The following is a 67,882-nucleotide window of genomic DNA, read 5'->3' on the forward strand; positions in this document are numbered from 1 at the left end:
CTGCTGCTTTCCTTTCCATGCAGGGAAGCACACGGGTGTCGTGGGCCGAGTCGCAAGAGTCATGATAATCCCTTCTCCATAAGCCGGAGTGGGTGGCCGGCTCCTTCCCAGGGACTCTGCAAATGCTGGGATCCCTGAAGGGCAGAAGCACGAGACAGCGCTGGAGGCTGCCACAGGGCTGTGTTTTGTAGCCCTGGTGTTGCTTACTCAGCTCTGGGATGAACGGGAATGGAGAAGCACTGAAGCTGAGCAAAGGGCATCCCTGTCCCGGTTTGCAGGGCTGCATTGAGTCCTAGGCGATGGGGAAAATCCCCAACCAATGCATCTCTCTTGAGGCTGTGCCTCCCTGTTATCCTGGTGACTTTGGTGAACCAGCCGTCAAGTTCCAGGCTAATTCACAGCCAGAGAGGCTCTAAGGATGTGTTTAGCTGGAAATTATTTTCGTGGCAGAGAGCAGAATGTGGTGTTAGATAAGAAAAATGGTAACCAAGGGCAAAGCGATGCTGGGAAGGCACCCGAGCCTGAGGGTCCTGCTGGGGACAAGGAAAGATCCTGGAGCCTTTCATACTATTCCTGCATGATCGACAGCTCCATGGGACAATAACAACAGCCTCTCCAGGGACGAGGCTGTCACTCTGTCTCAGTGGCCCTGGCTGTGGCATACTGCAGGTCCCTTTTCTCCAGTTTGCTTTTCACCCTCAGCAGAAACAGGGCCAAACCTCCAGTTCAGAATAAATGTAGAGCTGCAGGGCCGGACACTGTTTTTTCACTTCATTTTCTATTTTTCTGGACTCATTGCAGAAGCATTTGTTTCACTAAAGGGGACTGTTTTCACTCAAACTGCTCAACTGTCAGACTTGCTCTGAGTGAGGCTGACTTTGTCATCTGGATGGACCTTTAAGCTGTAGAGGATGAGATCGTCTGTAACATCGTGTTGTGGTTTGAGCCCACCCAGCCGGCAGCAAAGCCCCCCCCAGCTGCTTGCTTACTCCTACCCCATACCCTGAGGGGTGGGGAGGAGAAAACACAACCAAAAGGCCCAAGGATCGAGACAAAGGACAGGGAGGGCTCCTTCACCAGTTATGGTCACAGGCAAAAGACAGACTCAACTTGGGCATAACAACATCAATTTCATGAGCAATGACCACCATCAAGGATAATGAGAAATACAGCCAGGTCTTAGAAACAACACACCTTCCCCTCACCCCTCCCGTCTTCCTGGGCCCAGCTCTGCTACCTCTTCAGCCAAGCAGCACAGGGGACAGGGAATGGGGGTCACAGTCTGTCCATCCCAAGGTATCTCTGCTTGGGGAGAGAGGCCCTCGCAGCCCTCCCCTGCCCCACTGCCGGTCCCTCCCGGGGCTGCCGCCCTCCCAGCAATGGGCTGCTCCAGCGTGGGCTGCCCCGGAGCCACAGCCTGCTCCAGGCCCAGTTCCTGCTCCAGCCAACATCCAGGCCACCGCTGATCTCCACGTTCTGCAGAGGCTCAGCCGCCATCTCACCGCAGGCCGCAGGGGAACCTTTGCTGTGGCACAGCTCCCCCTCTCCTTCCTCGCTGACCTGGGTGTCCGCAGGGCTGTTTCACATCCCCCTCCTATCCCTCTCTTCTCCTCTGCTCACCAACAAAGAACCATGATCAAAGAACTCAATCAACAGGTTCCTTCACTCTTCAACAGTTATTTGCAGAGGCGCCGACTGGCCTGGCCTTGGCTAAAGGTGGGTCCAAAATTGGAGCACGGAGGCTTCTAGAAGCCTCTTAGAGGAGCCACCTCTGTAGCCCCCTTACCCGCTACCAAAACCCTGCCAGACATGGGAATCCAACGAATCTCCATCTCTTGGGATAAACAGAAGAAGAGTGACTTTCCATGCAATTTTCATCTTAACCCATCTCCCTGCTGGAGATTTACAAGGTCTTCCTCTCCGCTGCTGGGCTGAGCCCCCACATCCTCTCCCACGGGTGCCAGGGGCTCTGCCCATGACGTGGAGAGACCATACCAGAAGAAAGAGGTGATAGGATTGTGAGAATGTCTTTACAAAAATATAGCACTATTTATCTGGGCTGGTACAAGATACCACAGACCTAAACAGTGATAATTTAAGGAGGAGAGTGTTTATACAAGTACATGGCACTGTTTATCCAGAGGAGCCATGTGTCTTAATGATAAGACTAAGACAAGGAGGTCTTCACAGATATACAACACTATTCACCAGGCCTCATAAAAAGTGCCATATATTTCAGTAACTAGAAGATCTCAACAGGAACCAAAGACAAGACTAAACATTTGAACTTCTGGGATGAGCACATATGCTTAATGAATTGATAAATATTAACCAATTGATAGAAAATATAAATGTACGTGTCTTTACAAATAAAGCCCACTATAATATAGGTGTATACGGCCTTGCTGGTAAGATATGTAACCAGACAGAGACAATCAGAACTGACCAGACTGCAAAGCTCTGTTAGATATAATAACCTAAAAGAAACAATCAGGAGAACTGGCTAAACCACAAAAGCTCTGTTAGGGAAAGATAACCTGAAAATCATAAAAATTCCCTCAAAAAAGCTAAGGGGGAGTCTGAACTTTTCAACTTTAGCACAGGCTTAATAGGCTTATTTGTATTAACCTCTCCACCCAGGAGATGCATAATGATATGGTAATGAAACACATGATGCATGAGGCAAAGGGGGGTGCATGTTAAGGGGTAAATATGTAGTATATGTAGCAGGCGGATTGGGAAGCCTGTACCTTTCTAGTACCTTAGCCAATAGGGAAAGGGAGGGGGTCCTCTGCAGCTGGGAAATTAGGATAAAAAGGGGGCTTCGACCCCCAGCAACTTTGAGAGACCCCACGGGATATGCCCAGTGGACTCTCCCTTTATTCAAATAAAGTTTATTTTTACAGGACTCCTCTGTCTCCTGACCACCAGTGACAGGATTTTCTGCACAGAGGGTTTCCTCAAGTCGCTTAAGGCATCCTCTGAATGCAGCTGTGGGCCTGCTGAGCTGAAAACACAGCTCAGTGTGACTCAGGCTGAGGATTTCAGACAAATTCAATCCACTTCATACCTGCTGCCTCCACCAGATAATTACCATTAATCACACAGGCTTGAACTCTGGCCACGCTCCCTCAGGAACCTGGGAGATGCTGCTCTTGTAAGCAGCCGTGTGCCCAGGAGAGCCAGTGTGGGACCCCACCTGCCATCACACGTCAGTCAAAGGCAGCACTCACCAAGCAGCAGGGCTGAAGACCTCATCTTCCACGTTATGCCCGGTCCTGAGGGATGCCCACAGCAAAGGATGCCCCAGGGCAAAGCAGTAGCTCGCAATGGCATGCCTGAGCTGCAGGGACAAACCAGAAGGGAATCCAAGGATCAAAGGGGACTCCAGCCACAGGTTCCTCAGAACTCTTTCCTACCGATTCTGGCACAACGTTTAAGAGGAGGTGAGAATAGAAACAAAAAAAACCAAGCACATGTGGCAGCTACCTCCACAGCGGACAATATTTTCAAGTGCCGCATGTAAGCAGAAAGTCCAGGTGTCCGAGAGCCGTCGGTGGGACTGTTCTGCGTTTTCGGGACCGTACGGGAAAACAAAACGCGGACAGCAAAGCCACTGCCCTCTGAGCCCTCGTTACCTGTCCCAGGCCTGGGAAGGCGTCGGTGCCCCAGCCCTTGGGAAGCCCGCAGGCACCTGCAGGTGGGATTCCGCCTCCGCCCGCCGCCTTCGGCACGACCAGCGCTGCCAGGAGCTTCCCCACCCCCGGAGCCTGCCCGGCTGACCGGGGGACGCAGCGCTAGGGGGCGCCGCTGAGCACGGCAGGACGCGGCCCAGCTCTATGGTGGCGGCGGCGGCGGCGGCCATGGGAGCGGAGCGGGAGGCGCGGGCCTGCGCTGCCTTCTGCGGGGCGCCGGGCATCGCTCAGCCGGTGCTCTCCTGCCTGCGGCAATTCGCGGGGTAAGAGGGCGGGCCCCGGGCGAGAGGACCCCGGGAATCCTCCGCCGTGGATCTCGGCATCCCCCGGGCGCGGGTACCCCGGGAATCCTCCGCCGTGCATCTCGGCATCCCCCGGGCGCGGGTCGGGCGGTGGAGAGGAAGGTTCCCAGCTCCCGCTTGCCCTCATCCTCTTTCAGTCCGCTCTGCAGCAACAAGTCTGAGGGGGTTTTTTTTTGGACCCTCCTGCCCCCCCCCCCCGCCGCCTCTTAAAATTGACCAGAGCAGGCTGGGTTGAGGTCTCTGAGGTCCCGCCCCGCGCAGCGCGGAGTGCGGCTGGGAGGGAGGAGCATCGCACGCTGGAGCACCCCAACCCGTACCCCTGTCCGCTGGGGCACCCCTACCCCGATCCAAATCAAGCTGGGGTACCCCCATTCCAATCCACATTGAGCTGGGACACCACAACCCTAATCTCCACCGAGCTGGGGTATTCCCCACCGCAATCCCCGCTGGGCCGGTGGATCTTCACAACCATCCCTCTCCCGTTTCAGAAGTACTACCAAGAGATGCAAAGACAAGCATTTGGAGGAGGCTCTCCTGCTGTCGCGGGCACTGAGCGAGGGTCTGCAGGCGCTGGGTGAGGAGGAGGCACGGCCACTGCTCCGCTGCGTCCTGGCTTTCCAGATGGAGGCAACCAGTAGCTCCAGCTCCTTCCAGAAGCTGGAACAGGTCTGTAACGCAAACAGCTGGCCTGCAGCTTCAGAGCTCTGTCAGCCAGAACTGTAAGCGATGGTCTCACCAGGCTCTGCCTGCTGCACAGCTCTGGTGCAGTGCATCCTTACTGGCAAACGGGCCTCGGTGACACCACAGAGCTCCCCTAAAAGCACATTGCTGCTGGTATCTCCTGGGGCTTCAGGCAGACTGACTGACTCGGGGTGTCTCTCGGCAGATCGTGACCCAGCTGGCGGTGGGGAAGGAAGCCCTGCTGGCCCAGGAGGTGGGCGAGCTGCTGGCTGGTCTGGCGCCGCAGGGAGAGGTGAGAGCACCCCAGTTGTGCAGTGGCACCAGCTTTTGTGGGGGCTTGGCTGGAGCCCCTGTGTGACAGGGGCCTCCTGGTTTGGGATGCCTGCGGTCCTTCACTTCTCTTCCTGCCATTCTGGGGGTTTGCCCTTGCTTTCGTCCCTGGGACAGCTTCTGTTGCAGGCAGGACCCTCCTGCCCAAGGCACTGAGCCCCAGTGTGTCATCATGTGAGACAAACTGTTCTGCCCCTGCAGGTGCTGTCTCCTGGGGACCTTCAGTCAGGTCAGTTTCTGCTCCTTCCCCTCTGGGGACTTCTCCCAGCCCACACCACCAATGCACAGGACATCCCGTGCCCACCCAGACTGGGTCCTCTGTGCTGATGGGAGGGGTAGCAGGGATCAGCCTGATCCATGGGATCTCTGCAGAGGGCCCAGGAGCACCCAGTGGCTCTGCCCACCTGCCTGGGACAGCTGGAAACCAGACAAGCCAAAGCACGCTCTACACCCCAGCCCTATTTTCACCCTGCTTACCAGCAGCGCAGCCCTTGTTTCACCAGGAGCAGGGCTGGCTGTGGGCGCAGTGCCGGGAGGGCCGGGGGCTGATGCTGTCCCCTTGCCCGCAGTGTGCATGTTCATAGAGGAGAGCAGCCTGGGCCGGCAGCACTGGCAGCAGAACCTGGCCCCGCTGCTGCAGCGCTTGGCCACCACCTTGCGCTGGGTGCTGCAGAGCCAGCCCGCGCCCGGTGGCATGTGGGGCTACCTCGTCATCAAGGTAAAAGCCGAATTTCGGAGGAGGGGGGAAGGATCGGTCCTTGCAAGGACTGGCTGGGCACTGGCAGCGATGTCCAGGAGGGTTGTGGCACAGAGCGCCGCTTCGAATGGCCGTCCCCGGGGAATCGCTGCTTTCTGGGAGGCGAGGGACGCTGAGAGCCAAACCTGCAGCCCCCGTCCCTTCTCCTCCTCTAGGCCTGCCTCCAGCTGTTCCAGGCACTGCCGAAGGATGTGGCCCCCCTGGTGTGGAGCACGGCAGGGAAGAGCGAAGCCCTGCAGAGCCTCTTGGGACTGCTGCTGGAGGTGGCGTGGGGGAAGGTGTGTATGGCCCCGGGGAGGGATGGGGCTGCCTGTCCTGAGGAGCAGAGCAACACCATCCTTCTCGGATGCTTTCCCCATTCCCCTCCTCGAGAAGAGCCTGCAGAGTCAGCTCCGGTGTCTGGGGTGTCTGAGGGACATGGGCATGGAGGGAGGGTTAAATGGGGTCTGGTTTTCAAATGGCGTTTTGAGCTGTGTCTTTGTCTCCCCTGTGGGTCCAGGCCCTAAGCAAGGACACGAGGCTACTGGCAGGCACAGCCCTGAGCATGCTGGTGAACACGGCCCCACAGCCCAAGTGTGGGGCCAGCGCCACACTGGCCCTCTTCCAGCTCTCTGACCAAGGTGCGTGCTCCATCCCGAGCTGGGGACGGCCTCTGGCGAAGGGGACGTCAGCGACAGGCGTGTTTGGGCGTGAGGGCACAGAGGCCAGCGCTGCTCACCAGCAGTCCAAGCCAGACTCTGCTGCTGTGTCCTTTTCTCGGGGTCTGGGAGCCCCAGCTGCCACCGGCCACTTCCCACAGTCACTCTGGGATGCGCCAGGGCAGTTTGCTCTTGGAGCAGCATTTAAGTTTGCCGCCTTTCTGCCATCTAATGCAGCTGTTTCCTACCAGGTGTGGGGGAGCTGAAGTTTGGGGAGCTGGTGGTGGAGGCCCCCCCTGTCCTGGAGCCAGATGGGCTGGAGAAGCTGGTGCTCACCAGAGGTTTGCTGACGTGCTGCAAGACAGAAATCCTCAGCTGCCAGCTGGAGAGCTTCACTCACAAGGTAGGAGAGCTCAACCCCAACAGCCAGGGCTTGAGAGAGCCCTTGGTGAGGGCTGGCAGCCACTGGCAGGGGCTGTGGATCCCTGGGGGACGTAGCCAGGCTGCACCGCTCTGCAGCAGCAGTGCTGTGCATCCCGCTGAGCATGGCGAGTCAGCCAGGAGCCTGCTTTTTCCAAAGAAATGTGAGCAGAGATTTCCCTCTCCTGGTGGGCCAGGAAACCAGGCGGTACCAAAAGTAACCCCTGTACAAGCAAAGTGGCAGCAGCATTCGCCCCGTGCTCCCACAATATGAACCCAGGGCTGCTCTGGACAGAGCACAGCCTCCACCTCTGCGCATCTCCACTTGTCTCCCAAGTCTTGAAGAGCTGAGGACTTCCAGACAGGGAACAAAACCTAGCAATAAGCTACTGTAAAAGCAAGAAAACCAGGCAGTGCTCTTTTCTGTCTCGTGGTGGGTTTTTTTTCATTCTGGAAAGCCTGTTCCTGCCCACTCCCTGAGCTGCTGTGCTCCTTCAGGCCTGCCTACTGCTCGATGTGGTCTTTCCTGCTGTGTGTGCCCTGACCAAGGAGCAGAAGGACTGCCACTACTACTGCTTCCAAGGTAGGAGACGACGACCCCACCACGGTGAGGAGATTTGAAAGGTTCACTGTGCTCATGATGCAGAGCTCCTGTGGACCTTCATCTTCTCCCAGGGAAGGTGTTTTTCTGGATCTTGGTACCTGGGTTGGAAACTGCTATCAATTTCTGCTCCAGCCCAATGGACACTAACGCTCTTGGGCTTTTGTGTACCTAACAGGGAAACTGCTCCCCTTGCACACGGGGTCCTTAAGCCTCTTGCTGGCTCTGCTCCAGGCAAGTCTTGGGGCGAGGGCTGCAGCAGAGCTCTCTGCTTTTGCAGCCTGTGCCCTGTGGCTGCAGCGCGTGCGGGAGAGCCTGCCTGCCGTCTGGCACCTGACGGGGACCCGCATCCTGGCCCAGGATGCCAAGCTGCTCCAGCAGCTCACCCAGCTGGTGTGGGACAACGCTGAGACCCCGGTAAGGCTGGGGTGTCGAAGACCCATGCCATGGCAGCCAAAACCAGCCCTTCCTTCCCACGACTCAGCTACTGTTCCCCTGCCTATAACACACCCCTGCCTGCTTAAGCTCCATCAATGGAATACAACCCCCTTGCCTGCAGCTGCCTGCAGCTGCCCTCTGGCAGGGCAGGGGCACCCATGCTGCTGAGGACAGGGCACTTGTCACACATGGTCTCTGCAGGACTGTGTGCCAGCGCTTCACCCTCCCCAGGCAGCACCCGCCAGTGCAGTTCTGGCCTGTCCACATCTGCTGGCTCACCACCTGCCATCCCCACATCCCCAGCTCCTAACCCTGTGGCTACCAGCCAGTACTGAATGTCCACAGCCACAGGAAAGCAAAGGGTCTTTCCTGATGCAGCAAGACAGGAGGGAGAGCCCACCCTAACCACTCCTGCTTGTCGTCCTTCTCCCCCAGGTGGAAGGGGTGTCCGAGTTCATCCACAGCTCCTTCCGACTGCTCCTGGAGATCTACCACCTTGAATGCCAGCAATTCCAGGACCAGGAGAGACCCCTCTACCAACAGATGCTGCAGACAGTAGTCTCGATGCCGTGGCAAATCAAAGCCAGATACGTGCCCTTGAGTGCCGTCGTCCCCTACGTGGGCAGCCAGCAGGTAGGAAAGGTGGGGAGATGGGGAGGCTCAGTCCCAGCTAGCACTGCTGCCGGGGTGGCACAGCCTCTGTCCACTGCCCATCACCTTCTGCGCAGCTCAGCCACGCAGGCAGGCAGCCTTCCCGGCCAGGGGGAGCGTTTTAGCATCACCCAAGGGATAGTATCCCTGGTGGGGTAGTGAGCTGCAGCAACGGTGATGCATCCTGGGGGACTGCCAGTGGGGAGGGAGGCTTTGCCTGTTGATGCCCACCAAAATCTGGCCAAAAGCAGCTTGGGGTACTAGAGATGCTCAGTGCCGTGGGTGACTGCAGTGTGGTCTGTACCCACTTCCATCCCTTGCCATATGCAGCCTTCAGCCTGGCAGGGAGATAAGGGTCATCTGCCTTTCTCCCAGGTGCTGGATGCCTACCCGGACCTGCCGCAGCACCTCCTGAGCTGCCTCTCCACCAACCACCTGTGTCCCGCAGCCACCGAGGTCTACAAGGCCCTGGTGCGGCAGCAGTGTGCCGAGCGGCAGGACGGGCAGCGGGGCGCGGAGGCGGAGCGGTGGGCGCTGTGCTGGCTGCCCCTGCTCTCCCAGGCGCTCCGCTCCCCGCTGGCCATCCTGCAGAGCAATGCTGCCAACCACCTCCTCACCTGGACCCTGCGGCAGATCCCAGCTGCCCAGACGCTGCTGGCTGCCCAGTTCAGCGGCCGGGACACAGCGTCACTCCGGGCTTGGGTCTCGCTGCTGAAGGCACAGAAGAGCGTGGCGGGAGCCCTGCCGCTGCGGGGCAAGGCACTGGAGCGGCTTTCTTGCTGCCTGGGCGCCCGCGAGGAAGGGGTTCGGCTGGCAGCACTGGGTCTCCTCTGCTGCAGCCCCAGCACCAACTGGCCCCTCTCTGGCAGAGAGGTGCGGCTGCTGAGGGAGTTCCTGCCCCTCAACTTCAACTGCGACTCCTCCTCGTTCCGGCAGCTGCTGCAAGCAGCAGTGAGGAAGGCGCTGGTCCGGCTGCGGGACAGCTCGCTGGCCCAGCTGCGAGGGAAGGTGCCCCGAGGAACCGAGCCGGGCGAGGGAGCAGGGCAGCTCAACCAGGCAGTAGGTGAGGTGGACACCCCACCAACTCCATCACAGCCCCAGGGGATTTACATGTGGGTGCCCAGCCCGGCATCATTTGCTGCCACACTCTGCCCACAGGCTTTGTGGAGTGGCTCCTGCAGCTTAGCATTGCCTCGCTCAGCCCAGGCTCCAACTACCAGAGGAAGAAGACGGCTCTGCTCCTCCTGACCGCTGTTTTGGAGACCTGCACAGACACCTGGAGCCCTGACAGGAAGAAAGGCCAGCCCCCACGTGAGTATGGGCAGCCCGCCTGGAGCATCACCCCTGAGTTGCAGGGGTGCTCCCCACCAACCCTGTCCCACCACCCCGTGTCCCCACCACAGGGACCATGGCCACGCTGCTGAGCTATGCCAGGCAGAGCGGCTGCTGGGACTTCTTCTCCCAGCCCAATTTGTTGGCACTGCTGAGCTGCTTGCAGGACAGCACTAATGAGGTGAGCCTCCTAAAGATGCCCACCTCGGCCCCTAGCAGGCTCAGAGGGGAAGCCCATCATGCTTCCCCTCCTGCCCTCCTCTGGCTGCTTTCCCTCCTCACCTCTCCTGTCTCGGCAGATCAGAGACTTGGCCTCGGAGCTGCTCGTCCGCTACTTTCCCCCCACGTTCCCCGAGCCCATTGCCTTGGCTCTCTTCCAGCTGGCCCAGGATGCCCTGGGCAGCCCTCGAGTGCAGGAGGCTGAAGCCGGAGCTGTGCTGATGAAGACCATCCTACAGAAGTATGAGCTCCCAGCCTCCCCCTCCCCGCGGTGGCACAGCAGCCCCGGCGAGCAGCACCGGTGTCTCACCGAAGTGTGTGTTTATAGCTCAGGGCAGCAATAGCTTGGGTTTGAAATAGCCTTGCAGTGGGGAGCTGAGCAGGGTTGAGGTGCAGCAGCCTGCAACAGGGGAGGAAGGAACTGCATAGCGAAAGACAGGCAGAAGACTCCTTCATCCTTGCAGCAGCATCTTCCTCTTCGCCCAGGTCAGACAGCAGCACCATGAAGAGCCTGGCCTTGGAGGCCGAAGCAGCCCCAACACTGCCCAACCGAGGCCTGTGCTTCGCTCAGCACCTTCTGCATGTGCTGCAAGCCCAGTATGCTGCAGCATGCCAGGACCTGCTGCAGGCAGCAGCCACTGCACCAATGCACGGTATGTCCCCAGCCTGGCAGGACAGCAAGCAACTCCCACAGCAAGTCTCCTCCCCAGGAATTTGGAGCAGGCAGGAATCATACAGGCAGGACTGAGGCCAAAACCGAGTGCTGATGCCATGACCTTGCCTCAGTTGCCCTGTATTGCTGCTTCACCTGCCCAGCATGCCCCTTGCCTGGGGGCCCTGCTCAGTCCCCTGCCCGTGAGCCATTTCAGCTGCAGGCTCAGGCGGGCGAGCTGGGGCTGCACCAGCCACCGCTGTGACCAGAGGTGGGTGTTTGTGCAGGAGCCATCGCAGCCCTGCGGAGGTGCCTGCTCCAGGTGCCAGAGGTGGCCGCCTCCATGCGGGCAGCAGAGTTGGCGCAGAGCTGGCAGGAGCTCCTCACCCGCCTTGTGACCACGGCGAGAGACATCACCTCCTTCCTCCTGGGTGCTCTTCAGAGCCAGCAAGGCCCCGGCGCTGATGAGCAAGGTGAGCATCTCCCCAGAGGGGAACCAGCCTGGGAACCACTGGTATCTCCATCACAGCCATCTCTGACCCAGCAGCCCTCCAGCCTGGGAGACTGCACTTGCTTTGGGCTCACTGCCTCTAGCAGGGGACAGCAGTGGGATGGGGGAGGGAAGGTTGACCTGGGAGTAAGGTCCAAAGCAGGACACCTGGGCAAGGATGCTCCAAGTGTTGAGTGGAAACCGCAGGAGCAGAGCAGCTAGTGCCCAAGTCCCTTTCTCAACTACACTTGAGAACAGCAGCAGAAGTAGAGGCAAAAGCTTTCCTCCAGAAGCAGTGAGGCACTTGCCCGATCGGAGCAGCTGGGAGAGCAGGGGCTGGTGGAGCCCTTACAGCAACAGCTCGGAAAGAGCAGTGGGGCAAAGCACAACTGCAGTCCTGAGCAGGACACATTGCAGGACAGGAGCCGCTGCCATTTGTGTGCGCTCTGCACAGGGGACAGTGGATCCCCCAGCAGCATGGCCCTCTTTCTGCCCCACACTTCCTGCAGGCACTGCCCCACACAACCTTGCTCAGACCAGGCTTCTACCTTTCACAGCTGCTGCCCCATCATTTGCAGACATGGGGAACGCCATCGGGTCCCTCATCATGCTGGGAAAAGGCCAGGGACAGGAGGAAGAGGTGGACTCAATCCTGCTGTCAGAGGAGCACAGCCTGATCCTGACCTGCTGCTGGGTATCAGTAAAGGTAGGCACCCCTCCTCATGGTGCTGGGGAGAGGGGCAGCCCAGCACAGCACCCACCACCCAGCCCACCCCAGCATCTCCCCTAGAGAGGCATTCACCCTCCCGGGGGATGAACAAGGGGGAATCTCTGCCCTTACCTTGGAGCTGCCACACCCACCCTCACCCCCTACAAGGGTGGATGCGACCACCACTCACCTCCCTGCCTGCCCTTATGTAGCCCAGCTAGTTCCCAGGCACTGACAGACCCCAGCTGTGGCAGAGCCAGGCTCCCCGGCTTGCAGCCCTGTGGCCTCCCATCCTGGCTTCTCCTCCGCAGCCTCTCCAGCGGCTGCCTGGAAAAAGGCCACCTTTGCCACACACGCCTTGCAGCTGGCTGGGAAACGGCCGTGCCATGCAGCCTGTGCATGCTCATGGGCATGCTGGTGGCCACGCTGCCTGATGGCATCTCCAACTGAGAGCGCCCGTGCTGGGGGGCAACGGCAGCACCTGCTGTGCTTCCCTATGGCAGTGATGGTGGGGCAGGACAGGAGTGGGGTGGTCCTGCTGCCAGTCCCGGTGACCTTCTGCTTCTCCCCAGGAGATAGGGCTGCTCTTGGGGGGCCTGGCTGAGCTGCTGCTGGCCCCAGCGCTGCCTGCCGGATCGAGGCCTCTCCTGCCGCTCCCCACCCTGCAGATGGCCGCGAGGGTTTTCCAGGAAATCCTGCTGCGGTGCCGGCACTGGGTAAGAGCCTGTCCCACCTGGGGTGCCTTGGCCCCTTGTCCACCCCTCTAGCCCTGTCCCTGCCCCAGGCCAATAGCCTGGGGCTCTTGCTGGTGTGCAGGGAGGGTGAGCGCAGCGGGGCAGGGTCTGCTCTGGGGCAGGATGTCGGGGAAGGCTGGAAGCCTCTGGCTGGGATCCCAGTGCCAAAATCCGTCATGTTCCCACACCATCATGTCTTCTCACTTTCTCCTTTCCCTTTGCAAAGAGGTTTCTGGGGGCCATGAGGGGCTGGCGGGTGCAGCCTTTGGGGCACGGGGGCCTCACACTGCTCTGCCCTAGGGAGCGGTGGAGGGCTGCAGCATGGGCTTCACCAAGTTTTGTGCCGCTCTGCTGAACCACCCAGACACGGAGCTGCAGGCCATCCCGCAGACCATGCTGGAGCAGGTACCGTGCTCATTCTGCCCCACATTCCCCCCATGCGCCAGGGAGCCCCAGGGCCGTGTCCGTGTGTCCCCCACCTGGGCCGAGCACCCACCTGGCAGCTGAGGTGCCGTGGTGCGGGCTTGGCGTGGCTGGTGCCCTCCCCTGCAGAGCAGCTGCAGGCTCCAGCCAGCGTGTTTCCAGCTGTAGCTCGGGTGGGGTTTGTTCCTCAGGGCTTAGAAGCGCTGAGCGGACCCCGGAGCAGCTCAATCACACGCCGTGCCGCTGGCTTCCCCATGCTTTTCCTCTGCATTGTCAGCGGGGAGGCCCCGGCACAGGCACGGCCGCTGCTGACCCGCTGCGTCCAGACGCTACTGGCCTTGGCCACCACGGCCCTGCCGCAGGACTGGGACCAGACCCTTGACCTCCCGCAGGTGAGCACAGCAGGCACTGAGCTCCTGGCTGCTGCCGCCCTTTTGGGGACAGGGTGATCTGTGCAACGTCCCCTAAAGGGAGCTGTGCCAGGGAGCCCAGCACGAAGCTGTGCTAGCACAGAGACCTCGGGGTGAGCAAAAAACCACAGCCCTGGCCGCACTGCCCACGCCAGCAGCCCAAGAGCAGATGGCTGCTTGGCTCTGCCGTCTCTTCCCACCGTTTTCCCTTTGCATGGAAGCGTGAGCCCCCTCCCCGCGCAGCGCTGCTGAGCCCTCTGTGCTCTCCCCAGGTGTGTGCCCTCCATGTGCTGCAGACGCTGGTCCGCGGCGCAGGGCTGGGTGGTGCGTTGCTGCGGCACGCCACGCCGATGGTGGCCCTGGCGCTGCGGGGCCTGGGCTCGCCGTGCTGGGCCATGAGGAACGCGGCCATCCAGCTCTTCAGTGAGTACCGAGGGGAAGGGATCCCTGCAGGACTGCTGCAGCGCCCCCGGGGTTCGGAGCCTGGCTGGGGTGAAGCGCGGGGGGTCAGGCAGGGGCTGGATGGGACCTGACACTGCTTTCTGCTCTGTCCCTGCAGGTGCCCTCACGTCCCGGCTGCTGGGCCAGCAGCGGAGCTGTGGGGAGGGCTGCCCAGCGGAGGGGGTCAGCCTGCAAGCCTTCCTTGGGCAGCACCCCCAGCTGGGTGCTGTGCTGCTGGATGAGTTGGGGGCGGCCACAGGGCCTGCGCTGCGGGGGCCCCGCCTACGCCCCGCACTCCATGCCATCCTCACCCTCCTGGCCCAGCTGCAGCCCGGTGCCAACAGCCCCGACAGGTAGGGGGGGCAGCGGGGATGCTGTGCCCTGGCTGAGGGCTCCTGCAGCGGAAGGTGGTCCCGTGGTACCAGGGCTGGCTCTGGCTCTTGGAGGGGTTTTGCTCTGGCTGGGGCATCACCACACGGTGCCCTTTTTTTTTGCTCCACAGCCCCTCTGCTCACTTCCTGCAGCCACTGCTGGGGCTGGCGGGGAGTCCCATCTACGCTGTGCGAGCGATGGCTGCCAAGGCACTGGTGCCTGTCGTCCCACCACCCCAGCGCCACGGGCTCCTCCTGCAGCTGGCCCAGCAGCTCCCTGCCGCACCCGAACAGGTCCACTCACACAACACCGTCCACGGGCACCTGCTGCAGATGCAGGCGCTGCTGGCTGCCGCCCCGGGCACCGATGGGTGAGTGGTCCTGTGCCATCCCCCTGCCTGTGGCCTCTGTGGTTGCTCTGTGACAAGGTGCAGCTTTTTGGCCACAAAACAGCGCCCAGCCTGGTGCCACGGGCCCCGTGGTAAGGCAGCGTGTCTCCCCACAGGCTGTCGGCCGAGGTGCTGCACCCCGTGGCTTTGCAGCTGGAGGCGCGGGGCTGGCTGCTTACCCCTGCCCAGCGCTGCCCACTCATCCGCGCCGCCTTCCTCGAGGTCCTCGCTCTCCTGCCCGCATCCTTCAGCCCCGGCTTCGCCCAGAGCATCCACGACACCATCAGCGCCGAGCTGGGCAGCCTCCCGCCGGGGTGGAAGCTGGGATGCGCTGAGCTGCAGGTACCACTGCCTGTGAGGAAAGTCATGGCCGTGGCCTTCCTGGCAGCGAGCCTGGGGGGTGGGAGGTGGGGACCCCTCATTCGAGGTTGAGCATTAAAAGTGGGATCCTGGTTTTTCCTCCAGGTGGGCTTGCCTGTCCTCCACCAAACCATGGCCCACTTCGTGTGCAACGAGGCAGCCCGGCTGGCGGATAGCAAGCAGATTGGCTTTGTCTGCCTACTTCTTCAGCAGCCAAATACTGATGTCCAGCTTGCCATCCTGAGCTGGGTGATCGCCAGAGAGGGAGGAACGTGCGAGGAGCTTGAGAAGGCTCTTGGGCTGACATTGCTGGTATGACAAGGCTCAAAAGTCAACTGAGTAAAGGAGAGGGTCCCCAATGCACCGCGCAGGTGGGATCTCGGGTGCTCACTGAGAAGCACAGTTCTCCCCGGGCTGATGGTGCACAGGTGTGGGGCACTTGCCTAGTTGTGCTGAGGTTGCCACCCCGTGGTGCCGGGGCCACTAACCGTGCACGTTCTTTCCTGTTGTCAACTAGGAGAGCTTGCAGTCGGTGCTGCGAGAGAGGAGGGACAGAGAGTTCCTGAGATTGTACCTTGAGGCTTTGCTGCATCTTTACAGAGACCCCTCATCGTGGTCCCAGGAAGCTTCCCGTAAGCTCCAGGGCTCCTTGGCAGCATGTCTGGAGATGCTGCTGCACATGGTGGAGGCTGAGTGTCCTGGCCCTGACCTCCTCTTCCAGGCACTGTGTGCCACCAGCCTGCTGCTCGCCCACCGGTAGGTCCCTGCCACTGCCGGGGGGGTTCCACCTGACCCTTCCGGGAGATTTCTGCTTAATCCTTGCTGGAAACAAAGCCACAACTTCTTGCCCGTAAATCACAGCCAGCTTTGTACCTGGGTCCTGTGTTCTGAGGACAGCCAGTGGCCTTTGGACCCCTGGGCGGAGCTGGAAGGTGTGCCTGAATCCTTTCTCCTGCCCTGGCCTCTGACAGGTTTGAGGATGAGGACAGCACTCTGGTGCAGCGATGGTGCGCAGCGCTGGAGGCGTGCAGCCGGTCTGCTTCGTCCGAGGTGCTGCGGCTGGCGGCCGCCCGCTCCCTGCAGATGGCGGGTGCCGATGTGGTGCGGCGATCCCTGCGTGCCGCCTGTCCCTCGCTTGTCCCTCTGTCTCTGCGGTAGGTCACTGAGCCCATCCCCTGGGGCGGCTGTGTTTGCGGGAGCGGTGCTGCCCATGGCCACCGTGCGTTCCCAGCAGCACTGCTCCTTGGAGCCCCAGCCCCAGGGTGCTGCAGGTTAATTGACTCTGCGAAAGACGCCCCCTGCAAAAAATTCAAGGGCTTTAAAGCAAAGCCCACTCATTGAAAAATCACTAGCACCCAAGAGCTTGCAGCCTACAGAAAAATTTGTGGCTGGCATTTTAGTAGAAGCAGCCAGTCACTTATGAGCAGCAAACCACATTGCTGGATCCCTCGATCGCTGTCACAGTCCCTGCCCGCCCAGGCTGCAAGGTCTTGGGTGGCTGTGCCTTTCACAGGCCAGGAGAAAAGTCCCTTGGGGAAGCACTGCCCTGGGAGGGGCTCATCCTTCCCTCTCTTCCAGGCAGGCTGGGGATGCTCTGGGTAGTACAGTGGTCTTCCCTTCTTTTCCCTTTCCCCAGGCTGATAAATGTGGGCATTCACCTTCTGCAAGACGAGGAACGGGAGGTCCGGCATGAGGCCTCAGGTTTCGCCAGCCTTCTGCGGCAGGACCCTGGGGAGCAGCTCCGAGACAGCTGCGTCTTTGTGCAGGACAACGTGGGGTTCCAGGTCCTCCTGCAGCTCCTCCTGGAAGAGTTCAGGGAGTACCCCGAAACCTTCAACTCACTGATGCAGCACCTCCCTGTCCTGGATCTCAGGGGCATTGCGGAGGAGCTGGAGACCAACAAGTGAGTTGCCAGACCCGTGGATTAGGTACAAGGGAGTGCGGGGTACCATGGGGCTGGCCCTCAGCTTCACTTGTGCTTTGGCTTTCCCCCCTGCAGAGCTGCCAGCCTGTACAAAGAGGACGAACCCAACGTTTTTGCGGAGCCGGCTGTCCTGGCACAGCACCTGCTCCCCATCCTGCTGCGGCTCCTGGAGAAGGCGCCTGCTGGCAGCCCGCTCCACGCCTCGGCTCTGCACTGGCTGGTGGCCACTGGCCCCAGCGTCCTGCGTGACCTGCGGTACTGCAAGCACCGCTGGAGCCGAGGTACGGCACAGCGTGAAGCCCCCAGCACAGGCAAGCTGTTGTCCTCATCCCCCAGGCCAGCGCTGCCCGGGGGGGACCCAGCCATGCTCACGGCTCCTTCACCCACTCTCTCTGCAGGGGCTGCTGCCCGCTGCGGGATGAAGGCGCTGGGCTGTGCCAAGCTGCACGTGGCCGTGGCTGTGCTGCTGGTGAGGGCCCGGCTGGTGGCACAGGCACTGCAGGTGCTGGGGGAAAGTGCCACCACCGTGCCAGGGCTGGGATGCAGTGCCCAGGAGCTGGAGCAGGAGCTCGTGCTTGTGCAGGGACTGCTGGTGCAGCATGGGCTGGCCCCTGTTCTGAACCAGGGCAATGCGCCAGGGGAGCCGGGACCACCATCTGGGGCTGCCTGACAGCTCCGGGCATGGAGCAGCGTCACACCAAGGCCCACAGCCACGCTGCTCCTGGCTTATGGTGCCACATCCCTCCCTTTGCCCAATGCTGTCTCTGGCCACCAGCCAGGACTGCAGGTTCAGTGGTTGACGCAGGGGAACCCCACTTGCCACGTGGGACACGCTGGCTTTGTTCTCAACGTTTTCTAACTCTCCCTCTCGAGGACACCAGTGCAGCATCGCCTCGGCCCATGCTTGTGTTTGCACCCACGGCATCCCTGCCCCCGGGTCTGCTGGGAGGACGCACACCGCAGCCCTTGCACCCGCTTGTGCTGCTCAACTCCCAGCACCTTATTTTTTTTTTAACCAACGTTTTAGCTCATGGGGGACCTGGACTTTTATCCCAAATAAAGAGGCCAAAAACATCCCCAGGGTTGAAGCCTTTTAATTTCCCTGAGGGCTCGGAGCTCCCCGGGCAGCTCAGCCACGGCAGCGTGGGGCTTGGGCACGGCTGGTCGCTGCAGATGGCCACGTCTGAACAAAGGTGATCTCTGCAGGACGAGCACCCGGAGCTTTGGTAGGGGTGGGGGCGACATCACCCAGGGGGCGGTTTGGGGGTGCAGGCAGGTGCTGAGGCTGCCGGTACAGCATCTCGGCTGTGGGTACCACTGGCTAAGGCTGGACTGGGGACCACACCGGTGAGGTCAAATCAGGCCAGGCGAGGAGTGGGGAAGGGCACCAGCACAGCCCAGTGTCGCCCAGCCCAGCCCCACTCCCTCCAGTGGGGGCTGCCGAGCCCTGTGGCCAGACCTGGACACCCACCTGCAGCATGGCCCACACGCAGACTTTGGGGGCCTACATTTCATTTCTGCCGCAAACCACAGCACGCAGCCCAGCCGCCCTTCAGGGCTCGCCCAGCAGCTTACTGCAGTCAGGCCAGCCCAAACACACAGCGGAAGGATGCTGTCTCCATCCTCATGTTGCTCGCCCCTGGCAGCTCGTTGCACAGCGTGATGTCACAGCTGAGCATGACATCATTGTGTTGTCCTCCCAGGTCACCGCTGCATCATCTTCTCACCCAGATTTAACATCAACGTGATGTTTCTCCACCATTAATCACCATACTTTAGCAATTTCCTTATTTTTAGCCTTTATAAACAGGTTTTCTTCCCTTTCTTCAACAAAATACTTAATGGAAAACACAGGGAGTCAGCTCCAAGGGTGAGCAGCAAGCCTGCAGAAGGGTGAAATTATAAAAGACACCACATTTTTATTTCAATCCCCACCTCCCCAGCAAGGAGCAATGGCATGAGGAGGCTCAGCTCACCTTCCCAGGGGGATGCGACACAAAGATGAGAGCTGGCAGGGGGCAAACACAACCCTCCTGCAGCCCCTCCTGCACCCACGAGCCCTAGCACCCCACCACAGAGGCAGCCACCCAAAATGTCCTAGAAGGTAAAGCTGGTGAGAGCTGGGGCATGCCATGAATAATTAAATATAATTTTTAAAATTCTAGAGAGTTGTACATATATAACATATATATAGTAATACATATTGGCAGTTGGACTAGATGATCATTGTAGGTCCCTTCCAACTGAAATACTCTATTCTATTTAAATGTATTTAATTTTATCTTATATATTATTGATTTATCTTATAATATTATGGTATATTATAATAATATCCTATAATATTATGGCATATTATGATGTTACAATATTATGGCATATTATTAGTTTTATATATAAATACATTATATTTATAATTAAGACTATAAAAGGAAGATGCCTTAGGGGCACAGTGAGATGCTCCTCCATGGAAGGGGGGACATCCCTTAGGGTGCGCTGTGCCCCCGAAGGAGTGTCCCCTGCCCCAAATTGCCACCTACCTGGCTCCTTGCAGCCCGTGTCCGGTGCAATGGGGATGGTGGTGGGACGTGTCCCCCTGGCACTCGATGCACACCCGCTTGTCCCGGTGCAGCCGGCGGCTCCAGGCCTGCCCATGGCAGGGGGGCCCTACCTGCATCAGGTGGAAACAGCCGCAGTAGCTGGGGAGGGGGGAGCTGGGGAGGGGGGAGCTGGGGAAAATGGGGGAAAGAGGGGGAAAATGGGGGGAAAGGCAGGGAAGACGGTGGTTGGAGTGTAGGGCAGAGGTTGTGGTGTCTTCTTGATAGATGGGGGGGTTAAAGGGGCTGTGGGTTTTGGGATGCAAAGGGGCCATGGTTGGGAAGGTGGAAGGGTAATGACTCTGGGGGAGTGCAAAGGGGCCACAGCTCTAGGAGGGGGTGCAAAGGGGCAATGGCTTTGTATGGGGGTGCAAAGGGGCCGTGATTTAGAGGAGGGAAGGATAATGGCTCTTGGGCAGGGTGCAAAGGGGCCATGGGTCGAGGGGGGGCAAAGGGGCCATGGTTTGAGGGGTGGGAAGGGTAATGGCTCTAGGGAGTTGCAAAAGGGCCATAGCTCTACGACAGGGGTGCAAAGGGGCCAGTTTTGTAGCGGGGTGCAAAGGGTGTGAAGGGTATTGGCTCTAGGGAGGTGCAAACAGGTCATGGGTCTAGGAAGGGGTGCAAAGGGGCCATGATGTGTACGGGCGAGAAGGGTAACGGCTGGGGAGGTGCAAAGAGGCCTTGGGTCTGGCAACCAAAGGGGCCATGGCTACAGGGGTGTGTGTAGGGGAGTCACAGCTTTGGGGAGCAGAGGTGCAGAGAGGCCCCAGCCCCACACCTACCCGGACGGCTCCTCTGGCAGCAACAGCCCAGCTCTCCGCCAGGGATCCCTGAAGTCCCGGCTGAAGGAATCGGGTGGTATCTTGGCCACTTCTGGCAGAAGAGCAGCCAGGGTGGGGACATGGATGGTTAAAGACACCCTGCAATGGGCAGAAGGGACGGCCAACAGGAGGGAGGTGGGCACCCCGGTGGGACCCGCATTACCTTTGGCCGTCCCGCAGGTCGGGTGCTCCCCCAGGCAGCCGCGCCGCTGCTTGAGGTCAGGACACGGCTCCCCTCCGTGCCGAGGCGGGATGGTGACCTGGCGGCTGCGGGCCCTGCTGCCGACCCCGCACGGGGAGCTGCACCCACTCCACGGCCCCCAGGGCCCCACCGCGCAGCCCACCGCTGCCGGTGGGCCAGGGGAGCGGGTGGGATGGAGGAGAGAGAAGGGAGAGCTTCAACGGCGTGAAAGACGGATGGAGGAGAGCAGGGAAGATGCAGCACAAGGGAGAGGGAGAGCAGAGGAAGGAAAAGGGCCAGGGTGACCCCAGCAGCCCCTCTCCCTCCACCCCCGGGCAGGGGCTGCCCTGCCAGCTCAGTGGCATTGTGCACCGCTTCCGCAGGCCTTTATCCCCCCACTGCCGCGGCTCTGCATCGCGCTGAGCTGGGACCCCGCTAATCTCCCCGGAGATTATAGAGGGCTGACCGCTGCAATTGTCCAGGGGGCCGCGGCCGGCGCCCGCCGGGGTTTGGGTCCCCAGGGTGGGCTGGCTCTGCACCCCCCAGGCTCACACTCCCTGTTTGTCACCCCCAGCACAGGCTCCAGTTCCCATGTCCCTGTGCAAGGCACCACCCGCAACAGTGGCAGGGGTGACGCCAGGGCTCACCCTGCTCCGGTCCCCCACCAACAAGTCAAGATTTGCAATAACAGCGCTACCATCAGCTGCAGACCAGCGGCCACCCCTGCAGGCTCTCACATTGCACTGGGAGCAGCCAGACACTCAGCATGGAAAAAAGCAGAAAATAGGGATATTGCTCCAAATCCAGCCCAGCCGGCATGCCCAGGCGCATCGCATTACCGGCTCAAAGGATGGGGCTAACAAATAGCAAACACCTGCCGCCAAAAGCAGAGCCCAGTCAGGCTTCCCCAGCCCCGGGGCTCCCTGCCTGGCACGGGATCCAGCCAGCGCCACCCCATCCCGACACTCACCGGCGCGGCGGCACGTGGCACGGTAGTCCTCACAGCAGTCGCCCGTCCTCTCGCAGTACGAGTCGCAGTAGCAGCGAGCCCGGCGGGCGCCTGGGGCCCAGCAGGCATTGTTCCTGCCCGGGCAGCACCGGTGCCGGCAGCTGCCTGTGGCACCCACCAGGTAGCCAGCGGCCAGCAGCCAGCCCCCACAGAGCAGCAGGCCCCGCATGGCACTGGGACCCTGCGAGACCCCGAGGGACGGCTTTCCCCCCTGCCGACGAACGCGCCAGGCGAGGAGCGAGGGCTGTGGCGCTGGGAGCCCCGGCCGCACCGCCCCTGCGCTGGGCGGGGGGACAAAGCCCGTTCCCTTCTGCTCCACCGCCCCTCGCTGTCCTGGCTCTTCACTCCATGGCTGGGGCGAGGACTTAATAAAATTAACCAGGACGGTTAATAAAACACTGTGCGTGGGTTTTATGGCAACCCTAGAACCGGGCAGGAGCATCTGTGAAAGGGCACTACTGGGTCGGAGCCAATGCTCCTCCGGGAGCACCAGCTCAACATGATGGGGAACCCCGTCCCCAGCCCACACCCGCACCACAGGAGCCGCTCGGTGCCCACTCAGCACAGCCTGGATGCCAACGCAGCTGCTAAAGCCAGACTGATTTTATTCAAATTGCAAATGTAAAACAGAATAATAATAAAAAAAAAAAAAACAACCCAACCCTCACTGGCTTCAGAGCAGAAAGCCACAGGTAAACTGCACCCAGGTTTTCCTTCTTTTTCACGCTCCTGTGTTAAGGCTGTGTTCGTCACTGGCGACAGGAGGGAGGTGGGACAGGTCGAGCCCTGGCTCCTGCACCCCCCCTCCAGATCCTTTGGGAGAAGTTTGGCACAAAACCATTGGGGCCAAGCCCAGCATGGGGCAGGGCCGGGCTCCGACCCCACAGCTACAGGTGTTAGCTCTGTGTGAAGCTCTGAAAGCTACGGGATTACCTATGGGGCCGCAGAGAGGCGGCGGGAGGGCAGATTTGGGGAATGTGGCAGAAGAAGGGGTTTGGACCCCGGCCGAGGGGTCAAGTCTGCGGCACAGGGCTGCACCTCCTCACCCTGGCTCACACACGTGTCTCAGCTGTAAACAGCAAGTGATGGGGGCACCCAGCTGACCCCAATCCCAGTCCTGCAGTGAGGAGAACCAAAGGCCTGGCTGTACATGCAATTTTTGGCAGCACCTCCTCAGCAGAACTCCCCCCCAGGGGGTCTCAGTGCTGGCACAAAGGAGGAGGGAGCTTGGGGCTGCTGCACTGGTGGGTCACAGCCCTCCTGTCCCAGGAGGGTGCAGGGCTGGTGGGCACCCCCAGAGTTGCTATGAGATCCCATGCAGCGCTCCCAGCCACAGTGACAGCCCCAAGAGCCTCTGCCAGCTGCGACGCCCGGTGCACAGCTTGGCCGTTGCACCCACACAGCTCTGGGGAGCTCTCAGCACCCCCAAAAAGAGCTGGCCCCCAGGCAGCCGGCAGCTCCTGGCTGCCAGGGGGCCCTGGGGGCACAGGTCCACCGTCCCAGGGGACACCTCACCCTAGATAACCAGCGCTCGCAGGTGATGCAGGACCAGGGGGAAGTGTCACCAGGAGACTGGGGCAGGCATAACTGAGATGCTGGGGGTCTGGATGCTGGGATGATGCTCCCTCCCTGCTCCTTTTAGCATATAACTAATAATTTAATTTGCTCCAGAGCCTGTTCCTAAACATAAAGGTGGCCGGGTTTGGGGGGAGGGCATGTGCGTGGGCAGACTTGGCCCCGGGCAGTGCCAGCAGGCAGCTGCGGGCTTGGTCACGGCTCTCCAGCTGCAGCCCCACAGGGCGAGGGAGGTGGGGGCCGCCCGGGCCCGACCCCTTCAGTCCGTTTTCCACACCTTGTTGAGGAACTTGACCACCTCATCGTAGATGACGAAGACAATGGCCACATCGAGGCAGACACGGCCCAGGCGAGGCACTGTGCCCTTGTAAAACCTGCCGGGGATAGAGGGGGCCGTGGGGCTGGGTGCCCTTGCAGCCCCCTCCCTGCCCATCCTCACCCCACCCCATCTGCCCGCCATGCCACCCCTTGCCCGTCCCCACCGCAGGGCTTACGCCAGGGGCCCTTCGTATTTCATGATCTGGTAGGCACAGTCCCAGGTGCTCTTGTACTTGTGCGCTTCCAGCCCCTGCAGGATGGGAAAAGCAGGGTCAGGAGGCTGGAGCCAGGGGTGCATCCGGCAGATTTCGTGGGGGAGGCAAAGAGCTGGGGGTGTGCCAGGAGGAACCGATGCCCCTTTGCTGCTACGGGCCACCAAACCCAGCAGGGACGTCCCCAGCTCTGTGCAAACACTTCTCAGCATCCCCACGGCCCGGCTGCGAGGTGGCAGCATCCCCAGGCATCTCCCAAACCTCGCCAGCACTGGGCACTTGCCCCAGGGGCTGCACAAAACAGCTCCCAAACAGCGGGTGACCCCAGCCCGCTGCCGGCAGAGTGGTTCTGCACCACACCCCAGTGCTGTACCTGCATCCTGGTCTTCACCACGTCCAAGGGGGTGTTGCCAAAGACGCTCGCAGCTCCGGCAAGGGCTCCGAACACCCCCGTGACGAAGGGGTTGATGACTTTGTTGGGATCATCCCCTGAGAAGGAGGAGAAGTTGAGGGCAGAGCAGTGGTGTGGGGATGAAGCACAGCACCCTTCGAGGGAGCCCGCAAGAAAGGTCTCAGGTCTGGCTCTCATGGTGAGGGCTGGTGCCATGCTGAGTGGGGGGCCCAGGGCATTTGGAGTGGACTGTCCAGCAGCACCAGCCCCACAGAACCCACGCAGCACTGAGGGGCTCAGTGTGGGAGCAGCGGTGACACTCTAGCACTGGGACCCTTCAACCCCGCAAGCTGGGCCCCTCCCCCGCCCTGGCTTTCATCTTGCTCCATCATGAGAGGCTGAACCACAAGAAGAAGAGGATGTGCTGGTGGAAAGCCCAAGCCCAGCTCCCGAGGATGGGCTTGGGGAGGGGCGGCGCAGCTGGGGTGCCCTTGGGGGACAGGGTCACTGTACCTTTGTACCAGTTCTTGAGAGAGGTCATGACAAAGAAGCGTATGGCTTGGTTTGATCCTTGCTTGAGGACAGTTGCAGTTAAGCCCTGGTAGGTCCCCTTCAGTCCTGCAGCAAGAGAGGGTGTTGGAGGGGAGTACCAGCCTCATCCAGGCAGAGAAAAACCTCCCCAGGCTGCTGACCCCAGTCTGTACTGATCCCCCACCTCCCGCCCCATCCCTGCAGTGTGGCAGTACCCAGGAGGTCAGGGTGCCACCTCCCCAGGACTCACCCTGTTCCCGAACAATCTCCCGGACACCGTGGAAGAAGCCGCGGTATTTGGGCTTGGGGGAGCACTGGTCATGGATAAACTTCACCTGTGGGGAGACGATGCACTCGTCCTGGCTGAGGCAAGGCGAGATGCGATGGCCCCAAAGGGCTGCCGGCCACCTCTCGCCTTGCTCCAGGGATGGTCCCAAGATCAGAGCCAACCCATATGGCCAGGCAACGCCAGGTGAGACCACAGAGGAAGCCTGCACCCACAGCCAGCAGTTCATTTCGCAGAGGAAAACCTGGGAAACTGCCTCAGCAAGCAACTGCATGGGTTTTACAGTACTAAAGTGAGTGACGGGATGGCTCCTGGGTGGTAAGCCCTCCCTGAAGCGGGGAAGGGGCCATGGCCACCAGATGGGACCTCTCCATGGGGCTTTCCAGCATCAGCTCCTCCCCTACAAAACCATCCCAAGTAAACCCACATGGTCCTCAGCTCCCTGAAAGCTGAGCATCCCTGGCTCTTGCCCCCTCCCAACCTGACCTGGAGAGGGGCGCCAGGGTGGGGGGATGCTGGCAGCTGCTTCCCACCTTTATGGTCTCCATGGGGCAGACCACCACCACGGCCTCAGCCACACCAGCACCCAGCCCGCAGATGAGACCCCGCGTGCTGTCCAGCCGCCCCTTCTCGTCTCTCATCTGGTTGCTGAGGAACTCGAACATCCCGAACCTGCAAAGGAGCCACTGTGCCAACTCCCGGGCGTGTGGACAGGGGGCTGCATCCCCCTGCTCTAAGTGTGTCTCCGGGAGCAGCCATGCACCCTGCAAGAGGACCCTCCCTGTCTGGGAAAGCACATGGTTTCGGCAAAGTGTCGCTGGGGAAACCAAGGGCAAACCCACCCCCTCATTTCCTGCTGCCCAGGGTTCCCCCCCAAGTCACCCCACGCCCTACCTGACGGCGGCCTTGGGGATGGAGCCGTACACCAGCGAGCTGAGCCCCCGGTACAGCCCCCGGATGCCATGGTCACGGACAGTCTGCTTCACGCAGTCCCCTGTGGCAGAGGACAGCGGCGCCGCCATCACCCACCATGCTGAGGGCCACTGTGCCACCCCCACCAAACCCTGCTCACCCCCCCAGCTCCAGCCACGCTCGCTGGGAGCCTCCGAATCTGGCCAGTGGGTTGGGGCAGGACGCTGGGTGTGCACTCACCAATGCCCTTGTAGCGGGGAGGGTTTGCCTTCTCATCCAGCTGCAGCTGCGTCTTCACGTACTCGGTAGGGAATGTGATGCAGATCTCGATCCCTCCGGCCAGGCCCCCTGGACGGGAGAGGAAGCGACGCTGGGGCCGGGAGCAGCACCATGACTGTCCAGCACCACGTGGCTGCTGCCGGCTCCACGACGGCTGAGCCCGAGACCTCTGACAGACAGGTCTGGGCTGGGCTGGGATGCGCTGCCCCTGTCCTCACCAAACCCCTGGGGACTTCACACGGCAGCAGGGCCCTGTGCCAACCAGGCACCCTGCACAGGCATCACCGCCTGGCCATGGCAAGAGCTGGGAAGGGGATCGGCCAAACGGCTGGAAAAAACGGGCAAAAAACTGCACCCCTGGCTGCTGTTTCAGCACTGTTTCCCCTTCAAAGGCATCTCTCCCCCTCGGGAGCACCGCACCCCGCAGGTGAGCTGCCAGCACGGGGATTTATAAACCCGACAGAGCCCAACGGCGCTGCACCCGGCCCAGGGCCACTCACTCAGCGCCGCCAGGAGCCCGTTTGCAGAGCCGGCTGTGCCAGCATGGAAGCGCAATTATCACCAAGCCCATCTGGCTGCCCCGGGCTCATGTGGCAGCAGCTGCTGGGCACCGATTACACCAGCTGAAGCCTTTCCCACTGCAGCCCGGGGACACGCCAGCATCCTGGCAGCGGGTGACACCAGCTCCCGGTGGCTGGGCTCCCCTTGGCTCTCCTGAAGCACCTGCAGTCAGCCCGGCCACGAGCTGCCTCGGGGCAGCAGAGCCGACCCCGGCCGGGCTGGAGGTCCCCGGGGGCCGGGCTCAGCCCCGGCTAACCGCCACAGCCGCACGGCTCGCTCCCCTGCGCCAAAGCGCGGCCGGGTCCTGCCGAGCGGCAGCAGCTCTTTGTGCCAGTGCAAGGAGGAAGCTGAGGCCACGCTGGGCTCCCCCAGGCCTCGCAGGGGCAAACCTGGCTGCAGCCCGGGACAGGGCACAAGCCTGCACTGGGGCAAAGCCCCCAGCCGGTAGCCTCACCAGGACTGGGCGCTGTAGCATGCAACGCTGGGGAGCCCCAGGACGCTGCCACGGGGGTTCAACACCCACCAGAGCAGCCCCCAAGGGCCTCCTGACTCCTTGCTCAGGGAGGGCAACTCAGGCCCCAGCCCACACAACGTGGCGTGGCGTGGGGTCAGGTCGGCTGCCAGCTCCCAGTCTCTCATACCACCGCCTCTCTGCCCCTCCATGCCCTCGGCGTGACTCAGCAGCGCTGTGGCTCCCGCCTCAGCCACCCCTGGCACGCAGCCTCCTCGGCACAGCCCCGCCACGGCCCAGGGGGGAACGTGCTGCTGTCGCTGGGTGCCGCGGTGGGTTACCCTGCTCTGCGGTGGGTTACCCTGCTCTGCGGCCAAGCGCAGGCCCGGTGCCACGCGGCAGAGCACAGCTCTGCTTATCAACACCCTCCAACGTACCCTGCGAGGGGACACTGATAGGGGACACTGCAGCCCATGGGACAGGGAGCTGGGCCACAGCTGCTCCCCTCGACAGCAGCAGGTGGCCCCAGCTCCTCAGACACGGGGAGTTTCTCACATAGGATTATTTCTTCTGTATGGCCTCCAAAGATACAAGAGACACCCTTAATCTCTGCCAGAGCTCCCTCCTGCAGAGTGCCACCGGCGACACTGCTCACCCAGCGCAGGGATGTCCCGGCAGGCAGGCTGGCATCCCCTGGGGCACCGCTGCCTTCTCTCAGCCACGTCCTTCTGGAGGGAAAGGAAAGCAGCCTCGCTGCACTCCCTCCAGCAGCCAGGCAGCACCCACCTTAAAATGGCCTTATCCTATTTTGTTCCCACAGGCACAAGCAGCAGTGGGCTGCGCTCGTCCTCCCTGCGGCAGCCAAGAAGCCATGCCAGGACTCAGCACAGCCAGGATGACAGGAAAGCCCAGCCCCATGCTCCAAGACTATCCCCCACCTCCCACAGGCATGGCGGGGATGGGGACACCACAGCACGGAGTGCCAGTCCCCCATGTCCAGGGCAGGACTTGCCGGACCAGCCTGGCAGCATCCCGGCCCCGTGGGGCACTGGGGTCGGGGCGCGAGGCCAGCCCGGCTCTGCCGCAGCAGACAAAGGCCCCTTGTTTCCCTCTGTTCCCAGGAGGGGCTGGAGCTGCTCAGCCTGGGCCAGGCAGGCGCCTCCTGGGAGGTGGCGACGGGCAATCATGGCCAGCCTTTACGCCTCCATGGCACCTTGTGCTTTGGTAGCGTGGGAGGAAGCTGTGGCAGCCACAGCAAGGCTGGATCACGCCACTGCTCTCCCCCAGGGCACCACGGGAGGACAGCCACCAATCCCCACGGCCCCCAGAGCTCTCCTACTGCCCCCTCAAGCCTCTCCTATCCTTGGCACGTCCATCAGAGGTGGCAGACACTGCCGGTCTGATGGCACAGGGGCTTACCAAGCACTGTAATTTTTGCTGCAGAGCCAAACAGCTCCTGTGGAAACAGCCGGTGGGTCCCCGGTGAGCAACGTGATGAGGAGCAGCGTCCTCCAGCTGGGTGCAATGGTCCCCGAAAAGCTGAGCACCAGCTGGCACTTCTCCACACCGCTACGCACCACTGTGCCACCAGCCTTGCTGTCACCCCAGCCACACAAATGCTCCAGGTGCTGCCAAGGCCACTTTCCTCCCTCCTACACTGCAGACCTGAAGTGCTGGACATTTTAAGAGCTGTAAATGTTTGCTCCCTCTCAGTCCCCCCAGCACCAGCTGCTGCCCCAGCACCTCCAGGAGCCAGACAGCATGGAAACACCCAAGACAAGCACCAGTGTAGAAGCAAACAGCACCTTGACTCACGGCAGCCGCACCAAACGGCACAGGGAGGGAAACTGCACCTCCTGCAACCTGCCTGCAGCCTCGGCAGCCACCGGGATTAAGAGCATTTGTCCGTGCAGGGGAGGCAGAGAGGCTCTGCCCGGGATCCCATGGGCAACGCTGCATCCACAGGAGCCTGCGAAGTGCCCCGGCAAAGGCACAGCATGTCGCTCCTGGGAACCGGCAGCCTCTGGCACACTGGGTCCAGCCAGGTCGAGGAAGGAGGAACAGTGCACCCATGCCGGCTCCCCACAGCAAACCAGGAAGCTGGATGCAAAAGGTGTCCCCATCCCAGAGTGGCTGTCTCCCTGGCACCTTGCAGCACACACACATCACCCCATCTGTGGCAGGGGGACACCACAGGAATTGCGCAGAGTGGCAGGGGCACAGCTGGATGCTGGCACCCCGACTGCCTCCATCACCGCTTACGGGGACAGATGAGGGGAGCGGCTGCACAGCCAGGACAGACTCCCGACACCCCGCAGGCTGCTGCGCACAGGCGAGTTACAGGGCAGGCAAACAGGTCTGTTCAGGGAAACGGACCCAGAGGAGGATCTTCTCCCTGGCCCTGCTCGGGGACATGTGCTGTCTGCACTGCCAGGTCCCCTCCCTGCTGCCTGATTTTGCTCTGGCCCCAGATGCCATGGGAAGGTGCATGGAGCAGGGACTACAGACACACTCCGTGACTTGGGGCAATTTTATCCTGTTCTCCTCCACCTGCAGAGACAGGGCGGCACAAACCACCCGCCCTGCAGCCCCTTCCCTCCCTGGAAGCGAGACCCATGAGAAGTCCCACTCTGCTGTCGAGCATCCTCTCCCCACTTCACTTTACACCAGCACAAACCTTATTTAATGCAAATAAATCACCCCACTACCCACAACCAGCAGTTCCTTCCAACACTCCTCCCTCGTCAGTGCTGCGAGGGCTTTGCAACCTGTTTACCCGGACTTTAACCAGCAGCTTCAGTTCTTGCAACACTGCAGAGTCAGCAGGAATAGCCGTCCGTGAGCGCTCAGGAGGTGAAAGAGCAAGCAGGGCAGCCCAGATGCTGAGCCAAGGCTCTCAGCTATTAGCTGGATGCAGAGGAGAGAGGATGTCCTTCAGGGAAGGTCGCTCAGCCTGGCCCCAGAGAAGGTGCCTCCGGCGGGGGGATCCCCCTCCCGACACCAGGAATGGCTCTCTGCCTGCAGCCAGCCTGCAAGCACCCTGGCTGCCAGCAATCCTGACCCTGCAGGCCCATCCGGGAAAGGAGAGAAGGGAAAAATACCTGTTTATCAGCCACTCAGCATGGTTTTCCCAGAAAAAGTGTAGCTCTCCTTTGCAAAGGGGCCAGAAGTTATTTGGGGAAATGGCCACAGCCTTCGGGCAGGAAGAAGAGGGGTTTGGGGGAGAGCAGGAGGGCGCTGCCCCTGTGATGCTTGCACAGCACGTGACAGCATTGGCACACACAGTTTCAGCTAACGACCTCAAACCCCATTACTGAGCAACTTCTGGGGACACCCCCTGGCCAGCCCATCCAGGGACCCCAGCTCCAGCACCCAGGACAGGGTGGGTACTGAGGGCAGAAGGATGCAGCCACAACATGGAAGACGAACAGAGGCCCAGGGGCTGACACAAACCAAGGCTGCACAGCTGGGGCTTGGCAGTGCCACCCCCTGCAAACCCCTACCCGGAGTCAAGTGCCCCAGCGAGCACCCACTGCCCTGACTGGGAGTCACAGAGCAGCAGGAGGTGGCACTGGCCCTCCGCCACTCCTGCAAGCAACTGCCTGCAAAAGCATCCTGCTCCTGCGGACAGAGCAGCAGGTCTCTGTGCAGTTCTGATGAGAAGTGAGCACCTGGAGAGCAATTTCAGCCTCTCAATTTTAAGGGTAATTTCACATGCAGATACACAAGCACCTGATTTCCATACAAAAAGCTCCTTCTAACTTCAGATTCGCAGGATCCTTTCAGGCCAGAGGAAATTATTCCTAAGGGCCTGGAAGCAAAGCAGCAGAGCTCGCCCAGGAACCATGCCTGAAGCTTGCCCCTTCTGTCTGCAGAGAGGCTCAGGGTGGTGGGAAGGCACAAACAAGCTGCCAGCTCCCCTCCAGAGCACCACCAAAAGCTGACCCCCACGTTCCCCCCTCTTCAGAGGGCACCCAGCCCATTTGCAGAAGATGCAGGTGTAGGGCACGAGCTGAGCACCTGGGACTCGTGACATGGACCACAGGCTGCAGGCACAGCAGGCAACCCTGCCTGCCTCCTGGGTGCTGTGCTTACGGTTCCTACCCTCACGAGGGGACTTAGTGCCCTTCCCCATTAGCAAAGGTAGCTTTCAGAGCTGGGGAGATAAACAAAAAACAAAAAACAAAAAATAGAAAGAATCAAAGACCAGCAGGGTGCTACAAATCAGGGAGGCAGAAATACCCACTGCCAGCTCATGACAGTTCTCTGCGGTCCAGGCGCTGCCCCATCAGCAGCACAGAGCTCTCTGCCTGCTCCCTGCCGCTGAGGGATCGACCCCCTCTTGGCAGCCATCCATGCTGCTCTTGAGCCATCCCATTAACACAGCCCAGTTAAATGCAGTGGTGGAGAAACCCTACCACGCCAGCAGTGGTGAAACGGGTTTAACGGGCTCCACCCTCGCCGCACCGTCCCACCACGGGCCATCTTGTGAAATGGGCTCAGGAGCAGGCAGGCGCCTCACTGGGGACGGTGCTCTCCTGGAGAGCTGGCTTTCAGCAGGGCTGGCACCGTTGTCCTCACCTGGGTGCCTCCTCCTGCCACACACAGCCCCTCGCCACCCATCCGCAGCCCCATCCTTGGGGAAAACCACCACAGGGGCTGCTCCACGGGGAAAGGTCTTATATGGTGCTGAGATTGAGGGGGGACACACACTGCTTCCTCAAAATCAGACTGCCAGATTATCCACGTTTTGGTTAGAAGGGAAAAAATGTGTCCTGCAACAGGTCAGCCCATCTCGGAGGGCATTCATCCCCTGCGCTGGGGCTAGGGCCCTTGGACGGTCTCCTATCTGATAGGGGCAAGGCCAGCGCAGGGCACGGGGGCTCAGCATGTCCATCGGTAAATACACATGTGGCTGCTTTCGTCACAGGAGTGCGCTACGGCCCGGCTGGCAAAAGCCTGATCTCCCCACCGGGGATACACAGAACAACAAACACGCAATGCACCTCTCTGTACCCCGTGCCATCGGGTGGGTAAACAGCCCCGTGCAAACAGCGCTGCAGATAATGCTGTGGATGGGATGGAGTAATTTGTCCCTAATCTTACCGGAACCGTCCTGTTTCAACAGGCTGTCCTTTCACAACCTGCTCATTCATCACCTCTTTGCATTTACTTCTCCATGAGCCAACATCGCAATAAATCATTATTACATTCTAAACTTCTTGGCTACAGGTATGACGGCAGAAGCCATTTCCCTTTGCTCACAGTCACAGCACCATCTGTGATGATGCACTTTCGCTGCTGACTCCACCCCTGGGGACTGCCAAATCCCCTGTCCCTGCTCAATTCACCTTCGCCCCACTGCCCTGCACACCCGAGGCCTCTGCTCCATCACTGTGAGCTGGCTCCTGGCCAACCCACCACACCGCTTCAGATACCTACTTTTTAAGTATCCAAAAACCTTTCTAAAGACAGGCAACAGGGAGCTGACATCAGAGGCCAGGGCTGCTGGACGCCTGCCCCAGCACAGTCCCATAGCTGGATGAAAGAGCCACTGCCGGGACTGAGGCTTCCCCAGGTTCAGGCTCTGGTCCCCTGGCCACCAGCACAGGGGAATGACTGCTGTACCAGGCACCATAGCATAGGGAGAGAGAAGAGATGACCAAAAAAAAAAAAAAAAAAGTCAACCCCTGCTGTCAGGAGGTGACCTGAGACCTCAGGGAACAAGCACAGGGTCACCACTGCCCAGGCAGGAGCAGGGAGGCTGCATTGGTATGCATCGCACAAGGCTGTCGGAGATGAGGGATGCTGCAACATCCCTGAGCTGTCAGCTCACGGTGCTCATCGCTTCTGGGAAGACGGATGTCTCCTTCCGATCACCTACATCAACCCAGAGAAAATGGTTGCCTGCAGAATGTCAAGCAGAGCATCAGGCATGTGAAAAATCTCAGAAACTCACATTTCAAAGCCCAGGGTTGATCCCAGTTCACACAGAATTCATTCAGATCGAAGAAGCTGGGCACCCCAATGTGGCTTCCCAGTCCTGGGGCTGACAGCCTCCTCCCACCAGAAGCCTTGGGGCTGCTCTAGGTTTCTGCAGCAGCTGCGATCCATGAGGGCTCACAGGCAGGCAAGGATGCACCCAAGGCCAGCGTGCTTCTTTTGCCCCACTCCCCAAAGAAACAACAGCCAGAGCAGGGAAACCACAGCCAGGAGGGATGCACCAAGGGCCAGCAGACCTGGCAAGGCTGGTTCCCTCCACACTCACCAATCCTCCCCCACAGCTGAGTTCAGTCCACCACCCAGCATGGAGAGGGGAACAACCCCTAAGCTGCTGTGGGCACCAGGCATCCATCTAAAAGCCAGGGAGTGTGCTGGACCACTGCCATTCCCAGCAGCACAACCTCCTTCCCACCCTCCCAGGAGGGCAATGGCCCTGGAAGCCCAGGTGGACTTGGGACTTTTGGGAAAGGAGTCCTACTCTGCAAGAAGCAAGTCTCAGTTTCCACACGCAGCCCTTGACTCCTCCATAGGTATAGCATTTCCTAAGAAAGATTGTATCAAGGGATTAACAAAGAAGAGGAAACTGAAGCTCTAATTACTGTTTTGTTCCTCATGTGATCCTGGGCTCCCTGCTACACACGTGCTTCACACCCTACCCTGCAGGCCCTTCTCCTTCTCCCTGCAGAGTCCTTTTCCCCCCTGCCCGTGCTCCTCCTGAGACCTTGGCGCACGTCACTGCTATTTCCCAGCGGTACTCAATGTTTGTAGCAAACACCAGAGCAGCAGCCACGACCACTGCAAGCTCTTTCCAAATCAAGCACCACATCGGACAGCATCCAGGCATCCTACCTCCCTGACCAGGCAGGATTAGGTGTAGGCAGGAACAGCAACTGTGCACCAGCCCCCGGGTGAGCAGAGGTCCCGTGCGAAGAGCAAAGCAGCTGGGAGCTTCTCCGTAGGAGGGAGCAGACCCCAAGCTTCAAAGCTGGCTCAAAACGAAGAGTGTATTTAACTCTGGGCAGGGCAGGCAAAGCCTTTCATCAAACGGCCGCTGCTAACCAGGCGCGAAGTTCTCGGGAGGAGGACAGGGGTGCGGGGGTTTGCCTGCAAAACAGCAAGGACCATTTGTGCTGGGCTCCAAATAGTCCACCACAGCCTGGTTCGAGCTGACCTAACAGCACTGCAGTGCCCAAAAACCCAGCAAAGAGTTCTCCAGGGAAACACAAGGGCGACTGCCGCCTCCAGCTCTGCAGCCAGTGCTCCTGCCTCACCGCTTGCTGCCTTTATTTTGAGCTCCCCACTCGCCCACCACAGCGTGGCCCCATGCTGGGAGCGGCACAGTGGACCAGCAGCACCCAGACCTGCAGGAGGCTGAAGGGTTTGTTTGGAACAGGCTGTGGTGGTCACAGCAAGGTGAAGTGCTGCGTTGGCACACAACAACTGCTTGGATCAACAAAAGCCCATTAGCAAATTAATTTTTAACTTTGCATTTGTCTGTTATGACAACTAAAAGAGAAGAGCTCTTGGCAGCCAGAGCTTCACTTGTGTCTCTTCAGAAGAACCAGCCCCAGCCTGCTCAGTGTGAGGGAGCTGTGCCTCCCTGGCAGAGGATCTCCATTACACACAGGGTCTGGCAGGGGTATGCACCCAGGGGGGGATGACGGCTGCTTATTTAACTCCACCAGTACAAGGCAGATGAAGCACAGCACAGTAGGAATGGTCTATCTTGAACACCTTCAGCTCTCCAGAAGGTTGAGCTTTGGAGCTCATCGACGCACCCCTGTTGTGCAGACAGATTTCAGATGAGAAACCCCGAAAGTATCAGCAAACTCCCTAAAGCCAGCAGAGACAGCCACAAATGGCAATGCATCCCCCCCCAAAAGGGCTGGAGGGCCGAGCAGACCGGGATGCAGGGAGTTAACAGGAGCTTTCTCCGATCTATGCTGTTCTCTAATACAATTAGATGCCACAGAGGCCTGGCTGGACTTCTGCCCATTAACCAATTACACTGATTTGCTGCATGTGAGGAGAAGACTAGCATCTCAATAGGGTCCTTCTTCTACCTCTGCAGCCTCACTTGGATGCAGAAGGGCTCCTCCAAGCAGGGGCATGGGCAGCTTTCTGCTACATCACCCAATCCGACACCTGACAAAGGCCACAAGAACCATGCTCCTTCCTTTATACCGGAACAGCTTCCAGGCACACCCACGGCAACTTTCTGAAGAAGGAAGAGCAGGGCAAGGCTGCTGCAGCCTCTTTCAGAGCACATCAATAAGCCATCCACAGCTGACGATCCTCAATTATGAACCTACATGAGGACTATGAAAGTCTCCTGTGCACGGGCCCAGGCACACCACACACAGGCAGTGAGTTAGGAAAGGCTGGGAAGGCTGGATGGGGAGCAAACAGCCTGTCTTTCCCATCCTAAGCTTGGATAAAATCCCATTTAAAAAAACTCTCTAAATAAAAGGCCCGCACTAACACTGTGCTTTGAGGCAGTAGCAGCACAGGTCTAGAGCTCCCTTAGGAGCAGAGAGCTCTGCAGGAGCCCAGCCCCACTGAAGGTCTCATGTGAACAAGAAGGCACCCTCTTGTTTGGCCGCAGCTACCTCCTCCTCACGCCCCAGCCCTTTGGCCGGGCAAGCCCAGGTGACGGCACAGACCCTTCCAGGCGATGTGACCGGGGAGGCCTCGTCACCCTTCGCACACCCCAGCACTCGCAGCCATTTCCCGCGGAGCTGCCGTCCCTGGGAAGAGGCTGACTACCCAGGCAGGAGCCAGCGCTGGCGGGCAGAGCAGGAGGAGCAGGGGCTTGGCTGCCAGCACCCAGCCGGCGTGGGCAGAGTCTTGCTCCTCTCCCGGGTCCCTGGTGCAGGAGGCTGGAGCTCTGCCTTTGGAGGGGAGCAGAGAGTTGGACAGACGAACAAAGGCACAACCGTAGGAGGAGGAATTGGCTGGAAAACACAAAAGCTCTAAACATGCCAATCATGTGGAGACCACGATGGCTCTTTTCAAAGGAAAGACACTAATCTCCACTCTGGGAATTGTCCTGCGAGTGGCAGCAGAAACCAGGGAGCTAATGAACGGCTACAAAGGAGTTTAACAAGCCTTTGACTGCCTTGGACTCCATTCAGCTCAAAGCTCAAACCAGCTACCAGCAGAAGGAAGGGCATTAACTCTGCAGTTACTGCTGTGCTTGGAGCCTGTTTAGATCCCACGGAAATGGTCAGAACTGGACGGGAAAACAAGTCCTGATCCACAGGGACTGATGCCGAGACAAAGGAGGGACCAAGAAGCCGTAAGAGGAGCTGTTATCAAGGCAGTGTGCAAGAGACTGCTGGAGCAGGAGCGATGCGAGTGCTGCTGCTTCAGCCTTCTCCCTTGACATCTTCGGGGATGCACAAGGAGGTCTCCTGCTAGTGCCTCGGAAGTTCAGCTCCCTCCTTCCAACACAAAAACCTGCCCCGCCAGACAACGCACTGCCGCCCGCCCCGTGTTTGCCGTAGCGGGAGCACGTACCCCTCCCCAGCAAGGCCACAGGTTGCAGGAACAGCCTCACAGCGACGCTGCGACCCCCGCCAGGCGCAGCGGGAGCCCGGAGAGCTGCCGCCCAACCTCGGGATGCATCTGCCGGAGCTCTTTGGCTGCTGCTGCCAAAGGGGAAACCCGGGCCGCCTCCCTGGGGCTGAGGGCTGCCAGGGCGCAGCAGGAGAGAGACGTTTCACGGACCGGCTCGGCGGGAGGAGCCCCGAGCCGGACGGGCAGCGGGCGATGCCGGCGGCAGGGATGCAGCACCGGCGGGGAACGCGCTGCCTCCGCCGGGACGGCCCCAGCCCAGCACGGATGCCCACGCTGGCAGCGGCGGCCGGGCGACCGCACCCGGGGGAAGGGGGCAGCTCGGCGGGCGGGGCGGGGCGGGGCGGGGGGCACTTACCTGCCAGGATGGCCTTGCCGGGGTGGGTGAGCTTGGCCTTACCGGCGGGGGCGGCGGCGGCCAGGCGGCGGGGCGCGGCGGGGGCGGGCATGGCCGCGCTGCGCCGCGGCTCCTGCGCTGCCCGGCGGCGGCGGCAGCGGCGGCCAGGTCCGTATTTCAGGGCCGCGCCCGCGGAGGGGCGGCCCCGGCGGCGTCACATCCTCACGCCGCGGGGCGGGGCGCGGCGGGGGGGGAGCGTAGTGTGGCCCGGCCCGGCCCGCGGGGAAGGGCCTGCTGCGGGGGCAGAGCGGGAAGGAGGCGCCGGCGGGCGGGGAGGCTCGGCTTGGGCTTCGCTGGTGCGAAAATGGCGATTTCTGACCCAGAAATCTGGGGAGAAATCCCTCCGCGTGGGTACGAGGAAGATGTCAGCCCCGCCAGGCACGGCCTGAGTCACGGGGCTGGGCTGACAGCGCCTGCTCCCCTCCGAGCAGCAGCAGGCAGCACCCCCGGGCACGCCTAGGCCAGGAGGAGCTGGGAAAAACACTCCAAAGCGCGCTCGGTCAGGAAGATTGTCACAACAGGAAGCTCTTGGACAGAGGTGGATTGGGCCCTTACTGGTCCCAGTGCACTTTAAAGGGGGGGCTTTGCTCCTCTCACGCCCTTTGCTTGAATCATTTATGTTTCGGAGGGAAAGGAAACTGCCAGGGTAGTAAGCACAGGCAAATACCTAACGTTCTCAAATTGAAAGACTGCCTGCGAGTGCAGAGACATCAGGTAGCGTTTAGTTTTTTAGGGGAGGGGATTTATTATCTATTGCTCCTAAATAATTAGGCTGTGCAAACCACACCCCTACTTGGTTTTGCTTTACCTGCAGACAAAGGCAGCCTCTTGCTAATTCGAGTCTGTATTTACAGGAATGCTAGGGAGAGAAGCCAGCCCTGTCTTCCTTTCCACCCAGGATTTATAGAAAGCAGGGAGCACTGGAGCTGAACTCCAGAGCTGTGTTCTCCCTTACACCTGGAGCAGCCACTCTATTCCAAAGAGGGAACATTTTGTGTAAGAAATCTCCCCCGGCATGTGTACAGCATGCTCCTGTCAAGACTTGCTCTCTGTGCACTTTGTGACATGATTTTTGCTTAACAAGACTCAGCAATCAGGCAGCTCGATTGCTGCTGCCAGCCTCACCTAAACACTACCTCTGCAACTACAGCACAGTGATACAGCTGTGGCTTTGTGGCTAAACCAGCTGCAGAAAGACCATTTAGGAAACTGAAGCACCTTTATTCTGCCAGGATTAAAAGCAAACAGACACATACTTGCATTGCAGAGCTCATCCTTGGATGATGCCAGAACTATACCTGGTTTCAGAACAGAGTTAAAAGAGTCACAGAGGCAGGTCCATTGAGGCAGTCCCATGGCAAATCTAAGGCCACCCACCTCCAGCACTGGTAAGTAAAGAGGAAAAAAATAACATAGGGAAGAAACAAACATTCACAGTCACAGATGCAGAGAGCTACTTAGTGATTGGGTATCACTGGAATGGCAAAAATAAGATAAATCCTTTCAGAGATGGCTAACAACTGGAAATGCATTTGGATTTCTGATTATTCTCTACAACTCCTTGCTGCCCTTCCATCAAATTCCCATAACATTCATTGTGCTTTTAGACACCTTTACCCACTGCTGTGAGGCCATGATTAACTTCACAACAAACGGACTCCTACAGATTCCCAAATCAAGAAAGACACTGTGCACAATCTCATCTTGTCCAAGAAAATACTGCACCACATGCTTAATTCTCATCAGCCTCAAGGGGATTCACAACAGTGCTTACTTTGCTGAACAGGGAAAGGATTATTCATATTTAATCACATGCAGATTGCAAGCCATCTCAACTTGACCTCTAAGAAGCTGCTAACACTTGTCAGCAGAAAGCCTGAAGGAGAAGAGCATCTAAGAAAGATAAGCAACCCCTGAAATACCAGAGGCTGCAAAAGGTGCATTTTAAATCTTGTAAGTGACTTACATAAACGTGGACTTGACCGGACTTGCATCTGGTCAAGAGCATCTCCTAGGAATTGGGTGGTCAAAGCATAAAAGAGCAGCTGCTGTTATGGACGGGCTATCAAGTCCTTTATCTTACTGCTCTTGCTTCAGGAATTCTCATGGAAACCACCCCCTGACAATCTGAACCCGTTTCCCTTGCTGGTGGCTGGTGCTGTTTCTGCTGCTGTTAGAAAGGTATGAGAATTGTGACTTACATCATCGGGCGCTGTTGCAGCCTGTACACCTCACAGCATCCCTTCAGACCGTTGTAATCAGAATTGAAAAGAGAAGCACTGAAGACAAAAACTTTTCAACACAAACACTGATTGCAGACAGAGCTTTCTGGATTCTAGGAAGCACTTAAACAGCAACCACACTTGGATCAGTTCCAACTTATCCCTCCCTTGCCCCTCCTCAAAGGGATTTTTTTTTTTTAAATTGGTACAGCACCTGGCAGCATGCCGTACTTTCAATATAGGTTAGATAACTTCTACCCGTAACTACTGTATGCCCTTGAATCAGAGAATCTCTCACTGAAGAGCAGCTATATTATCTGAATTGTTACAACTCATTGACTAGTACGAACCTTTCCATGTATTAGTAATCTACATCACTTGGGGTTTTATGGTAAAATAAGAAAACTCATTTCCTGTCAGGTTCCCTGACAAGAACAAATGATTCCTTTATGTGTACCAGATGCTGTGCATAATGGCCTTCAAGGAGAAGTGCTCATATTGAAGATTTGAGTCAACATTTCCCCAGTTTTCAAGTGCGTGCAGCAGGAACTACTGTGACTGTAAGAAAGATGATGCTATTCCAGAACAACTTGACTGATTCCCACTTGAGCACACATGCAAGAGCAGCTCCTGTTGATACTCAGGATTATTCACTGAGATTACCAAGACGGAGCCTCTGAAGAGCCCAGCAGAAGTCCCTGCTACATTAACATTTGCGCGGGCCTGACTCATCTCAGAAGACAAGTGCAATCCCTGTAGTGCACACAGCATTTACAGGTTGTCATTCTGCTACCAGACCGTGGTCACATTTCCCTCATAGCATGATGTATTACTGAAAGAAACTACTCCAGTTGACAGACCCTGTTAGCCCTTCACCCTGGATGAGACCATTTCCCCACCCTCTAACTGAAGCCAAAAACGTATCTTCCAAAAGGAAAGCAATTCAAAGATTTACTAACCACCCCTTCCCACTCAAATCCACTCCTAGCCTCCCAGCTGGATAATCAGCACTTTGGGGATTTGTGCTCTGCATAATATTAGGAGACCTCATCGCTGTGGAAAGTGACTTTGTAATTCCTTTGTTTCATAACCACTAGGTGGAAAAGGAGAAATACAGATTTTTAGATGATATTTTAAAGTCTTGATTAAAGCCACAGCAGCCAAAAAAACCCCATTCTCCTTGAGTCACTGAACCACACAGGAGAATACATGACTGAGTAGACTCAGAATTTGACTCAGAATTTTTAAATTCTGACACATAGAAGACATGACTTACCCCTTCACTGACCATATTTCAAATTCATGTCATCTTAATGCTTAGAAGCTGGCAACTTTATTTCAGCTGGGAAGAAAACGGATGGATTTTGCTGCCTTCCTGAAAGATCTCAAAGGCTCCAGACTGAAAGATCTAGACTGAAACACATACCTAAGCTAACAATTTTGCAGCATTTATTAGTAAAACGTGAGTCAAGATCTGTCATTACCTTTGGAAAGATGCCCACAAAGCACATAGTATTGAAAAACAGGAAAGCTGTACTAGCAAACTCTCTGAAGGCTGAATGCTTGCTGAAGGAAGAGATGCAGCAGAATAAAAAGACTCCAGATCTATTTAGCTGGCCTGGTACACCTGCAGGTTGCTATAGCAAGTGTTAATTCACTTGGCAAACCACAACTTAATTACAATCCAATGGCACAAAGCACTTCCCAGCCTTATGCTCCATAATGTTTTATCACAAATTCAAGATGCCCCAGTTTTACTTTGTGGGAACAAATGAGATTGAAGCAGTTTTGGGGTACTCTGTAAAGCAAAAAAAGAAACAGTCAGCTTGGAACCAAGTGACAAGCCAAACCATTTACACCAGAACAGGAAGGACCCAGGAAGACTGAAATAAATTCTACAGCTGAGAAATACACTGTGTCACAAGGTAATACACGCTTTCTAAACCACTTGTTATGGGAACCTGTTACATGCAGTGCTACTTGTTCCAAGATTTGCAAGATTTCTAGCCTCATTTTTTTTTTACAGTACAAATTGGATCCACTGTCATGCTGGTTTAATCATACTTAAGAGTTTTTCAGTGGCCAAGTTCTAGCCTGTCAATTAGTGTCACACATTGAAGCATAAACATTAACTATACAGCAGTTGAACAGCCAGCTTGGCCCAAATATATCCTAAGTGCCCAAGTACAAATGTTACCCGTGCTCATCTAACCGGGAATTAGACAACAAAGGATTTTGTCAGTTCTAGAGTTCAAAAAACAGAAGAAAGCTTTTATGCTTCTGAATAACTGTTGCTGGGTTTGCTAGGGAAAAAAAAAGTTGTTCCTGGTTTCATGCAGCCTTAAGGGATCCATGTCATGCTCTAAGTGCCAACTCTTAGCATCGCAGCTGCTAAAAAAAGCAGCTATTAAATCAATATTAAATTTTGGACCTTACAGTTATTACTGTCTTTCCTGTATCATTCCCATAATTTGTACAAACTTGAAGCTTCATCTGCCTATAATTTTTATTTTTTAAGGAGCAAAATTACTGAGGAGCATTTTCTTCTGCTATGCTACCATTTAATTATAGAGCCCTAAAAAGGGAGGAAGGGAAATAGTCTTAGTAGATAGAAGTAATAGAGAGTAAAATATCTTAGTAGATAGAAGTAAAATACCACACATTACATAGCCAGTAAGAAACAGAACTTACCCCAATGATGCATTCCTCCTGAGTTTATGGGGCTGGCTCATCTGGCCCAACAGAGCAGACAGCAGCAGCCTCCACCAGAATTTGGCTTCTAGCAGCAGCTTTGTTAGACATTTTTCCTCCCCTCCCCTTTCCCTTGGTGTTTGTACCAAAAGAAACCAGTAACCTTTAAAGATGCAAGGTAGCAAAGGACAGCGTCACGAGCTCAAAGTGCTAGCACAGAGTGAGCAGCTGAAGGCAGGTCTGAATTCTATGCCAAGGAGCACATGTCCTTGCAGTCAATTTGTGGAGAGATCAGTTTCCACCGAGCTCACAAGGCATTAAAGCAGCTGCACAGCAACGCTTGTGAATTGCTTGTCATCTCTGATGCCAGGTCTGTAGTTGCCCAAAGTTTGCCAGATCAGGGAAAATTCCTCTAAGCTCTAACAAACAGCAATAGCTATTACAGAAGGAAGTCCGTACGTGCTTTTCCTGTGGGAAACCAAAAGACAATAAAATCCTGTGTGTAGGTTCAACCAAGTTACTATGTGACAGTATCATTAGCCCAGAAGTTCATCTCCAGATGCTGCACTCTGCAGCATGTTCTGCATGAACAGATCGTTCTGTGCAATAGCACTAGCCCCATCTCACCAAAGTGGTTGGAATTAGTGAGAAGCTTAGTTTTGTAGGTTTTCAAAATAATCTTATCCAAATTTTCAAAAACTTGGATGGACACTACAGCTTCATAAACTGGATTAAATCCTTCACTTAACCCACTAAAAGAGGGGATTTTTCCTGCTGAGAATGACTTAACTGTTAAAGAAACAGTGAGGTCCTCTGGTATGCAAGAGTTCATTTCACATTTTAGGTACAGCTGCACTATAATGGCAGGGAGTATATGATTTTGGATGCATTTTAGAGTGCAAGATCACAAAATTTATAAAAGCTATTATACTTAGCAAGAGTTTAAGATACCAGGAAGGCAACTAAAGCAAGATTATTCATCACAGTTGGCAGCTCTACTTTGAGAACTCTGTTATTCCTGTAATTAGATTTCTAGACTGAAGCCATTAAGGATCCCCAGGCTAGCTCAGCTCTCTACAGCTCATGAGCTGTTCTAGTATTTACCCTAGCAGTTTACTGTATTCCACCATCAGCTTGTCCTTGTTACTATAAAGTCACAGTAAATTTTTAAGTTGAGAAGAAGGAAACTCCTACAGTAATACCAATCCTAGAGCTGACCTACCCAAATCCCTTTCCACCCACACGGAACTGATCACAAAGTGAGTACCATTTGTCTGGAAAAGAACATGCTACCTGGCTAATTCCTGCAGATTTGCCTGAACTCATTAGCAGCTCCGTATTTCAAGCTGAGCCATTGAGTGCTGATCAGTACAAAACTGAGGGCAGTATGTTACATCAACACTTGTGAGCACTCTGGCCTGTATCAGAAAGGGGGACACCACATCTCTCTGCCATCGCTATCTCACTGCAGTAACCAAGGGAGACAATATACTAGTTAGAATTATGCCAAAGCACAGTCTGCAGTTACTGATTTCACAACCCTGGCAGTCCCTACTGGCTGGCATTTAAAGATGTTTCATCCTGTTCAAGTAGAATTCAGCATGAAAAGGTGTGGTTTACCACTATCACTGCTCTATTAATGTATTTTAGTCCAGAAGCCACTAACTGCAGCATCTTCCTCAGCACAGGAGTGAAGCTCTTCCGGTCCTGGGAATGCAGTCATTTGAGCATGTGACTGCCTCCCACAGCATGACCTCTGCTCATGACAAAGCGTGCTGATGTGTCCGGCGAAGAGACTGCAACTCCTTTTTAAGTTAATTGCTAAGCCATCTATGTTAGGTGCTTTGGCACAACTTTGCCCTTTCCTCCCTGGCATCCTTAGTTGTCAGATTAACAAACCTGATGCTATTAGCGGTAGTATTACTACTTACCAGTCCCCACCCCCAAGATATTAAGACTAGAACCACACGGTGGATACTGCAGTTTTACATTTATAGTTGGACTTTTATAATATTCAAGATTAGCACAAGATTCATAACCATAAATTATACATTGTTGTCTAAGTACATAAAACGTTAATGATACATGTATTTGAAGTGGCACAAAGTAGTAATACATCCCTGTTGGCATTCTCAAAGAGGTGGGTGATGGACACGCTGTTGATACTACTGCAGCATAGCAGAACTGAGTCACTGCACCCTGCTAATTCAGGGGATGCTGACTCTGCCCACCAGACAGGGTCAGAACATGGGTGGCAGGAAGCCAATGCCAGAATCAGTTAAAGGTGCAAATACGAAGTCAGAATTACGGCCCTCCCTACTGCCTCAATATTTTAGCAGTGTATCCCCCTCCCCAACCCTGACACTGTGCTCTTGCATCTCTAGTACTTTGGCAGCCCATACACACTCCTATGTTCACTTGCCACACATAGCTGAGGTTTCCTTTAGTACCATTTAACGTCAGTAAGTAACATGCTCTCTTCTTGTTAAACAAAAAGGATCTGGGAAGTGTTTGCTCTCTGGCATGAGAAGATTTATTTTCCTCAAGTCTCAGATCTACTCCAGAAAATATAGAACAGACTCCAACAGCATTGAACCCCAACAGCATTATTGTCCAGAAAAGGAAACTTTCCCAATATTCCTCTAAACATTCAGAGCACAAATATTAGAAAGCCCATTTTCTTTTGCACTTAAGACTGCAAATAAAATGGGGTAGTCAGATGTACACAAGCTTTCAACAATTCATTATTAACGAGATGCTTCACTGAATTGTTAACAACCCTGCTACTTCAGTAGCTTCAGCTAAAGCTTTAACAACTTGGTGCCAGGCAATTTCCCAGCTGCCTTCAATGGGCTTTGCAAAAGAAACAGAATACGCTCTCTTCCCCCTGGCCTCAAGCAGTTATTGCTATATGAGTTAGTGAAATAGTGCCTTAACTTCAGACAAGAGTCTCACAATGTCATTAACAAAAGCTGCCTTTCAGAGGTTGAAATGTAACCGGACAATAATCAATAAATAATAGTAACAGGCATCCCGTTGAAGTCTCCTCAGTGAGCCAGGCAGCAAGTGTGTTCAGCCAACAGAAGGTCATCTGTGCCTCTAGGACCATTGTACACTTCTTGGAGAAGTTAAAAAAGGATGGGAAGGAAGAGAACAGAGACAGTGAAGGTCTGTCAGAGAGCTAGTTACATATTGAAACCATAAACAGGCGGCTGGGTGAATCCTGGTGCTGTGTATCCATATGGGAAGTTTGCCTGGGGAGGTACTGCACTGGGGCCTGCTGTTAACATCAACTGCTGGCCTAGAAAAGCATGGGGAAAAAAAAAAAGAAAGTTAGTTTAAGAACCCAAGCTTCCCTAATGCTAGCTGTACTGTGGGACAGGATTATGAGGCTTTAGCTAAAAATCAGCCACTGTGCAAGCATACACTAGCAAGTCACACTATTACTCAACATGCACCACTGAGTGGGCACCTAGGCCATCTGCTCTTGCTACCAGGAAACTACAAAAACAAGGCAGGACTCAGAGGGAAGAGGAGTATCAACTGACCTTGAGGGCATGATAAATGTGGCTTGTTTTGAAGAGACCATACTGAAAGCCAAACAAACTGATACTATTTAACCCATGCATGGTCAGAACTGAAAAGTAAAGCAATTCAGGCAAATAGTTAGGTCTGTTAGGTCTCAAAGTCTGGAAAGTGCTGCAAGAGGCCTGACCATACCTTGACAGATTTGTCTTCATCACTAGGAGCAAACATGCCTCATGCATATGTTAAGTTCAGGTTAACGTTTACGTCAGACAGTGAACCAGTCACATCCTTCCCTTACCAGCCACTTCTAGGTGCTTGTTAGCAGAATGCCTCTTCAGAAGGGCTTCTAAAATAGCAGCAAACTTGAGGACAGCCATCGGTTTTTTGGCTGCACATGTCTTAAAATGGGTGAGCTAGAAAGCCAGTCTGCCTTTCTACTTGGAAGAGCAGAAAGCAGACACAGTCCTCTTAGACAGGAATAACAGGAGAAATTTGCATGCTCTAAGTTATTCCTGGAGTTGTGCAGACCTTGGTATCCTCTGTCCTGTTACCAGACTGAAAGACTATTCCTGAGCTAGAGTTCTGAGCCATGTAAGAAAAGCAATACTTTAGCTGAAGAGGAGAAGTACTGTAAGAGTGAGATGTCACTTCAACAACTTATGCAGTTCATCTAGTGGAGACAACCATTTACTATCTAGTTGAAACCAGTTTACTTTGACTGGAGGTAGTCATTTAAGTTACCTCCACAAAGAGAGACCAGAGTGACAATAGGTAATCAATTAAAACCAAGTCTTTCACCTACCAAATACTATTGGAGTAGGTTCAGTTACTTGTTCCTCTTCTTTTCTTAGGCTTTCAGAAGCATCAAGTTTATCCACCTACATTGAAGCGAACAGGAGACGTATGAAGGCCTTGTCTAGGAATTGCACCCATCACGTGCGGCTTTTCATGCCCAGTACCTTAGCTATCAAGTGTTCCTTTTATTAGTCCAAGTTGGAGACCGCAGAAGTCTGCATGTTCCCAGCAAGCTGTTGTAAACCTGTGCTCCCAATTGCTTTGGATTTATTGGAATAAACAATAGCTGTCAAATGCAGCTGAGATCATCATTACCTTCAAGTGAAGCATTTTTGGGGCCCTATTCTAGTCATTATTAACCCTATGACCCAGAGAACAAGCCCATCAGATTGCAGTTCTAAGCATCATCTCAAGGGGGCCTACTCTACACTTATTTAACCCACAATTCCTTTCCCCTTCAATGAGAACACCCAGATATTTGCAAATATTACAGGCCCATGAAGTTTGATCTTATCTAGGACTACAGCCTAATGTGGGCTGTAGAGCACTGGTTCAACCATATTAGTATTCACATGAACTCCTAGAGGAAACTCTAGAATTACCATAGGAAGTGATCTAGTAGTACCAGCTTTATACAGATCCCAGTGTTGTGCCAAATAAAGCTCTGTTCATGCTAAACACATTTGTGAAAGTATTACAGTAATGCAGGAGTCTCCTGAACACAACTTTGAACTGGGGGAGAGTAATCTGAGAAGGCAACAGTACCTTCCTTCTCTCAGGCTTAACAAGTTTTATCTTCCATAAGAGAACCATTGAGACTGAAGACTACAAGGCATAAAAATCACACAGCTTCATATCCAGACACAGGCAGTACTAACAGCCTAGGCAAACCTACATTTAGCCCAATGCAGTATTTCAGCTGCTCCTCATCCTCTTTTCCCACTGTAAGAATCATATCTGGTCTGAGAAATGCTAAAAAAGGAGTCTTTATTGTACTTTAGAGATGTTATCTAGATCCAGTGTTAAACAGTTTCCTGGACTATAGAAGTTTGCAACTTAATAACTTGAGTGGCTCTACGTCTTTAACTGTTTCATTTATAGCTGTCAGCCTAACAGCTCTTCAAGATAACACTAAATATCAGTGTTACAAATGCTATCCATATTACTATGGATCAAAGCAATTGAGCACTACCAGTTTCAAACTAGTTGTATTGCTCTACTTAGGGCCTGGGATTCACACTCTCAGATTACACTTTCCTCTCTACTGCCCTAAAGCATTAAGGAACTTCGAAGAGAAGTGCAGTTCTCCCTCTGCTGGAGAATCAGCAAGCATGCTGAGAGCAGACATCCTGAAGAAAGGCCAAGAGCAGCTCTTCAGGGGAAAGCCTGAACACCTGTCTGCTTTGCTGCCTAGAAGTGAAGTTGTTCAAAAGGTTTCCAAACGAGTGTCATCAGACTTTGTGTGCCGGGACCCTTCTGCGACACAGGCTGTTCTGTGCTTTAACACCTTTTTATGCAAAAAAGATAGATAAATTCTGGAAGACATACACACCCCACTGAAACTAGTCTATTCTTCTGTACTTTTGAAGTTAGTTACATGACAATTTTAGACATAGCACATTTATAAAGCCCATTCTCTAATGCCATGTTTTGCAGTTAATTCAGACTAAATTAGTTCCACTGTAAACCACTTTCACCATGCAGATTTTCCTTCTGGCAAGTTATCCCGTATTTAGTACACGTGACTACTTGTAAATCCAACCAGCAGTTTAAAAACCATGATTTTAGACCTAAACCTCACATGGAAGAGTTCAGATGAACTTGTCTGGCAAGTTTCTCCTCAGTCGAATATAAGGAGATGGCATTTAAGATCTGTGCAAGTACTTCTGTCATAGTAACAGGCAAGAAGTTTACAGCAGCTTTATGCTAATATTCAAATTCACCATGCCTGAAAGGTTGCACACTTCAGTAAGTTACAGCAAACGAGCAATTTGCACTTAGAACACATCCTGTTATGTGGCAACTGTTTTTGTTTACTTGTGAACAACATCCTCCCTGCCACAAGATATTCTGTAATATAGTGAACAGGAGTCCAAACACTCACATCCTCTTCAATCACCTGCTTCTGTTTCCCATGAAGAGGAGCAGAGCCTGGTTGGATTTTCAAGTTGCTTGTGAATAGTTATCCTTTTAGCATTAGAAAGTGAACAGGAAATGAGTTAGAGCTAAATTACACTGCTCTTCTGGCAGAAGCTACAGCTAGATTCCTGTAAGAGAAACCTAGGATATTGAGGGACACAAATGAACACAAAGAGTTTGAAATCAGAGTGTCACCTTATAGAACAGCCCATCAACCTGCAAGAAAATTCAGAGGGGAATACTTAACATGATTTGATTCGAAGCAACCTGAAGCAGTCACTTTTAGATTACTCATTTTTAACGAAGTTCTTTACTGTGATGTCCTATGCAACCCTAGAGTCTTCTAAAGAAGGATCTCAGCTTAGTAGCTTAGAGCTGTTTGAGACAAGTATTTCAAGACCACACATGAGCAGAATCTCTCTCCTTTCTCAAATGAGGACTAGCTATTGGTATCAGTATTGTACAGCCAGACTACACATCTGAAGTTGTTTTCCATTTAAAAAAAAATCATCTCTACTGCTATGGTTGATGTAGAAATACTGTGTACAATATTAGTTACTCAAAAGCTATATTCTCTGTAACAAGAAAACAGAGTAATTTCATAGCTACACAAAGTAAAGTGATACAGGTTGTCCTCACCAAGTTTTCAGCTTCATCAACAATGGAGCTGCTGTGAAAAGCCCACAGTTGCTTATGTCCACTGTTAAAAAGCAAAAGTTTAACTAGACCTCTTTGAGTCCCCAGGCATCTATTTATAAACATTGCTAGCAAGCCTGAAGTGATTAAACCCACAGAGCTTCATAGAATACTTAGTCTATGAGGAACAAAAATATTCCAGAGACATGCAAAGAGCTCTGGTTTGCATAATGCTAATCATCCAGCAGACCAGAAGTCTTAACTTTTTAGCCTATGCAATACTCACTTTGGTAAGGTACTCTCTCATCACTTGGATGAAATAAGGCATTGCAAAGTCCATGATGTTATGCCTCCACGCCAACTCAAGGACTACATCTGGGTGCAGCAAGTCGTAACACGTGAAAAGGCAGGCTGCAAAGCACTCCTGCTTGCCTTCTTCCAGGAACCACTGAAGCAGCTTCTCAGCTAGCTCTGCATCTTTGGACTCTGCAGCATACTGCATAGCATCCTACAGAAGAGAACAACAGTTAAGCTTGACCCTCACCTGTCAGCATCTTGCTCCACACCTTATGTGGATATTAGTGCTAAGCTAGGTAAGCCAGGTATTTGGTGTACCATGAAGTTAGCGTCTTACACCACCAGGCATGTTCTGTAGGAGCCAAGGTACACTACTACATACACTCAATTATGTCCTCTTATTTCGAAGCAACTCAGACACTTGTATTAACATTATCCAACAGGCCTTCCTTAAGTACTTGAAGGGACCTGATGAGATTTTGCAGAGTTTTGTAGCAGAAAAGATAAACGATCTTTCTGGTATCCCACCTAGCTCACCAGTAGACATTAAGAATTACCCAGAGCAGAAGAGATTATTGCATCAACTGCTTGCTATGTAGCAAGACAGAAGACCAATTGCCAGCTCTTCTACAGAATAGGCAAAAACCAACCCATGTGAACTCACAGCAGGCTTGAAGAGTATACCACTGTAATCATGTTTCATAGGTACCCTTATGAGGGCATAAGCCTTAAGTTCTACGGAGGATGTTCTGTACTATTCAGAAAACTGTACAGGTGCCATTGATTGACACAGATCTCCAAATACAGGATAACATTATGAAGTTACATTTGCATTTGAAATTGCAAACACTTCTGCTCTAAGAGTCCTTCTGTAAATTTCAAGTGAGACTAATCATAACTCCAGATTTGAAACTAACGAAACATATTCAGTATCCAGGAGATCTATGCTTCACGGCTCAGACTGCTCTTGGACAGTCTGGGAGAAAGGCTGCGTTATCTCACCTTATACAGACGGTCTTTCTTGCAGAGTTCCACACTCTGTTTCCAGCGGTTGTTACCCTTATACAGGTATGCTGCAATACGCCTAAATTCAATTAGTTCATGCTTTTCCAGACGCTGAGCCAACGTTATGTTATCAAAGTTGTCATAGGCATCAATGGAAGCTCTCAAACCCTGTTTGAGAGAGAATCGTTACATGTGCTTCCAGATGGTGGTAGGTGAGTACAGTAGAGATGCGTCTAAGCAAGGTGCACAAGCGTTTAGGTTCTGCCAGCTGGATGTTGATACTATGGCTACAGCTTGTTTACCCTGCTTGTTTCATGTATCTCTCCAAAAGATGATTTTTAACAGAGCAAGATGCTAACTTGGTCATACTGACTTCACTTGACAGAACAGAAAAAGCTAGTTATCTTCAGAAGATAAAGCATGTCTTCCAAATAGCAGTCAATGGGCCCAGAAGCAAATCTGTTTACAGAAGAGTTGCCCAGTAGAATACACACCTGATATTAACCTTTGTGAAGTCTGTTCTGAGAAAAACAACTGTGGCAGCATCTTTGTTTGCAAATCAGAGTGTCTCAAGACTCCTGCCCACAAAGGGCCTGATTCCATCCCCACTACCACGGCACTGCAGAAGTTACCTTCTAAAGGGAATCACTGTGTCAGCTGGGGAACAACGAAACTATGGCCTCTTTTTGTTGGAAAGAGGAGCATCCCTCAGACCTAGCAATCTATTCTGCAGGGCTCACCTGGTAATCTTCCTCCTCTGTTAAAAGGTTGTTTAGAGCTTCATTAACTCCTTTGTTGTTGTGGTTCTGGACTGAACGCAGATAAGGCTTTACTAGAAGTAGCTGATTAACCTGGAATTAAGATGTTTCCAATATAAGATGAAGTATATCAATTCTGACACTTCATACTCCTGAACAGGTTCCCACTTGTTATTACAAAGAGTTTGTGCTTACTGTCAGGACCCTTCAGGCAAAGCATCTTGTATTGCCAGAAGTAAAAACAAAACAGCCTCCTACACCAGTTATGCTAACTCTTCCAGTATTTCCAATATCAAGCCAGGATTGGGCTGCTTCTCAGTCCTTTATACTGGAGGCACAGCTACCTGACAGAAGTCAACCCTTTTTTCCAGCCAGAGACAGGAGTCTCTTAACTTGGGCAAGAGGATTTCTTGTTCATCTACCATCTCCCAAACTCACCTTTGAGAAAAAATTGACTGTCCTGGTGTGATCCAGTCGTGGAGATAATACAAGCAGAAGATCATTGATCAGCAGAGGTTTGTAGTCTAAGTAGAACTGCAAGGCTTTGTAGTACAGCTCCACATTGGCCACCTGCATGGTTAGACACTAGTTAGTACTTCAAACACAAGCAAGCCTGGGGTGCTCAGTTCAGACCAATTAACTCAGCACAAGCACAAAGTGTATCTGACCTAAATAAAAGCTTGTTTCCTTCTAGAGGCCAGGAGTGTTACACTTACATGCAGATTCTTGTTCAATCTTATGACTGCTTCTTGTGCCGTCTGCTTGCAGATAGAGAAGTCCCAAGCTACCAGGGGTAGCACAAAACAGTTCTAACCCATCCACAGTTAAGAGATCCTGGCACAGGTAGCTCGCTATCGTTAATGTGCCATTTGTTGAACTCATTAAGCCAGTAAAGGCTGTAGCCTTACCCAGTCTTTAAGTTGTTGCCTTGAAACCCGTAAGACCAGTAAGAATGCATTCAGTCTCAAATCTTGTCTAAACTATTCAACAATCCACTATTCTCTGCTGTATTCAAGGGACTGACACCCCAATTCTTGCACTGAAACAGCTGGAAATATTTGCATAGATCTTTCCAGAACAGCTACAGCCTCAGACTAAGACAGCAGTCAGCTCAAAGGCATTAAGGAGGTTATGCCTCTTGCTTGTGACCTATGATCCTGAGCAGTCTCTGAAAACATTCTGTGCTAGCTGCTGCCACTCGATAGAATGTGCTGCGCAGCAGAAAACCAAGGGTATAAGATTAGATTCATTCTTGGGCTAAACTGATTGGAAGTTAAGTACAGCAGGAAAACAGAGTAGTAGCTTAAGCAAATGCATTTTCTAAACAGCAGTTCTGTTGTGCATTTTGCTTCTGTTCTGAAAGAAACTTTCAGCACACTGATTCAGTTAACTAGTTACATACCTTGGCAATTATATCTTTAAACTGTCCTTCTTTCCAGGCATCAGTGGGATGATTCATCATAGTAATTATTGCGTTGTCATACTCCTCATACTTGTCATAGAGGAACACAAGTTCTGCCCAGAGATGAGCCTGTTCTGCAGCTCTGAGCACCTGATAAAACAAAAAAATCAGTCAGTTTGATTCACTGACAGCTTCCCACCCTCACTTGCAATGTAGCTACCTTACTGCATACCTTTGGAATGTTAACTCTAGACCAGAAGAGCTCCAGATGTTCCCTCATTTTCTGAGGCTTGAATTTGGAGTATAAGATGGCAAGTTCAGTAAACATTCCCATGTGAGCACGCTCTAGGCCCAAAGCGGCTTCCAAAAGGGCAATCAGTTCTTCAAAGTAGCCACGATCCTGGACATTGGGAAAATAAGGATTAATTGCAAATTCACAACCAACTGGCACTTAAAGCTTGCTAAAATGCATATTTAAATTCAACTTTGTTTTTCTCTCCAAAGAAGAGTGCTTAAATTTACAAAACATGGTTACAATGAACCAACAGAACCGTAGAAGAAGGGACAGTAAGAACTATCAGCCTTCCATTTACTACAGAAAAAAAAAGCATGCAGCTATCAGGAAATGGAGAAGGAAGAAGAATGAATTTAAAGAGTAGCCCCACAGGGTATCAGGTTTTACCTGTGACCATTTTACCAGCAGATACAAGTATGGTGTCTAAGACTACTAGCAGACACAAGTATGCTGTTCTAGAATATAAACAGTGATCTAACCTGATAGTAACTGATCAGCTCTTCAAGTTCATCAGCATGGATGACTATGTGCAAGCCACAGATCTGTGCCAAGCGGAATTCTTTTCCGTCCACACAGGCGAAGCATACCTGTAACGAGAGTTAGCAATAGTCAGTTAACAGGAGAATTAACAGGAGAATACTGCAATGCTTCATCTCCTTATATGAAAGGGAAAGTTAATTAGCAAAGCTTTACCAAATTTGAGGCTTATGTACAGTTCCAAAGACGTATTTCCATAATGCTTGTTTTAGAATTAAGATCTCTGCCATTCATTTGACAACATTTTGAAATTAAGCTTTATAATCTTGGGCAAGGGGACAGCTTATAAAGACACACTCCGTAGCCAGAAACAGTTAGCAAGCTACTCTCAGAGCTAAAGCAACATGCTCAGAAGCACCAGTAGAGCACATTCTACAGACTATGAAAGAACATGGAGTTTTAAGTTACCTCCTTCCAAGTTCTCGTGCTGTTGGCTTTGCGGCCACTGTCCACTGCCGCCTGATACTCTCCGAGGTGCACCAAGGTAGATGCCAGGCGAGCAAAGTTAGATACGTTGTTGTAGAGTAGTTTTGCCGCTTCATACATCCCCTCTTCATAACAGCGATCACCAACCTGGATTAGGAGTCCAAGGTAAACAATGGTAACAGCAAGAATCAGGAGTCAGCTAAGCAGCAAGTCATGCATGGGAACTGTGGATCAAGACATACCTGCTGTATATGTGCATTATTAGGGCCACTAATAAACTCCTCCAGTTCTGACAGACGATTAGTTTTTGCCAAAGCAAAAATAAGTTCCGTCTCTACATAAGACTCTCTAGCCTTCTTCCTGGCCATCTGTAAGAACTTGACTAGGTCCTCCCAGTTATCTTAAAGACAGAAGAGATATTTAAGATCCTCACTTTAGTCATTGTGTATGGCACACCTTAGGAACAGTTTTCACTCAAGGATCTCCTCCACCACAACACTAAGCCATTTGCATCCAAGTTAAGGAATTCCCTGCTAAACACCAAGTCACCTTCATGTAAGGTTGAACTTCTTGCAACTATTCTACAATCCAGCTGGCGAGCCATTTTGCCATGCACAGCTAAATAAATACATTATACTTCCTATATTTTAGGTAACAGCCCAAGTTATCTCCATAGGAAGGTCTATCTTCTGCGTGGCAACACAGACAAGCTTGTTGACAGGAATCTCGCTAAACACAGACTTGTCCATTCCGTGTACTAGCTGCTCCCAGTTTCTCTAAAACATAATTCATAAGTCTCAAGAATCCCTGCTGCTCAACATGGATGCAGTAACCTAGCTCATATCCAAACAATCTTAAGTTTGAGGATGCTTTGCCTTACCATTTCTATTAGCTGCTTGAACAACTTCCATGTAGGCAGATGGATCATCCGCCTTTATATAGGAGTCAATGGCTTCTTTCACCAAGTCCTTCTGCAGCTGTGCTCTGGCTAGCTGGCTCCATACTGCTGGTTCATTACATCTCTCTGCAAATTCATAAGCACGGTCTAAGTTGCCAATGTGCTCAATCAGCACCTGTTTGAAATTGAAGTTGCAAGTTAAAAATCAAAGCTTTGTAACATTGTGCTTTCTAATAGAACTTCTCCTTCAAGTGCACACCCTGTTCTCTGTAAGCAACATGAAGCTAACTGCTTTTAGAACAACCGTTTAAGTACCAGGAAGTAGAGCCAGCAAGAGTAAGACTCTTGTTGCCACTGTTTCTCCTCTGCCTCAAAGTCAGTAATGCTGGCCTAGAGACCATGCCTAGTAGCATTTGCTTCTCCTGCACCTTTCAAGTACGAGTCTCCAAGGTAGCCACTCTGAATCAAATGCAGCGCATACACCTCAAACGTATAGTGGAGCACCCCAACATTTTTTGATTACTTTGACCAGATCAGCCTCTGAAGTCATGATTTTGACTGTTTTGCTATTCTTCACACATAGTCCCACTTCTCCCTGCAATATCATATGGGAACTGTACTCTGAAGTCTCAATGATTTAAGTGACAATCACTCCTTGAGAATCAATATAACAGTACACTACACATTCTATTACTGTCATTCTATACCTTCATGCAGGACCCACGCCTCACCTGTATGGCTGAAGTATTAACATCAAATTTTCTGAATATAGCAAAGGCTTCTTCATATAGCTCATTACTGATGGCAATGTTTGCAATATCTGGGGCATCATAGTTATCCAGCCGATTGATGTACTCCATCACACGAGTGCGGTCAGCCTTAATGGCAGTCAGGATCAGCAGATTCTGGAGATTCCTTTGGTTAACAGAAGGCACAGGCTATAAGCAGTGCACAGTAACACCTGCTTGAGTGACATGTATTGTACATGCAAAAGAATAACACCCACTTGCTGTCATTAGCAACAACCTTTCATCCCCAGATTGAGAAGCACTGATATTTGCCTTCAAAAAGAAATGCTTACAAGTATCAGTGTTCTCTTACCTCAACACATCGCTGCAAATTGCAGTGTGAACTAGCTCTGTTCTCAAAGCACAGAGCACTTGAAATTATGCTTTTTCACCTGATTATAGACATTTAAGAGTGTTTAGATCCTGCAACCAAGAGGCCCACAAGATAACTTGAGTCAGTTCACAACCTAAACAAAGTCTCTGAATAGGTTAGACTTGTGGACAAAGCTCTCCTCTTACCTGTGTTCACTGAATACAGAATTATCCAAGACAATTTTTTCCAATAACTCAATCAATTCATTAGGCAGGTCAGCAGTCATGAAAGCTTTCACAGTTACAGAAACCTCCTCTGGATCCTGCGTCTCCGATAAAGCTGTTTGGACAACCTGAATTTGAAGGTAAAATATTAAGTGTTTTCCCTAAATGAGATATTTGCCAATTTAATTGAACTACAAATTAAGACTTCAAGAACTTTGAGAACATTTTCTCATAGACAGCAAGAAAGAACTACTTCTATACTGGATATAGCTATTAAAGTCACACCTTGGGTCTGTACAGGGAGCAAATTCACTAGAGGTAGGTCACTCCACAGGACAGAAATATTACTGGTGACTAAGTTTTATGACCACAAAGGTCACAATACCTGCCACAAACTCTTATAAACTTCTGTATGGTTGAGATGGGGCCTCAAGGGACTTTGAGGGAAGACACAGCTACTTTAATGCTTCACAATGTTTGAGATATCCTGAGGTCTCCTCATACTGAAAGTTTAGCCTTTGTGCTGTACCTGGTCAATAAGCTGCCGTCTGAATGGGTTGTTTTCTTCCAGAACATTTGCCCAGAGCTCAGGGTCCTTCCTGCGCACCAGATAGCGAGCCTCACTCTTAAACAGAGAGTTCTCATTGCAGACCTGAAGGAGAAGTTACAAATATTGGCATTAACATTAAGGGTCAGTACCACAAGGCAGGTTTAGCTAGCTATGAGTCAGTCCAGAAGACAGACTAGAACTAATTGCTGACCAATGCTAAATGCCACAGAGAAGTTCTTACCCAACCTCTGATCTGGAAGGCTCATGGAGAAGGTCTCCAGCAGAATTTCTATAACTTCTCTTGGTTTTGCCCAGCACAAATACTGTGACAGTGGCTTCACAGTAACTATTTGCTTCTGTTTGAAGTGAAGACCTGCAGAAGCCTAAAGAACTTAAGTTTTAAATCTAGAAAGGGCGCCACTTGCCTGGGCAGTGTTAAGTAGTCAACTGAGGAATGGTGCTGGCATTTAAAGCTAGAAACAGGTTACATATTGGGTGTCACTGCTTTACACTAGAAGTGTTCAGAGTAGCAAGTGGCTTGGATTCCCTGTTAAAATGTTAATGGTACAGAACAAATGTGAAATCTTCTATAGAAGTGCAACAAGGAAGAGTTGTAAGTTATGATCTTATTAGTACCACTAGCTTCAATTCCCAACTAGAAGAGTAGAAACCACAAGGCCTATTCCATCTTCTAACAATAGGTCAGGTTTTGTTCGTATCTGAATTAGCTCTTGGAATCTGAAGTACTTTGCTATAAGCAAATTAGTAGTAGCATAATTGTGCTTTATGTTGTACATTAGCTGCAGGAATTGAGCCCTCTTCTAGGAGGCAACAAAGTCTCAAGAATAATTCTTATGGAGGAAGACCTTTTCTCTATAGCTAGAAACAGCTGCTCAGAACATCAGTTTAAGGAAGAAACTGGTACTGAGTTTTTTTTACGGTTAACCATAATGTTAAAGCTTATTCTAGCAAAGCTTCTAGCAAAACTCAGAGCCACCTTCACACCCTGCAGTGAGAGCCAAATGTTGCCAGCGTTTTTTTTTGTTTGGTTTGGTTTTTTGTTTGGTGGTGAGGTTTTTGTGTGGGTTTTTTTGTTTGTTTTTGTTGTGGTTTTGTTGTTTGGGGTTTTTTTGGTTTTTGGTTTTTTTGGGGTTTTTTTGTGTGGGGTTTTTTTGTTGTTTTTTGTGGGGTTGGTTTGTTGTTTTTTTTTTTTTTACAGACACACACATAGCGCTACAGAGCTCATTACAAAATAGCTGCTTCAGGCTGGAAAGTTACCCAGTTTCAGCAGCAAGCCTAGATTATACCACCATTCTAACACTCACGGAGTAGATCTTGCCACAGAACAGTATTTTCTTCCTTTCAAACAGGGCAAAACAAACTAGCTATTACCCCTACAGAGCTGACATTCTCCGCATATACTAGTGCAGAAGTGCAGGTAGGAGGATGTTTTCTTTCTTAGCAGCCACAAGCACTACAATCTGGCATTAAGCTCTGGTGTTCAGTTTGAGACTAGGACGCGTTTGTAGAACCCTGGGAATTTCACTTGCCCTTGAACTTCCAAGGAGGTCCTAGGAATCAACAAGCTTAAGATACGAGAGGAATGCTATCGGAACAAGTCCTTGCAGTTTGACTGTCAACATTTATTTTCCTCATTTCTAGTTAAGTATTGGAGCAACTCTCAGGGTCAACCACTGTAAGTGAAAAAAATCACAAGCCCTGTCCTAGTTTCAGGGAAGTTTTTCCTCCTACTATAGAATCAAGCTAGATGACAGCCTGTCCGTTCCGCTAATCAAGTGCTCAAGGCTCAAAAAAATTTTAAGTTAACAAAGGTTTAACAGTAGGTATATTCATTAGCTGGGCCCAATAAACAATTTAATTTTGAGCAGAATCAGTGGATGAAAGACATCAATGGTCCTGAACGTTTCAGCGTATGACAATTTTAGGTTGTATGTACAGCACAAGAATTCTCTCATCAGCATAAAAATTCTTGTCTCCACATAGAAGAATCCTGCCTACCTCAACTCCTGAGAGACTGCAAGACAGGATTCTGCAAATGTTATACAGCCAGCTGAGCTCCCACTTCAGGCAGCAAGTAGTTTAACACGTTTACAAACACAGTTTTGCTAACCTTTATGAGTTCCAGATCACATTGCCCTCTCTCATAAGCAACGCAGGCCAGATGAGGGTCCCTCTTTTCACAATATTTGCCAACTACACGGCTGTCATAGTAAGGATTCTCACGAAGGAACCGCTCTGGATTATTATTACTGTCAATGTAGATTTTGGCCAAGGCATTATGAGTCGCAGGTTCTTCACAGCCTTCATGAATCCTTGATTCAAGCCATGGCAACAGCAACTTAAGCCTTTGAAGAAGCAAACATTTTAGGTTTATAAGTCAGACTGAGGTATGCTTGACAGCTACCCATTAATACCTGGCCTTCCCTTCAAGCAAGTCCGCTGGTCAGACTTAAAAGCGGACAGAGATCAGACAGTTATTTTTAACGAGTCTTAAACAAGCGGAGGCCAGATCTGCAGTTTAACATCAAGAAACGCTGCAGATGCCACTAGTTTTGCAATCTTTCCTTTCAACTCCTGTTCTGTCAGTGGGCTCTTGATGCTTAAAGCTGTTTGTTCATTTTACAGGTAACTACAAACTAATTACACAAGCTGCTGTGTGCCTACAAGACTGACAAGACAATTTTATCCAGATTTACTCCAAAGGCACATCCTGTGGTTGGCTGGGAATGTTCAAAAGCCAGGTTACTCATCATGCAGTGCTGTCAGGCATTCCTATACCTCCAAAATAATCAAGATATTGACTAGCAAATCTAAGCTGCTTCTCTATAAAGAAACATAAAACAGTATTAGCATTGTATCATTCAACAAAACTGCATCTAATTCAATTTTGGTGTATACCAGGGTCAGGAAAGCCCAACCCTGGTGCTGCAAGATGTATTTTCATTACCGATTTCTTTTTTCCACTTCAGCCACCAGCTCATCTGTTGAGAACTGGCCTCTAACCACCATGATCAAGTTCTTAATGACATCTTCAGAACAATCCACATCAAGAAGCCCTCCAACTACTGCTGGTATACGGCTAGGATTCACCTAGAATAAGCCACCATCATTAAAATTAGTTATTAGCATTAGTAATAACCCACCCCAGTCTTCCACATGGGGAAGTTCTAGTTAACATTTTAAACTACACTTTATTGCAGTGAATTCTGAGTTAAGACATTTGTATATACATTCCAGGAAAAACTACTTATAGGTTCATAATAGACAAAAGGCTTATTGAAGAGCCTCTGCACTAGAAGTGTGAGCATAAAAAAAAGATAAAGCAGAGTCTGCTTTTGTCTACTGAAAGGTTAAGTTCCTTCTAAGAAAGGAAAGAGCAAGAGCTTAACACTGGATTCTCCTTACCTTCTGTACATAGATCTCTATATACTTCTGCAGGTTATTGCGATATAAGTAGAGCACCAGGTCATGAACAAAGTCAAATCGATCACAGACTATGATCAGAGGAAGCTGGTCTGTGAGCTTTGCCTCCTGTATTTCGTGAAGAAAAAAGTAAGCAACCAACCACCATTTGTTAAAGCATTTTCAAAGCAGGAAAGTCTAATCAAGTTCCCTTAGCACTAGAAGTCACAATACATTCAAATTTAAGACTGCCAAGCAGACAACTGACTTCAAAAGCAAGTTACCCACTGTGAATACTATGCAGCCAGTCAGTTGAGTTTCAAGTTTAGGCTCTTCACAAAGTGCCACATTAGGCCTATAGCTCTAGCTGCAAAATAACTATCAATTCAGAAGACAGTTGCTGGGCCAAGAACTTAACAATGTAAAATGAAGTGGCATTAAAATCCCATTTTACCAGTCACAAAGCATGCAAAGTGTTGTAATATAGGTTGATGCCAGTTTAATAAGCTTTTTCTAGTCAATATCCTTGATAAAACTGCTGCTGAATACTTCAGCATAGTCTTTCCTTCTGCCATTCACCTGTTGTTAGGGGACAACATATTCATGAGTTTGATATGAGTTATATCACATAGGCTAGTTTTAAAGGAATAGTGAATTTGGGCTTGTTTTCCCAGAGGTGGCCTAGAAGGACCTATTACATGCCTGGAATAGGACCAGACTCCTATTCCAGCTACCCAGTAGACTACTTGCAATCATGCCAGCTAAACCTTGAGTTGGTATTTCCCTCCATTAGAAGACTGTAGGTCTGCTGCTAAGCAAACATACAGAGGACTGCTCAAACCATTGGACAGAACTTTACCTTCAGAAAGTTCTTCACCCGTTCTGGGTTATAGCAGTTACTTTCACGACAGATTCTTTCCACTTCCTTTATTTGACCAGTCTTGCAAGCTGCTTGGATGTACTTGAAGTGAACATCTGGATCTTGGCTGAAGTTTACAATGGAACCCAAGAAATAGAACAGTCCTAGAAAGTGTCACATGTTTTTAAGATAGTTAGAAGGGTAAGTGAAGCAAGTGCAGACTGTTACAGGCTTCAGCCTGTGACTTTAGTTCAACCCTGCTGAGAGAATGGCTTTCATTCAACTGCAGGAAAAATCAGAAAGATTTTCCCCCTTTTAGGTTTCATCTTTCTTTCTGATCTTTACTCGACAGGGTTAAGAAACTACCTAGAACAAAGCTACCCCTAGAACTCACTGTGATGAGCTCACTTTGAGAAATGCATCCCAAGGTCCAGCCATGTGGCAAGTACTTCTCCCATAAAAGCTACAATCCTTACTATTAGCTTCAATCAAGTAGCGCTTCCAAATAAACTGCTTCCCTCTAATACTGTACCTTCATAGCTTTTGAAAGATTCAAAAAGCTCCACAAGAGACTGGGTACCAAGTTGCTCATGGTATTTAGAAGCAACTTGCACACAAAGCTGTAGGTTTTGCCGAATGTTGGCTGACAGCATGGCACGCAAACACTCCACAGAGTCTTCAACTGAGAGAGAGCCAAAGAAGTTCACCAGCCACTGCAAAGAGAAACAAATTTTACTCAGTAGCTTACACAGGATTTGACTGACTTCTAAAATGGGGCAACTAGCCAGAGTTTCTACCCCAGCTACTAGAAGTCTTCTATGTGTTAAGACCAAAGACTTAAAGAAATACACCATCTTCACAACTACAAAAATGCAGTTTGGAAGTAAGATTTGAATGCCCACCTGGGAAACTTAGGTCAGGTTTAAGTCACACAAGTACAGGTTATTGTTTAATCATTAACTGGACAAATATTCTTGAATCACGGGTACATGTTGCTACTTTGGTACCCACAAACCATCTTATAGCAGCTGCAGGGATTTTAGCAGCTGGAGAAATGCTAAAGAGTGTTCACTTAAGCTTTCGCTTTCTTACTCCGCACAACAGACTTACCTCAGGATTCAAGAGGTGAGTATGAACGACAGCACGTTTAATGTCATAGAGGTCTGTGTAGTGTTCCAAAGCTCGCTGGAGCAAGCCTGCCTTTTCACACAACTGGGCAATATGAGCACGATCGTAGTGTGTAAACATTTGGTTTCCAAGAATGGCATCTGCAACCTAGGAGGTTACATTTCATATTCAGACTGTCAGAGAATCACAGCAGCTCAGCCTAAAAGTTGTTGAAAAGTCACAGCAGTGACTCAATAGTCTTTGATGTTGCTCAACTACTTACAGATGTTAGTATCAGACGTCATATTCTTGTGCAAGCCTACTACTGTCTCTCCTTCCCTTCCTGGAGGAACTAGGTTAAGAGGTCTTACCTGTGGGGCGTGAATCAAATTCATTTCCAGGAGACGAGTCTGAAGGTGGCCTTCTGCAGGGCGGTTATTTTTCAGGGCATCCAACAGAAAGGACGTGCACTGCTGAATAAGACTGTTCTCCATGAACACATCCACAATCTGTTGAGATTGGTCAAGTCAGAGAAGGGGGTCTATATACACACATGCATATTATCTGTATATACTAATGGCCTGGCTAGAAGAGGAGCTCATCACAGCACCTGGCATGCTGTATTCCCTTTGTTTTCATAGGATTACTACCGAGGTAATAGAAAGACAGCTTTCACTCTTTGTTTGCTTGTTCTCAAGAATGTAAGCAGCGCATTACTTTGACTTATTATGCCAGATTTTGCCACCCACTCTATTTAGTTTTAACACAGCATGCAAAACCCATCCCTTCTTAACTTTTCTTACAGCAACTGTCCCAACAAGAGAGACTTTAAGCAGCTTCAATTATTTAATAATGAAAATTGTTGCCTTATTTCTCTGTCCATTTAATCAGAAGGGGCCACTGGCAGCCAGCACTCAGCTTAGGCTTATTTGTTCATCTTCCTGTAAATTCTCTGCATCGGAAGAGTTAATGTATGCTCTATTAAAGCCAACAATAGGACAGCAACACTCTATTGCTTAGGCTAAGACTGGGGCAGATTCGCTATCAATATTACAGCAGTACCCCAGAAAGCTTCCACAAGAACTCGGGAGCACACTTGCCTCTTAAAACCCCATGGTAACCATACTTTTTTGACTAGAGTAGTTCAGTCACTTTTCTAATCAAGCCAACTAGAGACCTGAACTGGCCTTACCAGTCCCCAAAATGGTACTATGCTATTACCTCTGTCTAGAAAGAGATCAGTACTCTTGTTGTAGGCATCACCTGGTTAATGTTAGCCAGTGGCTCCTCATCCTGTACCAGCATCTGAGAGAACTGCAGGCCTTGCTCTGGACTGACTCTCATCACACTTCTTAGTAAGAAGATCCAGTCTGGGGTATAACCAACCTAGAGATTTCAGAAACAGTCATGTATGTCTGGGAAGCTTTACACATCTTTTAAGCCTTCAGATTCTTTAGCATAGGCACTATGAACTGCTGTGAGGTTGCCATGCCCATCCCCCATCTTCCAGGAATTCTCAGACAAAAGCATTGCTTGTCTGTTGACACAGAAATTCAGTATTCACCTACTTAGTAACTGAACTTGCACCAGGGCATTTCTCTTGCTAGGTAAGAAAACTGCTAGGAACAAATCTTTCAACGGTCTTAAGGCACCATCCTAAACTTAAAAGCGGACATCACACAAATGATTTTGTGATCTGTCTAAAAAAACACCCCAACAAAAAAAACCACCCCACCCCCCCAAAAAACCCAGTCTTATGAGTTCAGGAAGAATCTTATTTTTATTCTCTAGAATAAGCTTGAGCCAGTCCATTGATTTGATAGTTTATAAAATTCTGGATGTTCTGAATTTAATTTTTTGCAGACTGCTCAGACATTAGTAACACACTATGATTTGCACTATGACAAACAAAACATTGTTTCTCCATCTTACCTACTTATCAGTTTTAAGTGACAGGAATCAGACTTATCTTACAGAAGATAGCTTGAGAATGCACACATTAAACATAAGATAGTCTAGCAGTTTGTGATAAACAACTTTACCTTTTTAGCATACAGCACTATTTTCTGGAATTGACCAGTTTCAGCAAAGCACTGAATCACTTTGTTTGGCACATTAGCACGAAGATAGACACTGAGTGCAAGGGTTGGGTCAGCTGTCTTCACCAAGTCTCCCAGCTCCTCTGAGCACTCCAGCTGAAGTCAGAAGTGGTATTTTGTCAAGCAGAATAATTCAGAGATGTATCAACAAAAGTATTGTTCACACTCCATTGCTAAAAGGCATCAGAATTAAGCTAGTGTCATGATCAAGCCTACCTTGTCTTCCTTCAGCCACTTCTCCAGAAGCTGCTTGCGGCCCTGTTGTAGGACAGGGCGACAGAGCTCAAGAGACTCAAACTTGTTCAGCTGTCCCTGGTCAAGCAATATTCCAAAGTACTGCAGCAGGGGAGAAGCCTGCCCAGGCTGAGCTGGTACACTCTGGAACTTCCTGATGGTATCACTGGTACGTAGAATTCCCTGAAGAGGCACAAGATAGAGAGAAGCAATGTTTAATTAGTGAAGGGTTGACGCTATTAGTCAAAAAACAGCTGAAGCATCTACTCTTCAGGGTGGAGATCTTCATCAAACCAAGGACATTCTAGCAAGAAGTCAATGGCCACAGCAAGTCCAGTCTACGGTTGTAAAAGCAGAACAGACGCTCCTTTATGGGACACAGGAGAACATATTAGTCAGAACAACTGTACTGCAGAGAACTAATGATAGTATTGCAGCACTTGGGTTTTTGAGTGTCAAGTACTGAAATGCAAGCGAGCTAAGCAAGTGCACTAAGCTAAGGCAAATCCCCATGACTTCTCAGCTTTACCTTTGGAGTTTTTTACCTTTGGTGCAGATGCAGCTACTTTAGCAGCATCCGCGTAGCTTCCTTGAGCAAACAGTGTGTTGAACTTCCTGGCAAATAATTCCTCTGCCCCAGCTAGATTACTACGTATAGCCATACGCAGTCCCAAGTCAGGATTCTGGAGAACATTCGTAGCATAGTTCACTATATTGTCTTCCTCAACACATACTGAAAGCACCTGGAAAGGACAAAAAGGCATATTGAGGAGTACTGTCCTTTCCACAACGACTGTGAAATATAGCAACCAAATGGCTATGCAGCCCATCAGTGAAGTAGTAGATCATTAAAAAAACTAAGTTCCTCCCCAGGCAGTTCTGTACTAGGAGAGGTTTAGAAAACTGACTAATCATATAGTTATTTGCTCCCTTCCATGAGATTTGTTGCATCAAGTCACTCACTAGGTTTGTTACATTCCGTCTGAGCTTTAGAAGGCTCAAAAACAGAATGCTGGATTTGTTACCTGTCCTTTTTTGTTCACACCAATAATGCCTGAGGTAGGTTCATGAGGAGCTGTGACAAAGATAGTATCAGCACTAATACGGTTCATGTAGATGCACACTCCAGACTCCAAATCATACATGTGAATATATCCATACTTGGTGATCAGGTAGATAACACCATGCTTAATTCCGATCTGCCAAAAGATGAGTTTTTATTAGTCAAGACCAAGACAACAACAGCTAAGACAGCTGCCTTTAGCCTAGCCACAAGACAGTACTGCAGTGACGTGCCTTTGCACTGACACGAACAACAAATATAGCTTCAGGCTTCTTCTGTACAGACTGAAAGCAAAGAATAGCTTTGCTGGCTATTTGGAGCCATAGCTCCACTAAATAGAGAGGTTGAAGGGAAATTAAATTCTTTTGCAGCAAAGGACATACTCATCATCTTAATGAGCCAGGCTGAGGGAAGAAGTTTGGGCATAATTAGTATTCTAGTCTAGATATGTCAGTACAAGTTTCTGTTCAGAATTATTAATGAGACAATCCCACTCTCTTTCAACAAGGCCTACCCAAAGGACCAGCAGAATCTAAACCACACTCAGCTACTGAGTACTCCAGTTTATACCTATCAAGTCACTTAAACTGGGGAGGCTTTCAAGCCAAAACAGTCTTCAGACAACAAAGTACTTTCTCTGTGGAACAAGTCTTCAGATGTTTTGTTAATTAAGCCTCAAGCTGAAGTACAGAGCCTCATGAATCCTGCCATGTAGACAGCTTGCTTTGTTTACCTTAGTTTAAGGCATCTCTCAGTTCATTTATGAAGCTGGTCTATCAGACTGGTCAGCAGTTGCATGCTCTGAGACAGCTTGCTCATTACACAGTTTCTAGTCCTGCAGACGTGCTAAGCAAAGTTTGGTCTGTCCAGGCAACCAGCTGTATTCTTTCCTAAAGAACCTCATGTTAATGTTCTAAACGATGTTTTCTGTGCTGCTACTACAAGAGGTATGCTGATATAGGACTCCCCACTCCATTTGTCTCTTACAGTGAGATCTAGTGTATCAATAGCCAAAGCAATGTTTTTTGAGGGGGTCTTTTGTTGTTGTTTGGGGGTGGGGTGTGTTTGGTAGGGGCTTTTTGTTTGTTTAAATACAACCTTAAGTTGACATATACAGACAATTACTGGAACAGCCTATGTATTTGTGTTTGTGTTATTGTTTTAATATCCAGGCTACCTCCCACAAATCTATACCCCTCCCAGCACTAGAAGGACTGACAGCAAAGCACTAGTAGAACCCATTCTTTATGACAGAAATGGCAGCTACTTGCTAGGCTATAAAGTTGATTTTTGGAGAGTCAAACATTTACCTGCATTGCCACAGGAAAGTCTGTCTGTGCCTCAGGTGGGAAAAACACATCAACAGCTTTCTTAACAAATGGTTGATTTCCAGTAGCTGGCTGACCTACTTCAATTATGTGTAGCTAGGAAGAAAAGAGTACATGTCACAGGATTGCCTGCAAGTACAGCCACATGAAAGAAGTTCTTCTCTTCAAACATGCTACTGAAGTCATCTGCCACGCTTGGCTGATGATTATCTGCCCAATCCTGAACCACAGTCTGGGGAGCTCTACTCCAGATATTTATCAGAGGAACAACTTTTCTAGAACTTGATAAAATAAAAACCAGGAAAAGATCAAAAGAAAAAAAGAAAAAAATATGCTTTCTATGTAAGCAGACTATATTTCTATTCAAGACAACTTGTTCAAGATGTTTTGAGTGAGACTTGCCAATTCATCAACAATTTCTCGGGACAAGACTGGAAAGCTCAAGACATTTTAGCGTTCCCTCAGCTCTTTGCAGACTGCTCAGCAGTTTTAGTGGAATTCAGTAGCAGCCAAATATGCTATCAGTTTGACACAAACAACCTACCTCCAGCATCAAGGCTTATCTAGTCTCTTTCTGTACTGAATTCAAGACCTAGGAACACTGCTTAATGACTTAACTTCACAGAAACAAAAAGCCACGTGGGTATAAACTGATGCTTTCACACTCTGAGCTCAGTTCTCCGTGCATCTACATTTGTTCTTATATCTCAGTTTCACCCAAACAACTCAAGACTTTTTGCAGTTTCTATCCTACTAAAAGAAAACCTTTTGATGCTGACCAAACATGCTGCACACGTGGTTCCCAAGCTGTTCTTCAGCAAGCATACACTAAACTGTGTGATCATTGAAGTTATTAGCACACATTTCTGCTACAGCAGAACAGCAAAACAGTTGCAGACTTTACCTTGCCCCCTGCAGGACTCCTTACGGCAAAACAAAAGAGGGTAGAAGGTTTGGCATTTCCCTCTATTTTAAATTCTGCAAAAGCTGCTGCATGGCCCTCTATAGGTTGGGAGACTTTTCTATCAACTGAGTACAGCTGCATTGCACCAACTACACGATTTTGCTAGAAAAAAGAAGAAAGGTCAGCTTTTAGAGATAAGATTTCAAATGTTTATAGTGAGACCTTTGGGACAGTAAACTAAAAAGCACCAAATACCTCTCATCCCCTCCTCCAACACTTTAATTGCATTAAAGGTCA

General features: G+C 52.1%; 3 protein-coding genes and 1 pseudogene across 8 annotated transcripts in view; 1 reads left to right on the forward strand and 3 right to left on the reverse strand.

The window, feature by feature from the left end:
• Nucleotides 1–3,863: 3,863 nt before the first annotated feature.
• Nucleotides 3,864–17,637, forward strand: LOC147414310 (tRNA (32-2'-O)-methyltransferase regulator THADA-like). The gene is made up of 31 exons (XM_086474349.1): nucleotides 3,864–3,958; nucleotides 4,486–4,663; nucleotides 4,884–4,970; nucleotides 5,210–5,237; nucleotides 5,578–5,726; nucleotides 5,921–6,043; nucleotides 6,265–6,385; nucleotides 6,655–6,806; nucleotides 7,322–7,406; nucleotides 7,705–7,841; nucleotides 8,298–8,495; nucleotides 8,889–9,576; nucleotides 9,672–9,824; nucleotides 9,917–10,026; nucleotides 10,145–10,305; nucleotides 10,551–10,717; nucleotides 11,004–11,189; nucleotides 11,764–11,912; nucleotides 12,488–12,631; nucleotides 12,950–13,054; nucleotides 13,264–13,464; nucleotides 13,755–13,905; nucleotides 14,042–14,276; nucleotides 14,426–14,665; nucleotides 14,800–15,025; nucleotides 15,149–15,355; nucleotides 15,561–15,799; nucleotides 16,015–16,197; nucleotides 16,680–16,946; nucleotides 17,043–17,248; nucleotides 17,366–17,637. Exons 1-31 carry the CDS (start codon nucleotides 3,864–3,866, stop codon nucleotides 17,635–17,637), a joined length of 5,643 nt encoding a protein of 1,880 aa, XP_086330475.1.
• Nucleotides 17,638–18,045: 408 nt separating this feature from the next.
• LOC147414311 (somatomedin-B and thrombospondin type-1 domain-containing protein-like) lies at nucleotides 18,046–21,741 on the reverse strand (annotated as a pseudogene). Its single transcript, XR_015183926.1, has 6 exons — nucleotides 21,534–21,741; nucleotides 20,546–20,728; nucleotides 20,344–20,434; nucleotides 19,505–19,678; nucleotides 18,944–19,064; nucleotides 18,046–18,850 (listed from the first exon to the last, which is right to left on the reverse strand). The product of XR_015183926.1 is annotated as a somatomedin-B and thrombospondin type-1 domain-containing protein-like (transcript).
• Nucleotides 21,742–21,878: 137 nt separating this feature from the next.
• On the reverse strand, nucleotides 21,879–37,116 carry SLC25A1 (solute carrier family 25 member 1). Of its 2 annotated transcripts, XM_086474051.1 has the most exons (9): nucleotides 37,026–37,116; nucleotides 26,038–26,145; nucleotides 25,780–25,879; nucleotides 25,419–25,557; nucleotides 24,850–24,934; nucleotides 24,582–24,686; nucleotides 24,051–24,166; nucleotides 23,642–23,715; nucleotides 21,879–23,521 (listed from the first exon to the last, which is right to left on the reverse strand). In XM_086474051.1, the coding sequence occupies exons 1-9, from the start codon at nucleotides 37,114–37,116 to the stop codon at nucleotides 23,407–23,409; spliced, it is 933 nt and encodes a 310-aa protein (XP_086330177.1). In that variant the 3' UTR covers nucleotides 21,879–23,406. The 2 variants fall into 2 exon arrangements, with proteins under 2 accessions (XP_086330177.1, XP_086330178.1); XM_086474052.1 differs by lacking the exons at nucleotides 25,780–25,879; nucleotides 37,026–37,116 and having other exon boundaries at nucleotides 26,038–26,064.
• An 8,046-nt stretch (nucleotides 37,117–45,162) lies between these two features.
• Nucleotides 45,163–67,882, reverse strand: part of CLTCL1 (clathrin heavy chain like 1) — a 35,623-nt gene continuing 12,903 nt past the window's right edge. For 2 of the 4 annotated variants that reach the window (XM_086474352.1, XM_086474353.1), the window contains 29 exons: nucleotides 67,586–67,747; nucleotides 66,664–66,777; nucleotides 65,316–65,489; nucleotides 64,836–65,033; nucleotides 64,273–64,473; nucleotides 64,000–64,152; nucleotides 63,221–63,343; nucleotides 62,329–62,466; nucleotides 61,961–62,125; nucleotides 61,383–61,563; nucleotides 60,851–61,014; nucleotides 59,995–60,120; nucleotides 59,537–59,679; nucleotides 58,700–58,934; nucleotides 56,548–56,670; nucleotides 56,001–56,146; nucleotides 55,425–55,608; nucleotides 54,676–54,868; nucleotides 54,038–54,195; nucleotides 53,778–53,942; nucleotides 53,312–53,419; nucleotides 52,770–52,937; nucleotides 52,538–52,687; nucleotides 51,574–51,705; nucleotides 51,118–51,228; nucleotides 50,375–50,545; nucleotides 49,362–49,583; nucleotides 46,308–46,383; nucleotides 45,163–45,278 (listed from right to left, as the gene is read on the reverse strand). In XM_086474352.1, the coding sequence (XP_086330478.1) occupies nucleotides 45,163–45,278; nucleotides 46,308–46,383; nucleotides 49,362–49,583; nucleotides 50,375–50,545; nucleotides 51,118–51,228; nucleotides 51,574–51,705; nucleotides 52,538–52,687; nucleotides 52,770–52,937; nucleotides 53,312–53,419; nucleotides 53,778–53,942; nucleotides 54,038–54,195; nucleotides 54,676–54,868; nucleotides 55,425–55,608; nucleotides 56,001–56,146; nucleotides 56,548–56,670; nucleotides 58,700–58,934; nucleotides 59,537–59,679; nucleotides 59,995–60,120; nucleotides 60,851–61,014; nucleotides 61,383–61,563; nucleotides 61,961–62,125; nucleotides 62,329–62,466; nucleotides 63,221–63,343; nucleotides 64,000–64,152; nucleotides 64,273–64,473; nucleotides 64,836–65,033; nucleotides 65,316–65,489; nucleotides 66,664–66,777; nucleotides 67,586–67,747 (4,500 nt within the window). Of the gene's footprint in view, nucleotides 45,279–45,493; nucleotides 45,498–46,303; nucleotides 46,384–48,634; nucleotides 48,656–49,361; nucleotides 49,584–50,374; nucleotides 50,546–51,117; nucleotides 51,229–51,573; nucleotides 51,706–52,537; nucleotides 52,688–52,769; nucleotides 52,938–53,311; nucleotides 53,420–53,777; nucleotides 53,943–54,037; nucleotides 54,196–54,675; nucleotides 54,869–55,424; nucleotides 55,609–56,000; nucleotides 56,147–56,547; nucleotides 56,671–58,699; nucleotides 58,935–59,536; nucleotides 59,680–59,994; nucleotides 60,121–60,850; nucleotides 61,015–61,382; nucleotides 61,564–61,960; nucleotides 62,126–62,328; nucleotides 62,467–63,220; nucleotides 63,344–63,999; nucleotides 64,153–64,272; nucleotides 64,474–64,835; nucleotides 65,034–65,315; nucleotides 65,490–66,663; nucleotides 66,778–67,585; nucleotides 67,748–67,882 lie in introns of all 4 variants that reach the window. The other 2 variants (XM_086474354.1, XM_086474351.1) reach the window with 2 other exon arrangements.

This window comes from Leptosomus discolor, chromosome 16 (genome assembly GCF_034619465.1).
Source record: "Leptosomus discolor isolate bLepDis1 chromosome 16, bLepDis1.hap2, whole genome shotgun sequence".
Lineage (NCBI taxonomy): Eukaryota > Metazoa > Chordata > Aves > Leptosomiformes > Leptosomidae > Leptosomus > Leptosomus discolor.

Coding starts and splice junctions, on each gene's coding strand:
- LOC147414310 (XM_086474349.1), top strand. CDS start 3,864: ATGGGAGCGGAGCGGGAGGCGCGGGCCTGCGCTGCCTTCTGCGGGGCG. Junction 13,465..13,754: donor AGACCCTTGACCTCCCGCAG/GTGAGCACAGCA, acceptor TGCTCTCCCCAG/GTGTGTGCCCTCCATGTGCT. Junction 14,666..14,799: donor GCCGCCCCGGGCACCGATGG/GTGAGTGGTCCT, acceptor GTCTCCCCACAG/GCTGTCGGCCGAGGTGCTGC.
- SLC25A1 (XM_086474051.1), bottom strand. CDS start 37,116: ATGCCCGCCCCCGCCGCGCCCCGCCGCCTGGCCGCCGCCGCCCCCGCC. Junction 26,146..37,025: donor CGGCAAGGCCATCCTGGCAG/GTAAGTGCCCCC, acceptor TCTCCCGTCCAG/GGGGCCTGGCCGGAGGGATC. Junction 24,687..24,849: donor GGAGATTGTTCGGGAACAGG/GTGAGTCCTGGG, acceptor CTCTTGCTGCAG/GACTGAAGGGGACCTACCAG.